Source organism: Acomys minous (genome assembly GCF_964271855.1).
Source record: "Acomys minous genome assembly, chromosome: 1".
Lineage (NCBI taxonomy): Eukaryota > Metazoa > Chordata > Mammalia > Rodentia > Muridae > Acomys > Acomys minous.
Genome location: NC_140483.1, coordinates 46,514,925 through 46,587,013, shown reverse-complemented (window position 1 = coordinate 46,587,013; position 72,089 = coordinate 46,514,925). Strand labels below are relative to the sequence as shown.

Sequence of the window (72,089 nt, the reverse complement as noted above, 5' to 3'; positions counted from 1 at the left end):
GTAGGTCTTCTTGTTATGTCCTTGACCCCTCAGGTTCCCCAGATTCTTCCTTCCACTCTTCTGCAAAGTTCCTCAAGCTCGACATATTGTTTGGCAGTGAGTCTCTTCATTTGCTTCCATCAGCTGCTGCATGAAACCTCTCAGATGACCGCTTTGCTAGGCTCCTGTGGCAAGCATAGCAGAGTATTATTAATAATGTTAGGGGTCAAAGGTTTTAGGGGTAGTTTGGTGTCTTCCTCCCTTCATTGGAAGTCTCACCTTGCTTTAGGGGGTATCAATTTCATATCCCCACTGTTAGTCTCAACTAGTGTCACCCCATACACTTCTGGGAGCCTCTTTTGTCCAATAGATACTCTTGTCCAATTTCTATTCTGTCTCCTGGTCTTCCCCCCACCCTTGCTTTTCCCACACCCGATTTGTACCCCTGTCATCCTCCCTATGCTTTCTACCATGCAGTTCCCTCTTTTTATCTACTTCAGATATCTATTTTCTTTCCTCTTCTGAGTAAGATTCAAACATCCTCCCTTGGTCTCTCCTTATTAGTTAGCCTCTTTGGGTCTGTGGCTTGTAACATGGTTATTCTGTATTTTACAGCTAATATCTACACTCGCATGGCTAACACAATGTAAGCCTTTCTGTTTCTGGGTTACCTTACTCAGGATATTTCCTAGTTCAGTCCACTTGGCTTAAATTTCCAGGTTGTCTTTGTTTTTAGTGGTTGAATAGTATTCCATGTACCTCATTTTCTTTATTCATTCTCTGGCTGATGGACATCTAGGTTGTTTCCAGTTTCTGGTTATATAAATAAAGCTGCTATGAATATAGTTGAGCAAATCTTTCTTAATTGAGGCATCATTAAAATAGACAGAAAAGTGAAGCTGAACTTATTGCACAGTCATGCTGCCCAGGCTATTTAGGAGCAAAGATATGAATATGAAAATTTCTAAATTATTCTGTCAGTGTCTGAAGTTCTAGACATAATCTCTAGGACAAATGTAAATAAGAAAGGAAGAATAATTTTGAATTTTATAATATTTTATAACATTCCCAATGAAATATACTGATGGAGAGTAGACTAGCCAAGCTGAACTTAGGTCCTTACCACCCATGACAATGACAGTTTTGAACTGCTGAGTAAGGTGCTTGATTCCACCTGAGCCTTGCCACTGCAGAAGTGTCCAGAAGTATATAGGATTGAAGTGTAGGCTTGTAAATATTGCACATATGTCGAAAGGTAGACAATAGTCTTTTCCTGACAGTTGGTATTGGGTTTAGCAGTCTGACCTTCATTGACATCCTCATTTGTGGATGATACCTAGGCTTCCAGGTAGCCTCAGCCATCCACTGTGGGTATTTCCTTTTGCCACCTTCGCTCTCTAGCTCTTCGGCAGAACTTAAGGCACATTTTTACCTTAGGAGAGATTTTGCTGATGTAGGGAAGGTAAGAAATAAAGCTTCATGCTATTACCTTCGTACTTTGAGAGAACTATTATTTATATATATATATATATATACTGCCAAGCAAAGGTGTGAGTGACATTTGAAGTTTGGATAACAGATTTGGAAGAGTTTTATTTATTACGTAATTCTAAAAGCTTTTAAAAGTTGGAGTGGGGTTTCTATAGCAGGTGGTGAATGACAACTGTTTTGGCAGAACATAAATGAGACTATCTGACATCTTTATAACATAAAAGTTTCAAGTCAAAATATGTAGTGGGAGAAGTTTGTGAAAATGCTTATAGAATTATCAATTTATCTAGATTTTCTTAAAGTTCCAAGTGTAGTGTTTTTGTAATTTTTGATATAAACCTAAAATTATTCAATGGAATTAGTTATTTAAGTTTAAACTTTTTTCATATTTTATTAATTTATTCAGAGTATCTCTAAATTTTTATCCCCTTGCTTGTCTCCTCCCGTTCCTCCCTCCCTCCCTCTTTCACCCTATCCCCATCCCCTAGGTCTGTGACAGAAGAACACCTCCTCCCCCACCATATGGTCACAGCCTATCAAGTCTCATTTGGCAGCCTTCCTATTCTTTCTCTGAGTGCTACCAGGCCTTCCCACCAAGGGGAAGTGGTCAAATTTGGGGCGCCACCGTTCATGTCAGAGTCAGTCCCTGCTCTCTACACAGCTGTGGGTAATGTCCTGTCCATTGGCTATATCTGTGTGGGAGTTCAATATTTACAGCATGTATTGTGCTTGGTTGATGCAGAACCTTGAGCAGAAGCCCTGGGTCCAGATATGCCTGTCATGATGCTCTTCTTGTAGGTTTCTAGGACCCTCTGTATCTTTCTATTTCCCTATTCTCCCATACTTCTCTCATCTAGAATACCAATCTCCTGGTGAGTGAAGACTTTCAGGAGACATCCCTGTTGGGCTAGTGTCCAATTATAAATGAGTATATACCATGTGAGTCTTTCTGAGTCTGGGTTAACTCACTCAATATGATCATTTCATAAATGATATAATTATAGTTTCAGGGTTTTAAGGCATTATGTATGTCAAGATAGATGAGAGAGGAGTTTGTTTGAATACACTCATTTCAGAAAACTGATGAATACGTAAGATGTTGAATATCTAACTTGCTCATTACTATGTATGTATTTAGAAGAATCACACCATATTCTACAAACAAGTACAGTTAAAGTATGTATATTAGTTTTTCTTACTTTTGTAATGCAAGATCTCCCTCTGTAGTCCTGGTTATCCTGGAACTTATTGTGTATACCAAGACGACCCCAAATTCATGATGCTCCTTCTGCTTCTTCGCCAGTACTGGGATTATACTCACGGACCACTATAATTTCCAAAATTATTTCAAAGAAGAGAAATTATAAACTTCAAGCACTGTACTTTCTATTTGTCCTTTTGAAAGAAATTACTGGGAAAATAGCAGAAGGAATACCAATGTAAAAAGCTCTGAAGATTGGACGTGACTTCTTGATCCTATTTTAACTTCTATTTTCTTAAAGTGTTTAGTTAATGCAAAGCTGAATATTTTTGAGGTTCCATGATAAAGCTTTGGAAAAATTGGTATTTGCTTTTTTGTCCAAAAAATGCATTAATTTATTGAACATTTGTCTTCTTTAAGATTTGTTTTAAATGTGTGGTGTGTGTGTGTGTGTGTGTGTGTGTGTGTGTGTGTGTGTGTGATGTATTTGTGTTTGTTGCTGGAATTTGTAGGATCATCTGGACCTGGAGTTACGACCAGCAGTTAGTTTTCCTGTACGACTGTTAGGATCTAATCTTGGAGCATCTATGGTAGCAACATATAATTTTGACTGCTGAACCAGATTTCCATCCCCTGGACATTGTTTTCTCTCTCTGTCTTCCTTCCTTCCTTCCTTCCTTCCTTCCTTCCTTTCTTTCTTTCTTTTTTATTTCTTTTCTTTTTTACTATGATAGAAATTTTCTGTTGAATACAAAGATACACAATCTTTGTTCATACCTTCAATATGGTTTTTAATTTGGTAAAGTGAAGGGTTAACACCTACAAACAGGAATTGCCATCATCTTCGTGTCAATTAAAACAGAAACCATGAAAGTTACAGGGAACAAAACTTCATACTATATATTGAGTAATGATTAATGTATGGCTGAAAAGAGATGGGAATTTGCCAAGCAAAATATAAAAAGTGGGCAGCAAAAAATGAAAATGTGCAGGATAAAAATACTCCATTAAGAAGCAAAAGACTCTTTCTGGGTCTGGGTTGTCTTACTCAGGATGATCATTTCTAGTTCCATCCATTTGCCTGAAAATTTCAAGGTTTTGTTGTTTTTAGTAGCTGAGTAGTATTCCATAGTGTAAATGTACCACAGTTTCTTTATCTATCTTTCAACTAATGGACATCTAGGTTGTTTCCAGGTTCTGGCTATTACGAATAAAGCTGCTATGAACATAGTTGAGCAAATGCCCTTATTGTGTGGTGGAGCATCTTCTGTGTATATGCCAAGGAGTGGAATAGCTGGTTCTTGAGGTAGCCCTAACTCCCAATTATCTGGGATAGTGCCGGATTGATTTCCACAGTGGTTGTACAAGTTTGCACTCCCACCAGCAATGGAGGAGTGTTCTCCTTTCCACATATCCTCGCCAGCATATGCTGTCACTTGAATTTTTTTATCTTAGCCATTCTGATTGGTGTAAAATGGAATCACAGTGACATTTTTATTTGCATTTCTCTGATGCCTAAAAACATTGAGGATTTCTTTAAGTGTTTCTCAGCCATTCAATACTCTTCTGTTGAGAATTCTCTGTTTAGCTCTGAACACCATTTCTCAACTGAGTTGTTTGGTTTTGTTTTGTTTAATTTCTTGAGTTCTTTATATATTTTGGATATTAGCCCTTTGTCAGATGTAGGGTTGGTGATCTTTTCCCAGTCTTTAGACTTTCTCTTTGTTCTGCGGACAGTGTCATTTTCCTTATAGAAACTTTTCAGTTTCGTGAGGTTCCATTTATTAGTTGTTGACCAGAAAGCCTGGGAGAGTCTGCACAAACTGTTGTACCAACCAAAGACAATGTATGCAGTAAACCTAGACCCCTATGCAGATCTAGCCAAAGGACAGCTCACTCTTCATGGCTGTGGGGAGAGTGGAGACTGCCTCTAACATGAACTCTGGTGCCGCCTATTTGACCACTTCCCTTGGTAGGGAGGCCTGGTGATACTCAGAGGAAGGGGAAACAGGTTATCTGGATGATACCTGATAGGCTGTGATCAGCTGGTAGAGGAAGAGGGCCCCATCTGTCACAGGTCTAAGGAAGGGGAATAGAGTGAATGAGGGAAGAAGGGAGGAATGGGAAGATACAAGTTAGGGGATAACAACTGAGATGTAATCTGAATAAATTATTTAAAAATAAATATTTTAAAAAAGAAGCAATAATGGTAGGAAAATATTGTTGATATAGGGCTGTAAGGTAATATGGGAAGTTCTACCAGGATATAGCAAAGACAGAACCACAGGGAGAGGACTGCCCTGACAGGTAAAGCAATTATTAGTAAAATATAAACTTTAAGTATTAGCATAATGGATGTTGAATAAATATTATTTGGATTAGTATATACTTTTTGTTTACTTTCTATTTTTAATTTATTCTCTTTATATCTGATTGTAGCCCTTCCCTGATTTCATCCCAGTTCCACCCTCTCTCCTTTGTTCCCCCTCCCCTAGTCCTCAGAAAGGGGGAGCCCTCATCCCCTATCATCTGACCCCAGCCTCTCAAGTCTCATCTGGACTGCCAGCATCCTCTTCTTCCGTGGCCTGGCAGTGCCGCCTCACCCAAGGGAAGTGATCAATGTGTGGGCACCAGAGTCCATGTGAGAAGTATCCCCTACTCCCCATGTTGTAGGACCCACAAGGAGACTGTGTTGTCTTTTGCCGACATCCTCACCATGCATGGTCCTTGGTTGGTCCATTATTCTCTGCAGTTCTCATGATCCCACTCATCCGACCCAGATGTGTTGCCTCCATTGGTTTCCTTGTGGTGTCTCTCAAATAATTTATAGGTAATAGCAGTGACTATTGCCATTTTATTACTGAGAAAATAAATGAATAAAACGCAGTTCACTGCTTGGATAAATCCTTGCAGCTATTCAGTTTTACAACTTATATTGTAGGGCAGCTTCACTATATTCCAAATTCTATGCTTATCACCCACTCTACCCTCTGATATGCTCCAGGAAGGGAATTCAAACACATGCTATTTACAAGGCCAGTGCCACAGATGGCTATAGACTCCAATGTAGAGAAATCCAGCTAGGGGATATCAACAGAATGTCAAGCCACTATGATTTAAAGCAGAGTTTATAATTCACTGGCTTAAAGTAGCTACTTTTTCTGTTAGTGATATCTTAATGCTGGGGTAGAGACAATCACTAGGATGGGCAATTATAGTAATCATCACCACAAAAATCTGTACTTTTATAGAAGAATAAAGGGACATAAAAATGAAAGCATTATTTCTTTTCCATTTAGTTTTTTTTTAAATGTTGTTCAGTCTAACCTTCACTGACATGGTAGATCTCACTAAACCTAGGTATAATCTAGGGATTTTCCTGTTACATGAATATATGATATATGTTATATACCATAGTTGGAAACTGAGGTGAACAATAACTAAAATAAAAACCTGTTGTCTGGTAGTTGAAATCATGGTTCAGTCCTTAAAGCACTTGCTTTTCTTTGAAAGAACCCAGATTCAGGTCCCAATATCCATAATGGGCAGCATGCAACCTCCTGTAACTACAGCCCTCCTTTAGGGTTTACAGGCACCTACACAAATATAACATTAATTCATGAAGACACACAAATACACATGAAATAGTAAAAATAAATCTAAAACAACACAAAGCAAACTATGGCTATTTAAATTACCTAATACACATAAATATCTACATATAAAACCCATAAACCGTCCTCAAATTATGAAGCAAATTAGCATCTTTCTCCTGACTTCACAGCTCATATGTGGTTCATTTGAATTCAGTTTTTAATAGCTGTATGGTATGCAAACAGTTTTATGGATATTGTTTAAATAAATGTTAAATAGGAGCATATATGCATGTTTGTATATATACACACATATATTATATGTATGTATTTATATAAAAGACTAGCTAACTAACTATAATATTAAAAAACTTTTCTTAGTTCTGCAACTCAGAGTAAATGAACTACTGAAATGCAAATCAACATACTCTATTGTAAATTTCCAAATTTGCCACATGAAAATAACATCAAAATAACTTCAACAAATATTTTATTTATATCTAAATAAGTACATATTATGTGTTCCTTAGCACATTTACTATTCATTTTGTCAGTTTGGTCCAGGGAGTCTCATAATCTTTTTATAAATAATCAAAAATCTCAAAATAGCAATTTGCTCCATTACGGACTGCACTGCTGACAGAAGTCCCATATTGTAATATTTCCCAGCAACCTCATAGCAAATACTGCATAAGAACAAAGATATTCACACAGACAAACATATTCCTTTTCTCCAGTGACATGCAACTCTGTATAAAATTGTTTGATTGTATCCTATGAATGTAACTTTGGCCATATAAAACTGTGGCCATTGTTGATGCTAGGTGACCACGCTACCCAGTAAGAAGGGGCCCTATACATGGAGGAAGTCCTTTGAAGTTTCAATATTTCCTTATCTGTTGGGAAATGTGTAGCAGCTGAGAATCAAAAACAGAGAAGAGAAATAAAGCAAAAAACAACGTGAATAGTCTACAGGCATCAACTTAGGTCCCCAGATTATCCAAGTCTGCTTAAGTAAAAAAAAAAAAAAATGAAGGTGCTATTTTTAAACCTTTGCTAGATTTTGGCTAATAAATTATAAAAGAATTAAATGTGGACACTAAAGCATAGATACGGATGTCTACTTTAATTTTTTCTGTTTCACTAAGTGAAATTTATATTCACAAGGAATTCTAGGATGTTATTAAAAAAAAAGGCAAGCAAATAGAGTATTAGGAGCTAGGATATTTTTAAAGTTATATTAATGTTTTTCAGCTGGTATTTTTGACAAACTTCTGTTTTTCAGAGAGCTCAGTTGTCCAAATGCATTTGACACTCTATTGCTTTCAGAAGCTCTCCCTTCATCCCCTTCTAATGTGCAATCAAGTGGGTGAAAGAAAAGTTTAAGTGACAAGGAAAATTAGTACAAAGTTTAGAGAACACAGGTATCTTTTTTTACTTGAAATAGTTTTGCTTTTAAATTAATGTTTGCTTTAAGTTGTTAATGACAAGATGTGATAGAGATTGATTTACATTCAGGATTTTAGATGCACCAAGATAGGAAAGATATTCTCTTCAAGGCTGCTAAATACAAATAGCCAAAACACTAAGAATATAACATTTATATAATTCCTGATTATGTCATGGTTCTTCTTGTTATAGGTAGTTTATTGTATATATGTGTAAAGTATAAAGGTATATGTAGAAAATAAAAATATTTAATTAATAAAAAAGAAAAAAATTATTTTTGTGTATACTTGTTAGAGACCATAGGAGTACTTAAAATAATTTGAATATACAAGGAACAGTTGTATGAAAGTTCAAGTCTTAATGTCACTTAAGCTGATTTTTAGATAATTTTTCATATGTAAAAACCCACAAATTCCACTCTTTGTTCATGAGTATAAGAAAAACAAGTGCTTTCTGGTTTAGATTCACTACACAGCATGAACATTAGCTTCAAAATGACACTTCACTTTTTTGGCCCCAAGACAAAAGCAGATAGGTGTGTATACATGTGATGCAAGGAACTTGCGTGTTATCAATATTTTTACTTTTTTCTCAAATATTTTATATATACATTTATTTTATTACACATATGTAAAATAAACTACCTATAGCAAGAACAACTATGACAAAATCAGGAATTATATTAACGTTACATTCTTAGAGGTTTGGCTATTTGTATTTGGCAGACTTGAAGAAAACATCTTTTCTACCTTGGTGCATCCCTGTATACTCCATCAGAGACTTGAGAATGAATAAACTTGATTGCCTGAGTATACAGGGAGTGCAGGTTAGTAGCTTTCCAAATGAGAAGATGACAGAGACAGTTTGCTACCTGAATAGTCACCCGAAACTCTCTATAGCATTGGAGCATCATCTTCAGCCTTCTGGCCCAGTGTATCTGACAGACATATGTGAGAGGCACGAACTATTGAGAACTTGCTTACCTTGTCTTGGCAGAATTTGGCTGTCAACACTGCCTGCATCCTGGCTTGCCCTTTTTTAGGCAGAATTCTGTCTATGGTAGAAATAAGGGCATTTTGCCCAATGTCTTGTTTGCCACATTTGAAGCCATCTACATAAGGAGGTTCTTTGTTGCTCATCATCCTCTGTAAGGTAGGCTGGGTTTTGCAGGAGTAAACCTGTCAGTGTAGCAATGCTCTTTTTAAAAATCAAATCATTGTAAGATACCACTGGGCTTTTGGAAAAGGTATTTTTACTTTTATAGGATCATTTTCCCACCTAACTGAAAGTCAAATCAAAAGTTTTTTTCAATATTCATAATGTCTCTCTCTCTCTCTCTCTCTCTCTCTCTCTCTCTCTCTCTCTCTCTCTCTCTCTCTCTCTGTCTGTGTGTGTGTGTTCATGTCTGTTCATGTACCCATCAGTGCACATACTATAGTGCTCTTGTGGAATTCAGAGGACAAGTTGAGGAGTTATTTCTTTCAGGTCATCAGGCTTTACAGCAAGTGCCTTTATCTGCTGGGAAATTTCCCCAACTCTAACACAAGGATTTTATTTCTTAAATTTGTCAGGATACCAAGATGGAATTGAATTGGGGTATAAAGAATTAAAACTGCAGAAAAAGCAGGTAACTTATATTGCGAAGCCCACATGTGAATAGCTCTGAGACTGGCAGAGATATGAATGTCTATGCACAGAGAGGCTTCATGTTGGTCACAGATTCTCTGTGACTTATTACTAGAGGCCATTCTTAGTATGGCATGAAGGAAGACTTGTAGATGTCTTATTTCTGCTCATACAATGAGCACAGAATAAGCCTTAATTGTTCTGTACATCTCACACACCTCATACACTTGCAATGTTAGAGTTGTTCAATGCTTGTGAGAGACTATGTTTTCAGAACAAAATAACCAGACACTGATGCTACATCAGACCTGACTGGATTCATTCCTCACAGCATGCTGGATGCTGACATCCTGCATCCTCCTTGCTCCAGCCCCTGATGCCTGTGTTGTTGTTGTCCATCAGAATAGGACAGCTTCTGGGACAGTGTTGTAGAAAGCTTCTGATCCCAATTGTTCCAGCATTTCAGACTGTTCCACACAGGACTCCTATTAAGCCTGGAATCTCTCAACATTTAGAAACTGGATCATAAATGCAATCCCGGGCTTGCGTAACCATTTTCCTCAAATTTTGGGCCCCTTCTAAGGTATTATTCACTCTAAATCAGCCTGAAGAAACCTTAGGAGAATGATGTCACATTTCCTCTAAGAAGGGTTGGGTAGGTTTCTGTTTGCCCTCTTGGTCTACAGATGCTTATTTTCTTTGGGAGGTGGTAATAAGTTATTATTGGTCTTATACAGAGAGAAAATTAGGCTGAACTCAGGGACATCTCTTTTTTCCTTTATCTTTCTCTCATATGTAAGGAGATAGGAGCTGAAAAGAAAGAAAGGGGGATATAGAAATATAGAACAAGGATTAAACAAAAGGTAGATGATTAAACCTATTCCTTAACTCAAGGATTTAATTGTTACTCACAAATAATGTTATTTTTAAGTCATTGGTATAGAAGTTTATATATTGATACAAAGCATGGTCATGTCAAATACTAGTCTAATTTCATCACAAGGATATATATCATAAGTCTAACAGATAGACAGAATTCTATAGATATATAAAGAAAATAGTTAAATAAGGTCTTCAGAAACCTACAGAATATGGCATTTAAAGGTATTTTTATTATTCTAAAGATTCTTTAACAACAAGACAAGTTAGCTCCTGGCAATACCCAGCCTGCCTCATAGAAGAAGGTGAGCATCAAAGAAGCTCCTTATGGAGTTGGCTTCAAATGTAGCAAACAAGCCAATGGGGAAAATGTCCTTGTTTCTGCCACAGACAGAATTCTGCCTAAAAATGGGCAAGCTCATAAGATATCAAGTCTCTTCTTGGTAACCTGCTGTCCTTCCTCTGAGTGTCACCAGGTCTCCATAGGGGAGGGGAATAAGGGGAAAATGGGAGGGAGGGAAGAATGGGAGGATACAAGGGATGGGATAACCATTGAGATGTAACAAGAATAAATTAATAAAAAAAAAAGGAAAAAAAAAGAGAAAAAAAAAAACCGGGCAAGCTTAGATGCAGTTCAAACTCTGCCAAGACAGGGTAAGCAAGTCCTCAATACTTCCTGCCTCGCAAATATGTCTGGCAGAGATACTGGGTTAGAATATAATGCTCCAGTGTTATAGAGTGTTTTGGATGACTTTTCAGACAGTAAACTGTCTCAGCCATTTTTTCATTTTGGAAGCTGCTAACCTGCACTGGTTCACTCAGGCATTTAAGTTTTATTCCTTCTCAACTTTCTGAGGGGAGTTGAAGACCAGATAGTTTACGCTTACAATCAAGTTTAGTTGGTTAGGGGATAAGATGTTTTTAGATCAAGATAGATGATTTAAGTTAATAGAGATGAGATATGAAAGATATTGAATTTCATTCAGAAATTTAGACCCAACAAGATAGGAAAGATGTTTACATCAAGTTTGACAAATATAAATAGCCAAATCACTATGATTGTAACATTTATATAACACATCGTCTCATGCTTCTTCTTGCTGTGTGTAGTTTGTTTTATGTGTAATAAAATAAATGTATATGTTAAAATTTTATCATAGTGATTATCCTTTTAAATGTCTATAGGAAAGGAAGGTAAACTTAATCACAGCATGATTAGGTTTAAAAGTATTCCTGTCAAATATATGTTCCTCCAAGTTTTAAATCTTACCCAGTTATATCTTAGAGCACCATGCCACTTAGGCAAATTTAAATCAACTATGAGCATAAAATATGCTAAAATTAAAATTAACGTAATACTAGAATTAAATCATTTTTTCAATCACTTATCATTGTCTAGAATATTCTAAAGGATGGAGGGTGATATGTGAAGTGATAACATAACTGAAAATTGAATCTGTTTTTAATAATTAAGTAGAACATTATGATAGCCAGATTTGGGCCCAGGGGTCCCACTCAAACTCAGGCACCTGCCAAGGACAATACAGGCAGTAAACTTTAAACCCCTACCCAGATCTAGCCAATGGACAGAACATTCTCCACAGTTGAGTGGAGAGTAGGTTTTGACTTTCACACGAACTCTGGTGCCTCATATTTGACCATGTCCGCTGGAGGGGGAGACTTGGTGGCACTCAGAGGAAGGATAACAGGTTACCAAGAAGATACTTGATACCCTATGAGCATATACAGGGGGAGGAAGTCCTTCTCAGTCACAGTCATAGGGAAGGGGAATAAGGGGAAATTGGGAGGGAGGGGGGAATAAGAGGATACAAGGGATGGGATAACCATTGAGATGTAACAAGAATAAATTAATAAAAAATTTAAAAAAGAAATCATGACAATATGTTTGAAAATAGGATTATTATACAAGATCTCTTCTTTCATAATGCTTAAAATGTTTTCTAATATTTTTTTCATTTTCACAGAAAATATAGGATATCTAAAACAAATCTTGTTTTCAAACCATCCTTGCAAAAAGAACTTTCTCTCTGGGAATAAATGACCTGGCCTTGAATAAATAATAAAAAATCTACTGCTACCTTTTCCAGCCTCAAATTATATTGTTGGAATCAAGTGCCTTACTGAACTTTACACAAGTCTGAAGTCACTTGGTAACTTTATGAATTGTGGTTATAACATTTTTAAAAGGGATTTGTTTGATTATAATTTACCAGGTCGTGCATTCTCAGTCTTTCTTACATGTTCATATATATGTTAAATAAAGTCTTAGTGTTTTAATTAATGGCAGATGATGACTATACAAACAAAAATGCACATTAAGAGAAAATTAAAGGAATTTTTCAGGCTATTAGATGCTGCTGCATAATGAATTTCCACAAACTTAGCAGTGAGTGGTGGTTGGTGTGGATCTGTGTACATTTTTTATTATAGTTTTGTCAGGCAGAAACGAAGGATAAAGATGAACTGGCTGACATAAAGGAAAATATAAAGGAAAATCCCAACCCAGTTTTCTGTCTAGTGATTATAAATTAATATAGTGATTAACTTTAGAGTAACCAAGGGTTGTCCAAGTTATAATATCCACATTTTAAAGTGTATGGCAATATAAAGCCTGGGCATACGGGAGTATTGTTGAATATAATTGAGAATCTTGAGACATGCATGCAGGCAATACAACACACACACACACACACACACACACACACACACACACACACACACACACGGGGCAACATTTGCTAAAGATATTATGGCTTTTTTCAAAGTCAGAAAAACAAGTCATAAAAGTCATAAGAAGCATGTTTGTGTTTATCAGGGCTAATCAGTGCTAATATTAGGACAATATGCTCAATATTTTTGTATGCTCAATATAATTTAATTATTACTTATGAATATTAAAAAGAGGTGCATAGGAAAATCAAGCGGACTTGAATACGTGATTTGCTCATGACTCTTACAACCCATCTAGGACAGTGTTAATGAGTATTAAATTAAATTGATAGAGAACAAATTGAAAGTAAGTTTTTCAGTAGCAGCAGTTATGTTCCCATTTATCAGTGTGTTGACAAAACAAAACGACGATTAACAATGAGAAACAAATGGTACAATGATTTTGATAAAATATATCTGAATAATCAAGTACGAGTGATGTGATTTCCATTATGTTCAAGAAAAAGCATAGTAATAGTGTGGCACTTGTACAAATGCAGCTTTAGGGATGGAAAAGGAAATTATGTACTCCCAGTGCCCCACCCTTACCCCTTCTCAACTTGATATTAGTTATTTGAGCAGAAACCCGGAACATTTCCTTCTCATTCCCCAGGGACTGTTTGTAAGGAAGCTACATACTCTTTCTTTTTCTGACCCCATCGCCTTGTCCTCTGCCTTTTGAGTATTGACTTTTTTTCTCAATTCATTTATTTTTTTCATCTAGATACAAATTACAAAGTCAAACAAACTTCTAGGAGTCACATTCTGTCTCCATGTTGCTGTAGGGTAGAGGTTCTGTGAAGAGAGCCACTGATTGCAGCAAGGATAAGATGTGGGAAGTTTAACACCTGAAAGCTGGATGTCGTAAGAAGAAACCTGAAGCCATGGGATGTCTTGAAAGGCATGGTTTTGTTCCTTACAAAAATGTAAGCAGACAAAGCTCCTGAACTGAAATAAGGCAAATCCCATAATAACACTGTAAAAACTCTTTTGTGTGTTCAATAAAGTAAAAAGAAAATAGGACTTTTTAAAATTAAGAAATAAGGAGATTTCTTAGTTATTTCTCCTTGAAAGTAACACAATAGGAATCAGTTGAACAACCCCAACATAGATTACAATTCTATGACACTTTTATTACAATAATTTGATTGTTAAGAATAACCCATGAGCAGACGTGCTACATTCTCATGAAAAAAAAATGCTGTTTCCATCCTGCTCTAATAAAAAAAATTTTTGACAATTGGATACAGGCAGCAAAAAAATATCTTGTTCAGCATGGTTGAAATCACTGGTACAAATTTGATGAGGTCCTAAGAGATAATCAGAATATATACACAAAGTTCAGTTAGTAATACTTGACGAGTACAGCCACACATAGAGACATCTTGTTTGTTAAATTTGCCTTTGATAAGTGTTTTCTAAAATCAACGAATGTGTGACTGAAGCACTGCAAAGAGTAGTTAATTATTTGTTTGTTACTAATTTATGGAACTCTCCCTTCATGGAGAGTCTCTCAGGAGGAGAGTATATTAGTTAATATCATCAAAGAAAAAAGTTTGTTGTAATTGTTGAGCCATTGCCTACAATAATTGCTTTTTCAGCCCCGAGGTTGGTTTTCAAGGCTTGAATTATGAATATTTTATATTATATTATTTTCATAGTTGATACACACACTTTATGCAAATTAACATTCTTAATGCCTCCTGCTGACCTTCACTTCATTGAAAGAAATTAAACTGTAGAATGAATCTGCTTCGGGAAATCATTTTGTGAAAATGTCTCCTTCTGTATATTGCTTAGTGTGAGGAGAAGCCTGTACCATATCAAGTTATCAGTTTTATCACATAGTTTAAAACATCTAGGTAATTTATATGGAATTAATAGTAAACTACTTTTAGTTAGGGAGAAATGAAATAATCAGAATTTAAAGTATCACAGCATAGCAGAGATTTGTGCTGTAGTGAGCCTGCGGCTTCTCAGTTTGAACGCTGGTTTATATACCATGCAATAACAGCCTCCTAGACATCATGTCAGTGTTTAAGACTGACGAGGCACATGTGAAGACGAATATAGTTTGATTCTGGAAAATCCGCAAGTACTAAATTCATACTTTGAATGATGTACTAAACAGATTAAGAAGTAAAATTCCCTAGGCAGTTAGATTTACACTATACACATATAGTTTATACATTCAACTTTTATATGGACTTACACATAAACTGTTTTCTGTTTTATCTGCTTTACTTTTTAAACCAGAAATGATTACTGATGGAAATAAAACTGTAAATTGTGTAGATTTTTATTATTATTTCTAAATCCTAGCTGTCTATGAAAGCCTAGAAAGATGACCCTATGTTGACTCATAGCACCAATGTCTTACACACTGAAGGAGATAAACGTCAGGCTAGCCATGCATCATTTAGTTTAAAATTCACATTGGATCTTATTTTCAAGACTCTAAAATTGTATTAGATGGACATTACTTCCTTATCTTAATGCTTTGTCAATTTTCATAGTAAAGTGATTTCAAATATAATAGCATACATTAAGTAAAATCATATATATTTGATGTTTATTCTTGCACATAGAACATGTTTGTTTGTAAGGCATAGTGAAAGAAAAACCATCTGTAAGTACAAAATACATTGCTTTTAGAAAACATTAATAAACTACTACTTAGTTTAGAAATATGCAGTGTGCAAGATAAGTTAACTGCTTTCACAAAATCACATGGATATGACATAGACATGGTTACTTAACCCAAAATAAGAGAAAAATAGAGCTTGCCTTTTTAGAATTGTAATTTACAAAGTAAATAAACTATTGGATAATAATTTGTAAAGTAATAAAACCATTATATTTATTGGTTTGAGATGTTATAACACAAAAATAAATATGTAATAATGATCCAATAAAATCTATGAGGTCAATAAACATATCACTACATAGGAAGTGTTTTTCCTGTTTGAAGAATAATTCGTTCTATGTTTGGTTATATGTGTTTGGTGTCTGTAAATGGCTATGTCCATATATGATTTATACAGATGTACTATCTGTGTGTGTATGATGTACACATAGACATGCATTTTGCTAGCTGAGAGTACACATTCATGTATGACACTGTACTCATGTAGAGGTCAGAAGACAACTAAATTTTCATTTGTAAATGGTATTGATTGGAAATTGTTTCTTGCTGGGGATAGGGGAAACTGCCCACTTATCTATCCTTTGAGTGATAGGATCTATCAGGGGCCAAAACATGCTGGCCCTGTGTATTCTGGCTCATTCGCTTGAGATTTTTGTGTGTGACAAACCTGTTTATTTAGAGGGTCTTTGATTTTTGTGACCTCTACCCTTTCTGATTCATATATTATCCTTTTTTTTATTAATTTATTCAGATGACATCTCAATTGTTCTCCCCTTACTTGTATCCTCCCATTCTTCCCTCTCTGCCTCTTGCACCCTTTTCCCTTCCCCTAGGTCTGTGACAGAAGGGTATGTCTCTTCTTATACAGGATTCCCTTAGCTCAGAGGGAGGAATTTGATGGACACTTTTCATTTAGAGCTGAGTGTTCAAAGGCCATTCACTCACTGCATATTGTCTGAGTAGGTGTCTCTGTATTTGTTCCTTTCTGCTTCTTTGATCTATGTGTATAGCAGGATGTCTTTAAGAGTCATTTGTTGCTACATATTATTATTATTATTAATTATTAATTATTAATCATTATTTAGACTGATATAATTTGGTTACACCCTAATTCCTGATTTATCTTGTTTCAGGTTCCTTATCATCTAAGCCGTATTCCCAATTATATATTCCATATTGTAGAGTGGGAATTAAGTCAGATCAGATATTAGTTGGATACTCTTTATTTTATGTATACAGTGCTCTATCTGCATCTACACCTGTATGCCAGAAGAGGACATCAGATCCCAGTATAGATGGTTGTGAGCCACTATGTGGTTGCTGGGAGTTGAACTCAGGACTTCTTGGAAAAGCAGACAGTGCTCTTAACTACTGAGCTATCTCTCCAGGCCCAGTTGGCACAAATTCTGGTGCCCCATATTGGACCATGTCCCTTGGATGGGGAGGCCTGGTGGCACTCAGAAGAAGGATAATAGGTCACCAAGAAGAGACTCGATACCCTATGAGCATATACAGGGGGAGGAAGTCCCCCTCAGTCACAGACAGGGGAAGGGAGTAGGAGGGGAAGCGGGAGGGAGGGAGGAATGGGAGGATACAAGGGATGGGCTAACAATTGAGATGTAATATGAATAAATTAATAAAAAATTTTTAAAAAAGGCTGAATGAGGCAAAGTTTTCCTTTAAAAAAAGCTGAATATTACTTCATTGTGAATGTATATATGTATTTAATTTATCTTGAATTATCCATTTCATACCTCTGTTATTATAAAAGAAGCAGTAAAAATTTTTTACTTTCACTTTGTGAAAGGCAGAGGTAAAGATCCAATTAACTAATTTTCTTTCAATTAACCCATTTTCAGGTTTGTTTATGTGTGTTCAAATTTATAAGCATCACTCATTAAAGAAACTTTACATTATGAATATTTCTTTGCTTTTAAGTAAAATAAAATTTTTATGTACAATATAAAAAAAAACTTCCAATCTCAGCCCTAGATTCTATTCATAACTATAATTTATTTCCCTTTCCTAGTGAAATCTATCTAGATACCAGTCCCATATTCTATACCTAACCTGCATTGTTCTATAATTTATAGCTTGGATATCATTGACTTAACATCTAATATTCATATTTAAGAGAGTACACATCATACGTGGTTTTTTAGGTCTAGGATATCTCACTCAAGAATATTTTATATGGTCACATTTAATTACCTATGAATTTCATAAATAATGAAATACATTATTTTAATGGCCAAGGAATATTCCAGTGTTTAAATATAACATATTTTCTTTATCAATTCTTTTGTTAAGGAACATCTAGGTGGTTGCCTATTTTTGGCTATATGATCATCAGTCACTATGGTTGATCAAGTCTCTCTGTGGTAGCATAAAGCACTCTTTGGGTATATGCCCAAGAGTGGTATAGTTAGGTCTTGAGGTAGATCAATTCCTATCTTCCTAGATAATGGCCACAATGAATCCTATAGTGGCTGTACAAGTTTAAACTCCCACTAGCAATGGATATATATTCCTGTTACTCTACATCTTTACCAGCACAAGCTGTCACTTGTTTGATTGATCTTAAATATTTTGATTTAGGTTAAGATGCAACATCAAATAAGTTTTTATTTCCATTTTCTTGATGGCTAAGGATGTTGAACATTTATTTAGATGTTTCTCAGCCATTTGAATTGTCTCTTAAAATAATTATGTTTAGATATACAGGGGGAGGTAATCCCCCTCAGGAACAGTAATAGGGGAGGGGAATAAGGGGAAAATGGGAGGGAGGGAAGAATGGGAGGATACAAGGGATGGGATAACCATTGAGATGTAACAAGAATAAATTAATAAAGGAGAAAAAAAGTAAAAAAAATAAAAAATAAAATAGATATGCACCTCATTTTTAATTGGATTATTGGTTTTTATGATATCTAGTTTTTTTAGGTTCTTGATATAATTTTGAAATTAGGCCTCTATTTGATATATTGTTGGTAAAAATATTTTCTCATTCTGTAGGTTGCTGCTTTGTTAAAATATTGGTGTCCTTTGCTGTGCAGAAGCTATATAGTTTGATAATGCTTCATTTATTGTCAATTTTAGTTCCTGAGCTAATGATGCTCTATTCAGAAAGTCTTTTCCTGTGCCAGTGTGTTCAAGGCTATTCCCTACAGTATCTTCTGTTTGATGTACCTCATGTTATGTTAAAGGATTTTATCTCTTTGGAGTTGAGCTTTGTGTAGAATCTATTTTCATTCTTCTACATGTATCTATCCAGACAAGTGCCATTTGTTGAAAATACTGTCTTTTTGCGAGTATGTTGTACTAGGTTCTTTATCAAAAGTCAGTTGTCCATTATGTCTCAGTTTTCAATTCTATTCCATTAATGAATGTGTCTGGTTTTTTTTTCTGCAAATACCATAATGCTTTCATTACTGTACCTTTATAGTACAACTTGATATCAGGGATCATGTTGCTTGCAACAGTTCTCTTATTATTTGGGATTGTTTTAGCTAGTGTGTGTGTGTGTGTGTGTGTGTGTGTGTGTGTGTGTGTGTGTGTGTTCATGTGTACATGTAAACTTGAAATATTTTTATTTCAATATCTGTGACTAATAGTATTGGATTTTGATGGGAAGTGCATTGAATATGTAATCTGTTGATTGCTTTTGGAAGGATGGCCATTTTTTCCAATATTAATTCTACCAATCCATGCACACAGGATATCTTTCCATGTTCTAATATCTTCTTCAGTTTCTGTCTTCAGTGTCTTAATGTTTTAATCACACAAGTCTTTACTTTGCTTTGTTAGAGTTATCCCAAGATATGTTATATTATTTGAGGCTTTGGTGAAAGGTGTTGCTTTTCTGAATTCTTTCTCAGTCCATTTGTAATTTGTGCCAGGTGAGCTACTGAATTCTGTGAGTTAACTTTGTATTCAGCTACTTTGCTGAAAGTGTTTATTATCTCTAGGACTTTTCCAGTTTAATTCTTAGTGTCATGTATGTAAACTATCATGTCATATGCAAATTACGGCTTGGCTTTTTTTCTTTCCAATCTGTATCCCCTTTATCTCCTTCAGTTTTCGTATTGCTATAGCTAGGACTCCAAGTACTATGATAGGTATGGAGGAAGTGAACAACACTCATTTCTGACACTAGTAAAATTGCTTTGATTTCTCTCCATTTAATTTAATGTTGGACATAGGTTTGCTGAAAACTGCCATTGGTATGTTTAGGTATGTCCATTGTATCCCTAATCTCTCAAGGGCTTTTATCACGGAAGTGTTTTGGTTTTTGCCAAAGGCCTTTTATGCATCTATTGAGATGATCATATGCTTTTTGTCTTCAGTTGTTTATATGGTATATTATATTACAATTAAAATTTTTTACATATATAGAATCATCACTACATCTATGGTTGAATTTGCACCTACTTGATTGCGAATTTCATGATTCCTTTTTTTTTTTTCAAATAGCTACTTAGTATCCAATTGTGTAAAAGAACCATAGTTTCTTTATCTGTTCTTTGGTTGAGGTTCATCTAGGCTGTTACCAGATTCTAGCTATTATAAATCAAGCTGCTATGAACATAATTGAGAAAATATTCTTGTTGTATGGTGGAGATTTTATGCATATGCTCAGGAGTAGTATAGTTGGGTCTTGAGATAAGAGCACTTAAAAAGTTTTGTTTTTATATTACACATGAACATACTGATTTTGTCTATATTAAAATAGTTTGTTCATTAGTGTACCCTTAAAAATGCCATAGCAAGAGTCTAAATTTAAAGGTCTCATTTGTACATTTTTAATTCTTTTTATTCATTGTAGAAACTCTGCCCTGACTTTTACATAACGTTTCTTTTGTTTTATTTGAATTGATAGTAATTGACTTATTATGTATAAAATTAGTCTCAGCATTAACTTCTGTTTATGGGCCTCAGGATTGAATTAAACACAATTACATACATGTGATCATATTTAAAGACACAATTTTTTCATTTCATTTTTCAGAAAGGTTAGGCTATATTTTCTGTGATTTCTTCCATTTCAAATATTGCTAAATTTTCTTTTATCATTCCTTCTACCTTTGTTTCTCTCCTTTCTTTTTTTATCTTTCTTTCTTCCTTTTTCTCTTTCTCTCTTTCTTTTTTCTTTCCATCCTTCCTTAACACCCCCTGTTTTTAAGGTATTGAGGATTATTCAATTTAGGGACTTACATGCCTAGGTAAATGCTTCAGAACTCAGCCATATGTCAAGCCTGTAAGTTTTCTATGGAAGTTTCTGTGTTTTTAGACCAATGTACATTTCTAATATTATTCTGATTTCCTTTCCTTCACCATATGCTTGAATTTCTAGCGAATCAGAGAATCACTGAGGCAGCTTAGGCTGGAATCTCTGAGGTCCCATGTTTGTTTATACTCATTGCCAATTACTCAGCTGTAGCTCTGTGCTGGCTCTGGAATCTTTTTCTTCATCCTTTTATGTAGAGGAATTTAAAGCCAAAAACATGGCTGCTCTGATCACATCCAAAGACCATCTAGGTCTGTGTGATCTTGGTAAAATGTTGACATGCCACACACCTTTTATCCTTCTGGCTGGTATATGGACGTGCCCTTAGTAAACACCTTTAATCCCCCCAAAAATGAAGTTAGTTTGTAGAAGAAAGCAACTATGTTTAAAAATTATGTCTAACTGAGGGGCAGACAAAATGACAAATCAAAGAAGAACTGAAAAAAAAATAGGTTAAATTTAACTCTCAGGAGAACAGTATAGCAAAGAGAAGCTATTTATGAGCTTGTGGGGGCAGGCAGTTTTACCAGGATAGTTGTACAGAGATAGTTGGCATAGAGAGAGAACAAGCCATCCAGAGTTCAAAAAGAACTAGAAAGGGTGAACATACTGAGCAGTAAGGTTCCGAGATGATAATTACATCTGGTACATAAGAGATACTTTTACACATTTGTCCAAGGGTTGTTTTATTTATTTTCCTAAGTTATATTCATCAGAAGTCTGGACATAAACTTATATTTTAAACACATGTCATGAAATGTTTTATTATTTAATTAAAATGCTATAGTTTGAATATGAAACCTTCTTTATAGGCTCCTTACTGCTTAGTCTCCAGCTGCTAGTGCTATTTTGGGAGAGAAGTTCTTTCTGGAAGAAGTGGGCCACTGAAAGCCTGCCTTTAAGAGTTACTGTTGGTCTCCTTTCCTGATCTCCAACTGCAGTCCGTCATTATGAGTATAGACTCAGCCACACACTCTCACAACCATGATGCTTTGCCTCCTAATGGGCCCAAGATCCGTGGAGCAAAGGATGATGGACTAAGACCATGAGCCAGAAGAAATAATTCCTATAGTCAGGGTGTTCCTGCCAGGTAATTTGCACAGTGTGCTAAATATATAACACAAGCCTTGACAGATTTTGGAAAATATTATAAGTTACTACAGTTGGTTTTCATGTCTCTTGCCACAAATTAGAATTACCTGAGTAGGAAACCTCACCTGAAGAATTTTCCTGCTTAATGTGGCAAGGCCATCCCATGTGTGTATCATCTTTTGGTAGGAGTCTAAGGTTATAAAAAGTATTTTAGAAGAAATTTTTTTCTCTAGCTTTCTACTTGTTTGGCCTTCTCTCTTGTGAGCAAGTTGATTTGCCCTATAGTAGATTCTGCAGCTAATTCCTTCACTAACAGTAGAACCAGGCTTCCTTACTTTCATCCTGGAAAACAGATCATCAGTTTTATAGGAACTTTCCAGGTCCAGGCACAAGACGGGGCATAGTGAGGCATCCTGACTGTGAGCTGAGTAACCATCAGCTGGTATTCCCTGATGATAATAGCTGTTCTGGGCCTATGCTCAAAGTTGAGACTTCAGCCTCAAGGACTTAGTACCAAGTTCTCAAAGACTCTACTGTGATTTGACTGTCACTGGTAAATTCCAAGTGTGTGTGTGTGTGTGTGTGTGTGTGTGTGTGTGTGTGTGTGTGTGTGTGTGTGTTCCAAAACCATGATAGTAAAATCAAACCATAAACTCCATAAGCAGATTAGAAACCATGTGTCATCTTAGTTTAGTATATAAAACAATTTTATTCTATCAAAGAGACAGGTTTCCTATAAGAAATATAAATTATCCTAAGAAAAGTTAAAAATCATCTTCTTAGTGGATCTTTGTGGTTTATTCTGTATTTTAAAGCAGATAAATTAACTTTAATATCAATGACACAGTAGATGAATACGATTATTACATCTCAATGTAATTCAAAGATAAGAACATTAAGATCCTGGGAGATATCTTTTGAAATAAATGTAACTATTAATAAAATATGTTTGAAGTGTTTATTATTATAGATGGCTGAATTTGTTATGCACTTCTACCAAAATGATAGTATTTACTTATCTTAACGCATGTCATCTTTAATACAGACATTTACACACCATGTAGCACATTGCAATGAAAAATTTTGTAATATAGAGACCTATTTAATAGGATAATCTTATTGCATAATATAGTATTAGGCAAAAATTATAAGAACATAATGATAAGTGTTTGGCTGATGTCAAAGTTGTCAAGTTTGTACATTCAGTTTTTCACCACCTCAGTTTAAATTTCTACTTCAACCTTAAAGTTCTAATTTTGAGGCATAAATACTTGTGTGGAAGCATGTCATTTTCATCATTCAAGTACCAGTTGGTGTTATTTCAGTGGTGCGTTCATTTCTGGAAGAGAATGTGTGGTCTCCTCAGTGGACATGTGGGCATAAGTTAATATGAGCATGCTCATGTGACCAGGAGCTACTATCAATGAAGAATGTTCATCAGTTAGAGTGACTATGACTGCAGAGTGCAGTCTCACATATCTACCTAGGTTATGACTAACCTGTTCAATCTGTAGAAAAAGATGTTTCCTTATAACATATTTTGTTACAGGCCTAAATGAGGAAGTGATTAAAGAGCACAAACTTCTATATGCTCCAAATCATCATTATGCAAGATGTCGTCTGTATATACAGTTCTCTAAATACATTGTTTATACTTAGAAAGACAGTGCAAATTGAATGTGACATTACCGAAAAGTTTACATTTTAATTTAACAATTTACAAGACATTGCTAAATATTTTTTACTCACTGTTAATGAAGAAAGAGAGAGTTTTATTATGAACAGAATAACAAATAGATTTTCATATAATATGTTGGAAAATATGCTGGATTATTTTAGTATGAAATTACATATATTTTAAAAATATTTTCTCCTGGTGTATTCTCAAAGCATAATCATTTCTTACTATACACAAACTGTATTTTAGAAGCAGATGTACACATTTACCATCAAAACAAGAAAAATTTCTCTTTCTCATAGCCAAATGGCAACATCTGACTTTACATCTTGGAACTCATTGTAGGTAAATGATCGTGATCGTCTCCTAAGATTTGTTGGTCTCTGAGGTCGTCCTTCTACCAAGTGTAAGTAGATCTCAGATTTCAGAAAGCGTGTGTAACTGTCTTGTTCCATGAGCTGATACACTCTGCTTTGTGCTGCATCAAAACTGTGGAGGGTGGGCTGTGTGACACTCTTAGTAATGACTTCTTTTGTATGAAAATCTAGGTTAACCTGTGTAAACAGAAAGCGGGGATAGTTAAAGGATATCTTATAACACATCTTTAAGACTATCTCATTACAATGTTGGAGGAAACATAGTGGGTCCCAGTGTATTTCTTCCTAGAGTCTAGGGATCCAGTATTGTATTCAAGGCTGGTATCTCATTGGCTTTTCTTTCTCTTTGTTAATAATTATGCTTATTCTAACTGCAAAAATTGAATAATACAGCGGCAGCTATTGTACAATTATTACAGTAACGCATTCATTTTTTACAGTGGGGAACTAACCATTTTAGAAGTTAGTGTTTGAGTTATAGAGAATGATAAGCTTGGGGCATAGTTGTGATATAAATAAAACCCTTCTCTTCAGCCTGCTGCTTTCTTCATCATGTCACTTTGACTATAAAGGAAGAATGTGCAAATATACAAATGTATCTTAAATATACAACATCCTTTAACTTTTTATTTTGTTCCAGTATACATATATCTGGTACTAATATTATCATTTCAAGTAACTATCATATTTTCCACTTCTGAATAACCATATAATGCTACATTTTCCCCATAGTTAAACAGCTATTGTTTCTTTAAAGCACCATATACACATTGAGAACATTGCATTATACACTATGTAGTAGTTTCAGTCTTAAAGATTTTCCAGAAAATCATATAATCAATGCTTGGTTGACACACTGTAGCATTATTGGATTGTTGTGAAATTCCTGGGAGATAGAATACAATGCAGAGAAGTTAGGTAGTTGAAGTCCTGCATTGGGGGGGAAGATGCTAGGATTCAGGTCTTCCCCATCTCTACCTTTCTATCTCCTCTCTTTCCCTGCATCCCCTTTCTCCTTCCAGCTACCAGCAAGTTCTTCTGCCATGCATATTTTCCTTTATATACAGACTTGCTCCAATAGCCAAAGCAACAGGACCAAATATCCTCTGAAATGTGAGGAAATTTTTTTCTTTCTTTAATGTGTATGATGTTGGGTATTTGTTACAGAAGCAAACCCCCAGTAAAACAGAGTTAATTTGTAGTTGAAGTGTGAGATCATCTATTCTACTTTGGAAGTGAAATATGATTTATTGAGTACACAATAGAAACAAATCATTTAATATCTTATGACAGTAAAGTAGTATCTGCTAAATTCATAGTCAATTTATCAACTACACCATAGGATCAACTCATTTAGTTTCTACACAAAGGAAAGGACAATTTTGTGTTTTTTTTTTTTTTTACTTGAAGCACTGTCAAAGTAGAGTTACATCATATGTCTATTATTTTTTCTCTTATTCCATCCTAAGCTGATAAAATAATTTTGCTGGAAAAAACAAAGCCTTACATAGATATGTAAGATGTTAGTTATATTTGGTAACTATATATATATGTTAACTGAATTTGTCATTTTCTGGAACACATATTCCATGGCATAATGTAAAAGTCGGAGGACAGCTTTGGGAAATTGGTTCCCTTTTTCTGCCATTTGGGGACAGAGCATTGAACATAGGTCTTCAGGCTTGGAGATAAGCACCTTTAACCTCCTGAATCATGTTCCTGTCTCAGTATAACCTTATACAACATCACACATGTTTAACATTTTTATGTTTGTCTTGTATTTGGTGTTTCAGGGATGTTTAGTTTCTAATAAGTAGTTGTTTCTGCTAAGATTGTACAGAATAGAGAAAGAATGAAAATGTTGCAAATTTAATCACTTTTTGTATAACTATGAAGAAACATTTGCACTTTTAAGACATGTTAATATTAGGCTATATTCTTTCAAGATGTAGAAATTGGCAGTTAACCAGTTTTGCTTTAACAAAATTGACCTTTTTGTTAGAATAAATGAGGTGACCAATTTTGCAAAAATAGACCCTATAAAAAGGTATCAAGAAATTCCATGTGTTTCCAATCCTCACTGTACCTCTTTTGGGGCATCATTCTGAATGAATTTCTCATATATTGCTTTTGCTTTTAGGACAATTTGTTGTGGTTCCTTGCATTTCTTGAAATCTTCACAGGCTACCCAAAATTCAATGTTTTCTTCACTGAATTCAGTTTTAAGAAATCTGGTGAAAGCGTCCAGTCCATCTATCAAAAATAAAGGATATTTCGTTACTATGAGACAGTCATGCTGTGAAGATGTCCTACCTGATATTACAGTATATACAAGTACTGACAGCAAACCAAAATTCCCCTTCTAATTCAATATGGCCCTACATATTTATACAGAATACGTGCGGGACTGCATATAGCTTAACTTTTTGCGCCGATGAAAGGAGGACATCATTTCTAGGAAACAAGGCTAAATCACACTTAGCCCTAAATCTTTAAAACTATGACTAAAAAGGATCATAGCAAACACCTCATTTTACATCTATTCTATTTATGTCTTTCTCAGAGCACGAGGGATTATATTTTAGACTTGTGAAGCCTTTCTCTTGGATTCCATTCTGCCCACCACCAGATTATGTTTCTTGTACGGAGGATCCTCAAGTTCTCTTTTCATTGTCTCAACATTTCCAAGTTTCACATGGTCTTTTTTTTTCCCTGTCTGTCTACCAAAGGAAACACTGCCAGACCTGACGATGGATAGCCCTGATGGCATGGACGCTCAAAATGGGATAGCTCCATCAAACCTCTCCTCTCGGGGATAAGGGAACCTAGTGGAAGAGAAAGTATAAAGAGTTCAAGAGACAGAGGAGATAGAGACATCTAAGGAAGCGTGAAGCACTAACTGAACAGGGACAATGCGCCTAGGAATTCACAGAGACCAAAGCCACATGCAAAGGGCCTCTAGGGTCCTTAATAGGCGGGGTGCAGACCGGAACGGACAAATAGACACACTGTCTCTAATGCAGAAGCTATCTCCAATTGATAACAACTGGTAAATGAATAATTGCTCTAAGGGACTCTTTCTGGGGGAAAAAAAGACATTCTCAAGGGTTGGCTGCATGCCCAGCAGAAGGCAGAACACTGAAAACAAACTCAATGGCATGTTTGGAAGTTACATGTTTTATAATGCATCATTGTCTTTCTTTTTTAATTTTATCTTTTTTTTTTTTTTAACCTTTTTGGTATTTTGTGTATTTAGTATGGCTTTCTCATTCCTATGGCTTCTCTGAGTGTGAAAATGACTAAGTCTCTGTGTCTATATCTGTTTCTTATGCTTTTTCTTGGCCTATTTCCTCATATTTGTTTGTTTTTATCCAAGTTCTATGAATATGTTTTAGTTTTAGTTGATTATCCCTTAGAATACTGTTGGTTTATACTGAAAGACAGAGAGGCTGTGCATACGGTATGGCTGGGAGGGGAAGAAAGAGGATAAATCATATTCAGGTTATATTACTTGTGAATAAAATATACTTTAATAAATAAAAAATTATTTAACACTTTTTTTTAAGAAAAGGAAAACCATAATTTATTTTCCTGTAACAGTAAGCCATATATTAACCAAGTGTTCTAATTACTCAGGTAGATCTGCAACCCCAATAACTACCTGCAATGTTCATTGAGAAATAGTCATGTGACAGATATCCATTGTGCGACTCCAACTAATGAACAATATAGCTGTGCTATGTATAATTTTTAAAATATATTTTATTAATTTATTCATATTACATCTCAATTGTTGCTATGTATAATTTAAGCAGTTAGTAGTTTAGTCTCTTGGATTTTACCAAAGTACTAACTCCTATGGTTTATGGTGACAGTAATATAAACACTGACTTTCAATCAAAGTTCTATTCACTATGAACATTAAACTCCTTAAAAGGTAGTTGTGGGCTCCGTTGTAGGGCGTGGCCAGTGGCACAGTGCAGGCACAGTTGGCACAGGCATCAACTATATACTCACTCTGATGACACTGTCATTTCCCAACTTTTATGTCCACTCTTGTCTCATAATACAACGAAAAAAGTTCAATAGAGAAATTTATAGCTCTAAGTGTCTACATTAAAAAGAAAAATCAGAGAAATTAAATAAACAGCCAGGTGGTAAACTTTGAGGAATCAAAGCAAAAACTAACAAAACCAGCAAAAAGAACAATCAATAATGCTCCAAATTAATTAATTAGAGATCAATTGGGAAACTTTATGACAGACACTAAGAAAATCTGGTGTGTCATAGAAACATATTTAAACATTTTAATGAATTAAACTGTTAAATCTAAAAGAAATGGATGAATTTCTAGAAGCATGTAACCTACCAAAATTAAACAGATAAAGTAAATTATTTAAACACACCGATGACCATCAATAACACTATTCTACAAATAGTGAACACCACCAATATCACTCACATTATTCCAGAAAATAGAGAAGGAAAAAGCACTTCCATTTTTTTTATGAATCATATATTACCTGGATATGAAGAAACCAAATAAAGACAGAAGCATGGGAAACCAGATAAAACAGAACCATACGAAAATCATCAAAACATAAAGCTTTATAGAATAGTCTCCTTGATAAAAATCGATGTAAATATTGCACAAGAATTCTTCCAAGCAATCACGTGCCATAATCAAGTTGTCCTCATCCAATAAGGCAGCTGATAAAATTTTCGTAGGTTTATGTGAGGAGTGGGATGTGAGAGTAGGCATGTATGTGTGCATGTGCTCGTATGTGTATATGTGTGTGTGTGTGTGTATGTGTGTGTGTGTGTGTGTGTGTGTGTGTGTGTGTGTGTGTGTAAAAATCAAATTGATTCTGCCCAGGAAGCTTCCTACTTTGTGGATATCTTTTTTTTTTTTGTACCAGAAGGTACTATGCAGCAGCTTAAAAAAGAAAGTCATAGACAGCATTACCTAACTTAGAACATTATGCACTGGAGCAATGGATGACACAGCAAAATATCAAATGAGCACAATAGTGGCATTGATGCTATGGGGATAATCAGCTTCTGTCTGATTTTATTTAAGGCCCATATCACAGGAAAAATGCCTAGTGTTATAAATCTTACAATACTGGATGGTTTCAGAGCTCACATTCCACAGGGATTAACATGACTTTATTATTTTGCTGAAAGGACATAATATCAAAGTGTTCTATCTGTTCATATCTCTATGGTCACAGTTTAGCACAACCATCAGGCCTCAGCAAAGAAGTTTCTCTTTGTAATGGATGTCAGTTAATGTAGAAACTCAACAACTGGTCAAAATCTAGAGACTATATATTCTGGGTTGCTTTCAGCCACAATGAGCCTATCTGTAACACTCAAATCAAATTACTCTATATTCATATATGAAGCTCTTCCAACATTAAAACAGGCATTGTCTTAAACTCAGGTGACAAATATGTAAAAATCAAAATCTAGTTTCACATAATATTTTATATTTTAATGAAATATTCTACCTATTACTTTTTTATAAGAAGTTTAAAACGCAGGGGAGATGGCTTAGAAGTTAAGAATTGTACTGTTCTTGAAAAGTACCTGTGTTTGATATCTAGTACCCATGTTACATGGCTTACAACAAATCACAACTAGCTTCCTCAGCTGTCTGGCTTCCTCAGACAGCAAAATTCACATGTACAAGGGTGGTGGGAGGAGATTGAGAGAGGCTTTTTAAATGAAATTTATTATTTATTTTAATTACATATCTCCCATTCCTGTTTCTTTTGACTTTTAACCTGTATGTATGTATGTATATATGTATGTATGTGAATGTGTGTGTATGTATGTATGTATATATATATATATACACACCTAGATGCCATAGTCTCTTTTACTTTAGTTGTTGACATATATGCCTCAATATATAATTACAACCATACTTGCTCAGTCTTTATGATATTACTTATATATGCATGATTTCAGCCCCAAACACTTGGTATTTGATAAGCAATGAAGGAAGATCTTCCTTGGGACAGACTATTCTCTTGCTCTCAACATTTCTTGGTTGTCTGTAGTTCTTTAAGGTTAGGGCCCTATGAGATATCCTACTTTAATGTTAGCATCTCTATTGGTGCCCATGTTCAAACATGACTTTAAGGGACAGTTTCTTTAAAACTTGATGAACCAAAGCTACATAGTGTATAAAATGTAGAAACATAATAGTTAAATTTTTGTAATTACTGATGAATGCGTTAGTCAAATATGCTAGTCTATTTGAGAAATTAACCTTTACCATAATGTGATGTTACTAAATATGTATTGTGTATTCCAAATTTATATTTCAGAGTTAAAGTTTTATTTTATCATGACATCTTTTGGGGTATGTAAAAAAGTGAACATAGGCTACCTGGTATAGATAAAGGAATTCAGAAGACATGACTTTCTTAAGGATGTGACATGGGAAAATTAGCCAGGTAGATCCAAGCTGATAACTGTCTTTAAAGTGGGAGGTAGGGAGAGAGGGAGGGAGGGAGAGTGAGGGGGAGGGAAGGAAGGAGAGACAGAGAGAAAGGGGAAGGGAAGGAGAGAGAGAGAGAGAGAGGGAGGGAGAGAGGAAAATAAAAACAGATTCATATCTCTGCTTTTCTCTTTAAAGCTGGAGGATGGCAGACAAGAGCCAAGGAATGTTTAGGATTCTCAAAGGTGAGATTTTCCTCTGTTGTTAGGAAAAGAACAAAGACCTTAATGTGAAACTATGCAGAATTTGTTAATGACCCAAATGAGTGACAAAGAGATTTTCTCTTGGGTTGAGGGAGAATGATTGCCTAATGACACTTTGATTTTTATTGTCATGGCACCTACAGTAGGTTTCTCAAATACAGAACTGTCAGAATGGATTGGGGCTTAAATTACTACTAGTTTGGAAAGTTGGTACAGCAACAATAGGAAACAGCTGCCCCTGCAAATTATGCTTTATGAATTTTTATTTATCTCTCCAACACACAGAATACATCTGTATTGTCATGGCACATTATGACAACAGATTTTGCTGTAATCAATCTTTCTAGTATATTGAAATTGTAAGGAGTCAGTAGCCAGAAAAAGACCTGGAAACTTCAATAATACTAAACATTAAAGCAATGGAAAGTTACCCACACTCACGACAAAGATGTGGTCTTGATTTCTTTCACTGTACTTCTTCCATTGGGATTTTACTGGGCAAGAAAGTTCTGATTTTTCTGTAGCTAAAAGATTCTGGACACCACATGTTGGTAATTACATGTTAATGAAGAAAGTATGGATAAAATGAAAGTCCAGGCTAAAATATCTTGAGAAGACATCTTGAGACTAAGCAGCTTGTAAAATGTTCATGGGGTTCTATCATGTTGTGAGGCTCTTCAGCTCAGTCACAACTTCGATTTGCAGTCTGACTGCTCCGTGTTTTCTGAATGGGTCACCAGACTGACCACAGAGAAGCAGCCAATAGGGTCAAATGAGTGATATTTAGTTGCTCCCTTTACTTTGATAGCACAGTGAGTGTATTATTTTATAGGTTTATTACCCACACAATGTGTTTTTCTTGGAAAGTAAAAGAGAAAAATAAATGTGCAAGGTACTTGGATGAATTTTTATGAACTGTACATTATGTCCAAGTAAGTAGAAATATGCAAGTTTTCATAGCAAAATTTATTAAACTTTGTCAAATGAACTAACACCGTCTGCATTTGCAGGTCCTGCTTTTACTGCAGATAACTAGTATGTTGGATCTATCCCGCAACTGTCCTGCAGTGTGGTCTTACGTGAATTCCTTCCCCTACCTGAATCTTAGGGTTTGTATACTACTGTTGTGCGAAGATTTCTTCCTTTAGTTCATAGAAACTAAACCACAACATACTCCCAGTACTTTACATGACAGAGAAAAGCAAAAAGATATTTTAAAAAATTGGTGAAATAAACCTTGTTCAGGTACTGATTACTGAGAGAAACTTTTTCCTTTTGTATTTGTATGACCCAAACTGCACTTTTATGGCCTAATCTCTGACTGCACCTGCTTGCCTTTGCTTGGTCTCCATTATCTGCTATTATGAACTTGGAAGAAAATTTGAAAGCAAAAGGTAAAACTTGCCTTATAACTTCTAGGCTAAAGCTGCATTTGAAATGTGGGCATGTTTCTGCCTAAAAAAAAAAAAATCACTACTGAACTACAGCCTTAGCATGACATGGGTAGAATTGAGCTGTAGGCTTTTGATCAGAGTTAAAACCAACCAACCAACAAATGAGTGAACAAACATCTTTAGGACACAGTAAATAATATTTGGTACAAATGAAAGTGGCTGCTTTTACCCCATATTGCCTTAGTTTTTTAAAATTTTTAAAATGTTTGGACTTTTCTTCCAAATCAATCTCCATGTTTTCTTAGGCTTGTTGGTTAAAATACTATGTAATATTCATTTGTCTCTAATGAGTATTGTCAGAACATACAAAGTCTTTGTATTTTCTAACAAAAATCTTATTTCATATTGAAACTCAATTGGTGGTATACGTAACTGAATAGTTTTGATAACCTCAATTTCTATAGAAACTTTTTGAATATGTATTAAAAAATAATTGGATTCAAGACCAAAAAGATTTTGAGAACATTTCCTGATAATTTTAATTATAAAAACTACAGAATATTCATATGGAAATGTTCTATCTGCAGTTATTAAAAAATGGGATTATTCTGTTCATGTCACATTTCCTATCTGTTCTCTTATATATTGAAAAGATTTTCTTCTTTTCTTCTCACTCATTCTCTTCTTACAATTTAATTACAAATGCATGGAAAGTTGCTAAAAATAAGTACCTGTAATTTTACAGAAATAAAACTTTCTATTCTAGTCATATGTAATTTGGAAATAAGAAACCAAATGTTTGCTGATTTTGTTTTTGCACAGTTACTCCAACATCAGTAAATGGGTAATATTTTTGTTTGTTTGTTGGCATGTAGAAATACATACTGAATACTGAAAGCACTAATGACACCAGTTAAACAGTATTTATCTTCATTTCAGAACACTAGAATTTTTATTCCTTTTCATATCATAGTTTTCAGTTACAACATATTTGTAATACCTAAAAAGAAGTGTCCATGAATCACATATCCAAAATTGTTACTCAATGGAAAATAATCTTTGATCCATCTTAATTGAGGATCACCTAGTATGAATTTGAGGTCTGTATTAGGCACTCAAATGCAGTAATATTAATTAAAACAAAAGTTCTGAGGACTTCTAAGTATTTGATTGCAAAGGATTGCTAAGGATTTGAGGCACTGTTGTTCCTTGTGTTATGGTTTTATTCACTTCTGTAAAAGCAATACATCATTAAACCCTATGTATTTATAGATGAGGTGGATTTCTGATACATAATTTATTCTAAAAACATAAGAGAACATGGTAGGTTGAACTCAGGCTTATTTTATATAATATTAAATGACTTTAGCCAGTAAGTGGCCATGGTGACAATGAAAGATTAACAGTTTGCCAATATACAAATTAGCAGACAGAGCAGACATATGTCTACCAATGATAAATAAAGGATAATTTGAGTTATTTTGTTCTGTTTTTAATAGCAAGGGACAGCATGCATTACCTTTAAGCAGAAGTTGTATAGAAAAAAAGCGTAAGCATTATTTCACATATAGTCCTTCACTAGAGCAAAAAAGGGAAGTCTGACTCTGTTTGCTGTTGTTCTCTCTACATACACAAGAGCTCTTTGTCCCAATGATTAGTCTTGAGTTTGTATAAATGCTCAATTTAAGTGAGAATAATATCAAATAAGGTTCTGGGTGGGTGTGCTGTGAAAGCTCATGATATGCTCACTCAAGTGAATGGCTTTTGGTGACATAATAATGTAACCGTGACAAAAAAAAATATTAACTCAGGAATAGGAGTGAATAAAGCAAGAGAAACATCCATTTGTTTTAAATCTAACTAAATTTTGTTTAAAAATTATGTGCAAGCAAAATTGGTAACTTTGAATATCTTGTTCCTCTGACTCTGGGCGTTTGTCAGGTTAGACCACAATGGGACCACTTCTCCTCCCTCAGAGGCAGCAGTGTCTCAGGCACCCCTCCACAAGCAGAAGTGGTGAGTACAGCTGCCAGAAGTGCTTGATGGGGCCTGAGACCACAATTCACACTGGAAGAAGCAGGCTCCATTTGTCATAAAAGCGTGAAATACTTACAAGTCTATGTTTCTAAATTGAACTTCTAGCATCTGTTTCATTTTCTGATGCCAAGGAACCAAATGAAACAACAAATCAAGGAACTCTGAAACACAAAGCCTAGGTATAGTATAAAATTCTGAATATCAGATTGAATAGTTTCTTTAACATTTGAGCTCATAGGTATGGAGCTGCCATAGAATGTATAATTTCCTTTGCAATGAGTTAAGCATGTGATCCATTTATAATTAAAGAAATTTTAAAAGTCTTTGTCCTTTAGCTGATATTGGTCATCTTGAGTCAGAAATTTAAACTGTGGGACACTAGAGTCCCTTATTATACATAAAACTGGTAGAAACATAAATTTAAAGATAATCTGAAAAAGCACAGGATGAAAATTGTAAGGGGAAGTATTCATTTCCTTCCCGGAAAGTGAAGCATGTGTTTCCTTGCTGAAAGTATTCAAAGTTTGAAACTAATCGTTTGCACAGTTACATCAGTTCACATATTTAAATCCAAGGGGTAATGACTGACAAACTCTGTTCGTATCCTTACATATTTTAAATGGTCTGCAGCAAAATACTCATTAAAGGCAAAACACAAGGTATGAAAGTCTCCAATAAACTAATTAAGGAAAAGAATTAAACATATTATGAGTATTTGCAGTAACTAGGAAAAGGCTGCACATTAAAAAGAGCAATGAAGTGTTTTCTAATTGATAGAGATTCTGATGGCAGAAGGTCCCCTTCTCCTTCAAATCCCTCTGTGAGCATTTGCAACATGTCTATATGCCAGAGTCTCTTAAACATTCTAGGTATAGGCCTACAAAACTCTGAAAAACGTTTGCTAAGGCTTCGTGTCCACTAAACTGTCTCTAACTGTAACATGTTACCCTCTACATGCCTTATCTTCCACATCTCATCTAAAACAGGAACATTATCTTCCATTTAATGGAGAGAAAATCTAGATATTTTTGGTTCATCCTTTTCTTTTTCACCTTTTCAGCACACGAACACTATCAGTATCTCAGCACGTTCATCCAATTTCTTTACAACACGGTCCTATACTCAGGTCAAAATGGTTATTTGAAAGAAGCTTGTAGGTGTCACATTGATGAGTTTCTGCTTTACTGTTCATCAGAGGTAGCTTTCCAATATAAAAGTCTTCCAAAGTTTGTCCTTAAAGTGATTTTTCAGTGTTTTTTTTCATTGTTATCTGAATTATTTGCATTTTTATTATGTAAAAGTATTAGCTTTCCCTAAATATATGTTTTTAAATATACATACACATATTTCACTTTAATTACTTCATATACATTATTCATATTCATAATAAGATTCACTTCTATAAAGATGGTCAGTGTAATTTGAAATTAATGACTATGAATGTCAGCAACACTTTGAAATTACTTTTGGTACATGCATACATTTTCATTTCCTAAACAACATTTGTGAATTACTAAATACATGTTTAAATTATTGTCTTCTAGGATTCATTTTCCAATTTCAAATAATTTCCAATAAGCAAAGATTTAGAATAAACATATATGAATATTGTCAGAGGACTAGATAAAGAAGAAAAGTAATTGTTGAATTATATTATGATAAAATTTAGAATGTAACATTTCAATAAATATTTATTTTATGACATATTTGTATTTATGAAAGGTTTTGATGCTCACACATTGTTTCCATGTTTTTTACATTTAATTTCTCCTACCAATAATACCCTATATTAACATGATAGATAATAAAATTAAGAAAAACATCTTGATAGATTAACTAAAATCTTTACCATATGTGTTTCTATTTTTAAAATTAAACTATGAATAAGAAAATCATCAAAGCAGGGCTATAGAGTTGGCTCAGAAGTTCATGAAACAGGTAGCTCTTGCAGAGGACCCAGGTTCCATTCCTAGCACCTACACGGATGCTCACAATCACCTTTAACTCCAGTCCCTGAGAGTAGGAGGCCTTATTCTTACACATGTGGTGTGCATATTTGCAACTTGGCAAAACAAAATTTAAAATGATAGCAATTCAAACACCTCTCAGATACTGTTTTTGTTGGGATACAGGGAAATCCAGGGTCTTTTCTCTTTTGCTGGAGTACTTATCTGTCTTTTTTTTTCCCACTCTCCCCGTTTTAAGTTACATGATACAATAAGGAAACACTTTGTTTTTAATTTTCCAAATCAGTCAGACAATGTAAAGTCTTAAGCTTATATGGCCTGCCTGTTTGGATTTTCATGTTGACTTTCTGTTGATAAAGCTACTGCTTCTAGTCTGTGCTGGTTTTCACAGCAGCCCATTTTATGAAGTGATGCATTCATATTATCACTACACCTTCTTTGATATATAACTTAACTTCATGTTTGACTAAATATGATGTTTCATTATCTTTATACAGATGTAGCATACTGACCTACCTTGAGTACTCAACACATTTAATTCAGCGGAAATTATATAAAATTTGAAGGATCAGGGTCTTTCTTGAAATGTGTGTGTATGTGTACATGTATTTTTACGTTTTAGCTTTGCATATAAATTCTTTCCCCACCAAAGGGCCAAATTACTAGAAATGGCCTGAGTTTAATATTGTAGCTGAAAGCATTTTAGGAAATTATTTGAAGTTTCATAATATAGTATTACAATAATCATTGCAATGAAAAATAACTGAAGCAGTAAAGTAATACTAGTAACATCATTTGTGGATGTATTATAACTACTCAGTATTTTGGGCCATAGGAGGAGATTTTTGATATTTAGTTAGGTGAGTGGTGACTTTTAAAGTTTTTCATTACTTCCTTCTAATTTAACTTTTTGTGGGTTTCAGTTTGATAATGTTTCCACTGCTAAAGCAAAAGGGGTGTCAGAGTCAACTTAACCTACTTGGTTTTCTGTACCTGTGATAAGGATTTACAAGATGTGACATGAGGATTAATCCATGTCCTAAGCATTTCTTTAGTTTGGATGATGAGAGTATGACCACACTGTTATATATCAATCGTTAATCTGAGTAACAAATCCAGTTAAGTTTAAGCCCCACCTACAATTTAAACTCCAACCCTTTTTGTTGTCTAGTTTATAACCTACTAGAAACAGAAAAAGATTATTTTAATGGGATAATTATAATTCATTCAGAGGCAGTCACTTTATTTGTATACTTGGCACTATTTATTGGTTTCTTTTCATCATGCCATTTAATACTTTATGAATCTATGTTTTGGTAAATAAGAAAATTAAGGTCTCAGTTGTGGGAACTGAGTGCCAATGTGACTATGGAGCATAACTAAGATTTTACAGACATTTATGTTACAGAAGCACCTCCCATCTCGCAGGAGGCCCTACATAGCTTTTCTAGAAACAAATTTAGTTTTAATATCTAAGAACTTAATATTTTTAGTGCATGTTCGTGTGAGGCTCTACCATACTTGGCTACTTCTAGCAAATCATCATTCAATTATTTTTAAGAATCTAATTATTTAAAATGATCTTCATTAACCAAAAGAGTAGTATGTACAAAATTTTGACTAAAAGAAAACTCTAAAAAGGAAGCATTTTGTAAGTTAGAATTCTTTAGGGCATTTTATGGCAAGTAAAAATATCGCAAGTAAAAACTGAAGATGACCTTACACACAATGTTTAAGTTATAGAATTAACTTAGGTATCCATTAGTAGATTAGTGGGCAACAAAATGGAATATGCACTCATAATGGAATATTAGGCAGCCCCACTGGTAGGATGCAGTCTTCTAATCTATGGCAATATGGGCAAAACGCCATATGGAATCATTCAGGCATAAAAACATGGGTTTCCCGTGGAGTGTAAACAAGCTTGCCTCATAGAAGTAAAAGAGAGTTGTAATAACCACACATTAATAAAAACAGAGTAAAATATAAAGAATAAACTTACTAAGAGAGCTACGAGGTAATAGAACATACATAGAGGTGTAAATATGTTGATACATTGAGTGTAAATTTAGTTATGTTGGAAGAGAGTAACTTTTATGTCCTATAACTATAGTGAGATGATTCATAACAAATTATTATATATATATGAATACATTAGAAGAAAATATTTTTAGTAGTTTGAACTAAGGTATCATGCAGCCCAGACTTGAAACCTACTATGTAAATGGTGCTTGTCTTAAATCAATCCTCTCCTGTCTGACACAGAAGGAAGCATTTTTAAATGTTATGATAAACAGTGAAAATGTTTGACATGATGAGTATGCCAGAAAATGAGGAAACAGAAGGGAAATTGCTTCTTCCTGCTAGTGGATGATACAGAATTTCTGGTATTCTATTCTGCTCTAAGTTCCCCAGGACATGAGAAACAGTTCTTCCAGCACACAGCCCAGGACAGTAAGCCCATTGGGTTTTGCCATGCTTAGATTGAAAAGTGATTGTTTTGCTTGTTCTTAAAATGGCCTGGGGAGAAGGATAGAAAAGACGGTGTTTCAAAGAGTGACGTCAGACACAGGATTAATGTGTGGAGAAAAAGTTGTCGCTGAGGATGCCTCATGATAAAGTCTTTCTTCCACTGCTGAACAGTCAAGCTTTTCCACCAAGTAATAAGTAAAAACTGTTGATTTTGAAATGGGAAAAATGATGAACTGAGTTCAGAAAAAAAAAAAAAAAGGCTTGAATACCTGACCCTTGAAATAGACAGGAAGCACAGATCCTGGCCGCTTGCCCGTGATTCACACTTATTGAAGAATCGAGACCTTTCTGAGTCTGCGTTATCCCCCGATTAGCACACAATGGATGCTAGACATAAATACACACACCATTCTCAACTTCTTGACAAGATTCTGCTTTATGTCAGCATATAACAAAAAATTATTGAAGAAGTTAGGGCATAAAATTGAAAAAGAGAAACAAAGGCTACATGGGAGTGTTTATGGGAAGAAAAGGGAAAGAAAAATAAGGTAATTAAATTCTAATATCAAAAAATCCAAAAGTAATACTTATAAAAATTCATCTATGATAAAACTAGCTATAGGAATCACAGGAATTTTCTTACAAAGCTATCTTCACTAGGGTTTCCAAAATGTCTACCAAGGAAACTATTTCAAGGTTTTGATCACTACGAGTTAAAAAAAAATGTGGACAATGTATTAAATATACTTTTAATAAATCAAGTTCTCTTTTAAATGTCAGGGAACTTAAAATAAAAAAATTAAATTAAAATACTGTAGTATTTAACTAGAACAAAAGGTAATAATAAGATTGCACAAATAATAAGTAATTCTGAATAAGTAAGAAAATTAAAATCACTCCTTCCTTTAGCTGCCCCTTCTTTTCCTTAGTTGCCCCTGTTGACTAAAATCATATTACAGCCTATTACTGATATATAAATATGAGGATTATTTGCCTTTTATTATTGAAGATATTTATGCTTAATGCTTTATTAAGGCATGAGAGTTTTGTGAAAATACCACTCACCTCTATGAGAAAGCAGTTTGTCAAATGATTCAGCCCATTTTACTGCTTCTTCAGGCCGGACTCTGTGCAAAAAAGAAATTTTGATGATGGAGTAAGCAGACCACTAGCTTCTGAGCCTGTACACAGAGATGAAACAGCCTGAGCTCTTCCCTTACATGTTTATAAGTCCAAGTCAAGCTGACAGTGGGATCTTCAACATCACTTGAGTTTCTGTTTTCTTGTTTGTATATTGTTTTTTTCTTCCCCACTGAATAAACTATCCAAAGTGTTTTAACTTTTTAAAGTAAAGTAATCATGTATTAAGTTAAAAGTACAAAAAAAAATTAAGAGAAACAATGTTGAGAGAGGGAAGGGGAGAGAGTGAGATAACAAGAGAGCTAAAAATCGGACTACATTTAAAATATCAACAAATAAGAAAGCATGAACAGCATTTTTCAAAGTCCTTTAAAAAAAAGAAGCAATTTCTTTGGATCTGTAGCCACAATGTTGTGTTTTTAGGCATAAAGTTTGGTGAAATTTCAGGGTGGGCTAAGAAAAAGACTATTTTTGATATAATTGGAGATGTTGATAAAACAGAGTGAAATATTTTTATATCTTTAAGTAGAAATTATCAAAATTTCACTAGTTGTAAGGTAATAGATGAAGCCATTTTTAGCTTTTTAGCTAAGGAAATGTTAACCAAATTACAAAATTTCCTTTATTTGTATATTCTTTGTTGTCACCCAGAAGATACTTAAAAAACTTCTTAATAAAGAGATTCATAACCTATCTCATAACAAATTTATAGTATTTACACAAATTAGTATTTCATCAATTTGTGGGCTATAAAATATGTCATTCAAAATGTACATGCTTATTAATTATTGAGAGAACAATTTTAAAAGTTTTTGTTATTATTTGATTTGAGTTATGAATGTGGTTGGGCATTAGTAGTATACTCAGTTTGGGGATATAAAATTATGCTCATATTACCATGCAATTTCCAATAGAATATTAATTCTTTATTTTCTTCTCCGTTAATCATTAACTACAGAATCAGAAAACTACCCTGACAAGGAATTGATAGTCCCAACCTTGTTTCTTTCGCCAAGAGGGCAGATCTACTGGTGTTAGTCTCTCCATGGAAGTCAGGCCTCTGCAGAAGAAGGCTTAGCCTATTTCTTTTTTCTTTAGCACTGTAAAAACAACAATACATTCAGAACAATTCTGATGTCGCAGAAATCCTATTTAACCTGATAAATAAACTGAGAATTGATAAACAAACATCCACCACTCAGAAAAACATCTTCCTTTACTTATCAGTTTTAGTTAAATAAATACACAAATTAGTGAGCACTGTACCACATACAATTCTTTCTTACTTCAACAGCACTCAAGTATTTGAGATTCTATTTTATTAACTATTATTTTAGTGTTTTGATGTGGCCAAAATTGCTGACCTTTTAAAAAATTAAAATAAATTAAACTAAACATTTTTTTATTTCCTGTAATTAAAAAAAAAGCTTCCCCCATCATTTGCAGCATACAGTCAGTATATTTTCAATAGAGTATTTAAATAACAAGAGCTAACAGATATTTATCACTCACGTTTCTTAAAATACAAGGCTGACTTCAACATCTTTTATTTTACCTGATTTTGGCCTCGATGCTTGTTTCTTCTTTTCCTGACCCATGTGTCAGTTTGAAAAAAGTTTTCTCTTTTGAGTCACCCATATTTAATTGAGAAAAGACAACCAGTGACATTGTCATATTCGGTCCCAATGAGCAAGAGATGTCAGATTTCCTTAATCCTTCTCTCTCCTACTGATGAGTGCTATTTCATAGTTAAACATGGTGAGTAAAACACTGTCCTGAGCCTTTCCACTGGGCTTACAAAAAGAGAAAGGACCAGGAAAGAGAGCGAAGTGCTGTGTTTGTGCCTTTGCAAGTGTGGAAATGAGGAACTTAAGATTGGTCCTGTACTGAGCTGTTGAAGGAAATGATACCACACATTCTCAAAACCGCTTTTGGCCTTTGAGATAAAATACGGTATTACCACAGTGCAACTTCCCTTTCAAGCTTGCTGAGAGAGAGAGAGAGAGAGAGAGAAGCTTCAACGAATGTGAATGGTACTATCATTTACCAAAGGACCTAAAATGTTTTATGACTAGGCATTATCAAATATTAGCAGCTCATTTTTGCTCTCTTTAAAACTATAATTTTACTTAGTTTTAGTAATTTGACTTAAATTACATCTTTTCACATAATGCAGGGTAGTGTTGATTAATTACATTTGCTTAATACAATGCATCAATAAGACAATAGGCTACCACTAATGAATGAAAGGAGGAATAGAACTCACATAATTGAATACATTTAAAGCCATCAGTCCATAAAATGATCTAGCACAAACTGGAATTATTTGGATAGGTATGTGAAATGAAATGAAAAAAAAATATGGAAGTTAACACTGTATCTTTATTTTTGCACTATAAAAAGTATGTTCTTGGAACTTGACATCTTGACTTTTATTATTAAAATATTCTTCTTAATGAAATATTTCAACTGGTAATGACTTTTTGTATAATGGGTTAGTTAATATCTTTATTACAAAAGAAAATGACAAGCATAAACGGTTTAAAAGTTGACAACTCTAATTGGTTTAACTGTTATTTCACTTTTCATGAATCTAAAAGTCGGAGAAATATTTATCTAGCCTATGACTCATATTTTATAGAAAAATAAGCAAGGCTAAAGCTCTAGAGAGGGCAGTGAACAATGGGGAATTATCCATGATTGATTAACAGCATGTACTTATTTTCATTTGAATTGTGATTTAATAAGATAATACTTAATAGGGGTACTAATTCGGAGTTCAAATACTTTTTACTTGATACTAAAGAATGTTTTAAAATAAAACTTCTGAACTATGACTTTTACTTCAAATACATTTTGTAAATTCTTCAAAGTAGCTTTAAGACTCTTTTGTTGTTGTTGTTGTTGTTGCTTGGTTTGTTGAGATAGGGTTTCTCTGTGTAGTCTTGGGTGACCTGGATCTCACTTTGTAGATCACGCTGGCCTTGAACTCACAGAGATTTACTTGCCTCTGCTTTCCAGAGTGCTGTAATTAAAGGCAAGTGCTACCACACCTGGCCAGGTATCTAAAATGTCTTTCTAAATATGTTGTGTATAACATAATTTTATGGCAACTGAATGCTTAGAATGCTTCCTGTTTCTACCTTGATCTCTTCTGGCACCTAAAAGCATCCACTACAATCATGTGAGGTTAATTATTGTGGAAAATTAATTCAGGTGAAGAAAAATTAAGAGGAACAGGGTAAAATCTCATCACCAGCCTTTATAAAAGCTGCTGCTGCTACTACTACTATTACTACTTTTACTACTACTATTACTACTACTACTCGTCTTAGTCTTTCTTCCCCCTTCTCTCTCTCTCTCTCTCTCTCTCTCTCTCTCTCTCTCTCTCTCTCTCTCTCTGTTCATATGTGATAACTATGTGTGGAAGACAAGCTCTCCACCATTTAGTAGAACCTTGAGAGAAAAGAATGTAATTATATGGGCAAGCGTATTACTTCAAGAGCCAATGTGTGTTGACTCTCTGTGTGAACAAGTTGAGCCAGAGCTGGCACAGAAGCGAAGGTGGCTGCTGAGTGTTGACTCCACTGAGTCCTCTGCCTTTTATACACAGCCAGTTGTCTTCTACATCTTTGTTAAGAAGAATAGCCAGTTTTTTTATTTGTCCCCATTTCATTTTCCTGCTTTCTTTATCTCTTCATGCACATAAGACTTTCCATCTGGCTTCACCTTGTAAAGGCCCTTTTTGAATATCTTCCTTACATAATGTCTAGTGATAGCACATTTTCTCAGATTCAGAATTTCCGAAGCTCTTTGTATGTCTGCATTGTGGGGTGCCTAAATTGAGCTATTTAGCATATGCATTATCACAATGCATAATTTTATTTAAGAAAGTAAAACTATGTAAGATCTATTCTTTTATCAAGGTTTTACATATAAAATTTGTGAAAATGCATGATATGCCTTTTCCTCATGTTCATTTAGGGAGGGAGTATTTTCTCGGTGTACAGCTACAGAATGAAAATTTTCTTCTTTAGTATTATTAAGTTGTTACATTTTGTACTTTATTAACTTGTATAATAATTTATGTTCCAGATATCATATTTTGTTCTTTTAAGTGTATTGGATGCTGGCAGATGGCCAAACTCTGCCAAGACAGGATAAGCAACTCCTCAATAGTTCCTGCCTCACATATATGTCTGTCAGATATAATGGGCCAGAAGGCTGAAGATGATGCTCCAATGTTACAGAGAGTTTGGGGTGCCTGTTGAGGCAGCAAGCTGTCTCTGTCATTTTTCACTTTGGAAGTTGCTAACCTATACTTCCTGCATACTCAGGTATTAATTTTATTCCTTCTAAAATCTCTTATGGGGTTCAAGACCAGATAGTTTTACAATTAAGTTTAAATTAGCAGATAAGATGTTTTTAGGTCTAGATAGATGTTTTAAGTAGTTAAAAATGAGATATGATAGATATTGATTTACATTTAAAACCTTAGGTGCACTGAGATAGGAAAGATGTTTTCTTCAAGTTTGCCAAATAAAAATAGCCAAAACACTATGAATGTAACATTTACATAATTCTTGCTTGCTTCTTGTGGTAGGTAGTTTATTGTATATATGTGTAATGATATAAATATATATGTAACAAAATAAAAAATAAAAATGCAAATAAATAAATAAAAATAAAGCAAGACATTTTTCAGTTTATATAGTATTAGAACTTGGCTAATTTTCAACATATTTTTAATAAAAGAAAATGTCTGAGAAAAAGAAAATTCATTGAAACAATATACATATAATTAACATTGCAGACTGAGTATGTGTATTTATATATTTAGAAATATATATATAGTTAATGGAAAAAGAGACCAACACTTGAAAGAGAGCAAAGATGAACAGATGAATAGCTTGGAAAGAGGAAAAAGAAGGAGAAATAGTATAAATATGTTATGGTTTGCAAAATAATAGAAATTCCAAAACAAACATGCAAACTGAGCTTGTAAACATTGTATTCACAATAGCATGTATCAGATTAAAACTGATTACGTCAACTTAAAATTACTTAATAATTAATTTTGTGAAATATTCATTAACCAAAGTGAGTTCATTTGAGCATCAGTAATTTTAATAAGTATAATAGATTGAACAGATAAAGCATTCATGTCCCTGAAAACAGTCCAATATCAATAGAGAATTGTTAATTAGGGTGGATTATATAACAAATCTATTTTTATAGAAAATGGTTAATAGTCAGGGAAATTACTCTGCATTCTTCTGTAGCTCACTCTACTATAGTTGAAAATATAGTGATCAGAAGGAAATGTTCTCATAAAATGTCTTTAAATACAAATGGAAATGGACAAATAGTATTAAAATCTTACTGATTTTTAAATTGTAGGAAATTTATTTTCTAAAGTTAATAAGCTTTGTTAATTGCTACAGTCACTGAGAGATACTTAGGTATTACAATATTTCTATAACTTTGCCATTTGCCACCTATTATTTCCTTAAAAAAATGAAATTTCATTCAGATCAATTCACTGGATCCATTCATTAGTTGTCAGGAGCAAAGGAGGATAGATGAGAATGCTGAACTGTAGGATAAATGAAGAATCTCTAAGATCTAGACTGTGGGGTAAATGTTAGTAGAGCCATCTAGTTATTCAACAAGATTAGATAGAAAACAAAGGTAATAAGATGAACAGAACTCTTGGCTACCTCTTTGTATTTAATGAACGCTATATCAGTCATCTGAATTGGTCTTTGCAAATGAAGGATGGAATATTGCCTAATAGATTTTACCTTAAAGTCTGAATATCTATATTTTTCTATGAAATCTATCTTCTGGTAAGGAATAACTAGTTGAATTTAGCACAATATTCTACAATATGCTTTAAGAGTCAATTCTGTCAAGAGTACTAAGAAAGTAAACTTTAAAGGAAATCGTCTACTAAAAGATAATCACATTTCTCTTTGTATAATTATTTCAGTACTATTCCAATTTGTATTATTATGAATAAATTATAATGAATTGATTAATGAAAAATAATTGGTTAATGTCCCTTGGCTGAGAGACCTGGTGGCACTCAAAGGAAGGAGAGCAGGCTACCAAGAGTAGACTTGACACCCTATGAGCACATACAGGGGGAGGAGGTCCCCTCAGTCACAGTCATAAGGAGGGGAGTAAGGGGAAAATGGGAGGGAAGGAGGAATAGGAGGGTACAAGGGAGGGGATAAATACTGAGATATAATATGAATAAATTAATAAAAAAAGAAAAATAAAAACACAAAAAAGAAAAAAAATAATTGGTTACTTTTCAGGCCACAAACAACAGTGAAAAAACTTAATTACACTTGGCCTCCCATAGCGTATACTGTCCCTAAATAACAAATAGAATTATGACATTTTCTGCATTATAATTCTGATTTTTAAAATCAAAGTATACTGTGTATACTATTATTTATACAGGCACAAATAACTCAGGAACTTTAGCCAAAGCAAAATTCTTGACATACTACAACCAAGAAAACAATTTTTAACATCATACGATGAGAGTGTTAAGTTGTGGTTTATTAACAAACTTCAAAGACAGAGAAAAGAAAAACGCATAGGATCAAGTACATGCATCTATCTTTAGGATCCAAGAACAATTCCTTTCTCCTACAGATTTAAGTATGTATAAAGACCAGTAGAATTTATTTAACAATGGGAGGTCCTTGGTTGAAGGATTTCATTGTTAGAAATGAGGAACCATCAGGGGCTGACTACATCCTTTTTTGCAGCACTAACTCAAAATGTTTGCAACAGTCTCCCAACACTGCAGAAGCGGAAGTTGAAATGACCGCTGTGTTCATTCAGATGTGTTACTGCCCATCCCCTAATGCCAAACAATGATGAGTGAATTTTCATGAGGCGGCACCTACACATCTGCTTAACTTCAAGCTGCCTCTTCTATCCCCTGAGCTCTGCCAACGCATTGTTCTTTACATCACGACATCGTGAGTCATTCTATTTTGTAATGCATGGTCTTTAAATCTGTCACAGAAGGTTTTTGAAGTCTCTGGAAAGAACAAATTGTTACAGAGTATTTCTGTCTAGTGTATCCATTGATGCCGTTTTACTCTTTCACAGCTTCTTGTGTATTGGAAAATTCTAAATATTTTGATAAATTGCTAAATATTTACAACCTTGTTTACATAAATGCAGATTAATCTAACAAAATGCATTTGACTGCTGTCTTAGGAATGCTGATGCATTCTATGACATTAAAAGATCCATTTCGGAATCCCAATGACTAACATGTGCCGACTGAGATTTTCTTTGGAATCTTGTTGGCTCTGTTTCTTAACAATTAAGCTTTATTATACAACTCAACTGTCTTACACAAGAGGGAAAAATGGTTAAAGGGAAACAAGAGTGAACCTTCCTGTATCCGTTCCACGGGATGGGTGTGGTGTCTCTGGCCTGCACCCTGGTCTAGCCTGTTTGTTGATCCTTTTCCTGATCCACGTGTGCTCAACCTTGGTCTGAACCTGCTGCTCCTCTCTCCTCTCCACCTGCCTGTCTCCCATGTGCCGGGGCTGGTCTCCTTCTCCCATTGAGGGTTGATTAGAAACAAGTGAAGTGCCCCAGTCTGCTTCCTGAATTCCAGGCCCAGGATGGATCCACACAGTCTATCTCAAGGTTAATCTCAGGGAGTATCTGTGGTGTGTCCAAGGTCAAAGCCCACCAAGACTACTTTCACCTGTGACAAAGCTTACAATCCTTCCCACAGAACCTCATATTGTATCTTACTTACTATCTCATCAATTGAATTTAAAATCGTAGCTGTATATTTTATTTACATGTTCGGAAGAGTTACAGTTTTACCTACTAAAGTGCTAAATAATAATAGTTGAAATTGTCATCCTGGATTTTTCGCTATTTTGTCCACTTGGAGGTAGTGATTAATCTTTTGTTTTATTTTGGTTTGGTTTTTCAAGACAGGCTTTCTCTGTGTAGCTCTGGCTGTCCTGGACTAGATTTGTGGACCAGGCTGTCATTGACCTCACAGCAGCTCAGCTACCTCTGCCTCCCTAGTGCTAGAATTAAAGGTGTGTGCCACCACACCCAGCAACAATGATTAATCTTTTTAAAAATATATTTTATTAATTTATTCATATTACATCTCAATTGTTATCCCATCCCTTGTATCCTCCCATTCCTTTCTCCCTGCCATTTTCCCCTTCCTCCCCTCCCTTATGACTATGACTCAGGGGTCCTGCACAAACTATGGCACCAGCCAAGGACGATACATGTAGTAAACTTTGAACTCCTACCCAGATCTAGCCAATAGACAGGACGTTCTTCACAGTTGAGTGGAGAGTGGGCTCTGACTTTCACACGAACTCTGGTGCCTCATATTTGACCACGTCCCCTGGATGGGAAGGCCTGGTGGCACTCAGAGGAAGGATAGCAGGCTACTAAGAAGAGACTTGATATCCTATGACAATGATTAATCTTTAAACTGCAGTTTAGGTATGTATAGATGTCTTTTCCAAATCCACTCAGTTGCTTAGCTAGACAAAACTGAATGTGTGCACTGTGCTAATTTTATTCCCTGTTGCCCTAATAAAAATTCTCAGAGAAAAACAGCTTAGGGGAGAAAGGGCTTGTTGGTTCCCAGTTCTGGGTTAGAGTCCACCATTTCAGGGAAGGGGATGGAAACTTGAAGGCGGATACTCATATTTACAACCAGTGCAGAGAGAATAAAAGCGCGCATCACACACAGAACTCAGGTTCTCCTTTTTATATACATTCCATGACTCAAACCAGGGAATGATGTTGTCTCCATTTAGGCTGGGTCCTTTAAAACTTTTTTAGTTTAAAGTTAAATCTCATCATTTTTGCTATCACATGTAGTCATGGTGTATTTGCCAAACTAAAAAACCAACATTGGCACATTACTGTAACTAAACTAGTCATGTCCTTTTCTCTTCAGGACTAACTATTTAATTCCACATTATACATGATAGGTCCATCTTTCCTGCTAGTATATTGATCAGTGACAATGTCCCAATGTGTCCTTGTGTTTTCTATGACATTGGTATTTTTAATGAACAGTAATCCGGTTCTCTATAGAATATTTCTTGATTTGTGGGTGTCTGAAGTATATAATATTGACTTTAGAGGGGGAGTACTGCAGGTGAGAAGTACCCAGTTAGTGGTTCACATTACAGTGTGATTCATCTTTGATAATATGAGCTTGAACCAACCTTCTTTTGTGGTGCTCAATATATATTACATTTCTCAATACCTTTAAATCTATTTCTGAAAGCTATGTTTGTTTTATTGGTTTGAAACAAAACATACAAGTCATATGATGTAAAAAATATATATTGTGATTAAATATTTTGCAAAAATGAATTGTCTTTCTAAATGCTGTGGTTTCTAGAAATCTTTATACTTTTTTCTGTATTGTTTTGAAGAGGGCTGATGCGAGGTTTGAGACTCAGGGACATTGTATCTTTACTGAGATTTCACTTCTGTCTAATTTTAAAATTAAAATTTTACTGTCCTTACTTTAAAATTTGTTCTCAGATATAATTTTCATAATTACTTTTTTAAAGAATTTGAAGAAGAATGAACATATAGAAGAACTTTTTTTTAATCTTTGCATTTGTGAATTTTAGAAATTATATCAGTTATAGTTTTATGTAAGTATAAACACACATTATGACTTCCAGGTTTTGCTCCAAAAAGAGTTTGGAAGATTCTGTTTTTTCTAGCAGTTTTATTGTCTTAGGTGTCAAATTGAGGTCTTTGATCAAACTGTATCTAATTTTTATTCAGGGTGATAAATACAGACCTACTTTCATTTTTCTGCTTATGGTCATCCAGCTTTCCCAATGCCATTTGTTGAAAATGTTTTTCCTCCAGTGCCCGTTTTAGCCTCACTAGCAAATAACAGATAGCTGTAGTTATGAGTACTCATGTTTGAGTCTTCAACTTTATTCCCTTGGTCTACATGTCTACTTTTTTGCCAGTCCATATTGCTCTCATCAATATAGCTTTATTTTGAGGTATGGAAAGCAACTCTTTCAATATTCTTCTTTCTGCTTAGGATTTGCTGTAGCTCTCTGGAGTCTTTTCTGATTACATATGAATTTTAGAATTCTTTTTTCTATTTCTGTGGAGACTGTTTTGGATATTTTATTTAGTATTGCATTGAACCTGAATATCACATTTTGTATAATGGTTGATTTTTACAATATTAATTCCATCCATGAGCAAAGATGTCTTTTCATATTTCAGTATCTTTCTCAATCTTTCCACAGAGGTTTTAAGTTTTCATTGTATAAGTCTTTCACCTCCTTGGTTATGTTCATTCCAAGATATGTTGCTGTCTTTGACACTACTGTAAATGAGACTATGCCCATGATTTCCTTTTCAGTTTGTTTGGTGTTGTCATACCAAAAGGCTACTGGCTTTTGTAAGTTTATTTCGTAGCCTGACTTTTTTTTCTTAAAATTATTTACTGTTTCTTGAAGTTTTTGGTGGAATTCTTAGTTTCCCTTATGTATAATATCAAATCATCTGACAACAAGGATATCTTAACTTCTTTTCTTATCCTTTTAATTTCTTTCTCTTATTGATCCAACTAGTGATTCCAATATTACACCAAAAAGGGACTGGAGATACTAGACATCCCTGTCTCTTTCCTGGATTTAAAGTACATTTATTCAAGTTTTTCTCCATTTAGCAGAAGGTTGGCTGTGGATATTTCAAATATATCAGTTATGGTGTTGAGGTATGCTCCCTCAAGTCTTATTTTATCTAGAACTTTAACCATGAAAGATTTTTTTTATTTTGACAAAGGTATTTTCTAAATTTATTGAGATGATCACATACTCTTTACATTCATTTACATGATTTATTACATTTATTGACATACATATGTGGAATCACCTCTGAATGTCTGGCACAAAGACAATTTGTTCTGCCTCTATTTTATTGGTTTTTTTTTTTTTTTTTTTTTTTTTTTTTTTTTGTTAATCAAGGATATTGGCCTGTTGCTATGGTTGATTTTTATTTTTTACCTGATTGGATAATAGAGTAAGAGTGGCTTCATGTAACGGGGTTGGCAGTGATCCCTGGTTCCATTTCTTCATAGAATCTAGGTTTGATTAATTTGTAGTTCTTCGTATAATTCTGCTATCGATCTATATGAACCTTGGCTTTTTTTAGTCAGGAGACTTTTTTATTTCTGTTCAATCTCCTGTTTTGTTCTGTGTTTGTGTAGATTGTTCAAATCATGTTTTTAACTTTGGTAATTGATATGAATGATGAAATTTATCCACTTCTTTTAGATCTTCCAATTTAGTAAGGTAAAGGTTTTTAGAATAGTCCCATATTATACACTCTGTATTTTTATGTTGTCACCTGTTTTAACATTTCCTGATTCTGGTCATCTAGGAAGTGTCAGACATGGACTCTCCCTTGTGGTATGAGCCTCTGGTTAGACTAGTCATAGGTTGGCCATTCCCACAAGCTCTGAGGCACCAAATCCGCAGCACATCTAGCAGGCAGGGCAGGTTGTGTGGATCATAGATTTTGTGGCTGTGTTGGTGTGAGAGTCCCTTTTTTACTCCTAGCCTGGTTACAGAAGATAGTTGGATCAGGTTCCATATCCTCCATTACTCAGAGTACTTACTAAGGTCAACCTCATAGGTTCTAGAAAAGTCTCTACTGCATTAGGTTTCCACATTTTCCACTAAATACCAACCTATTTCACTCATGTCTCCACATGCACTCTCCTTCTTTCCCTCCCTTCCTTACCTGATCCCTTCTATTCCCATCCCACCTGCCTCCAAACCTTTCTCAAAATTCTATTCTATTTTTCTCTTCACAGGGAGATCCATGCATCCCTCTCCCAGCAAAAACAAGTAAACAAACAAACCCCCCAAAAAACCAAAACCAAAACCAACAACAACAAAAAGTAAAAACAACACGTCTCCTCTTTATCTAATTTTCTGTGTTTGTGGGACTTTGTGTGTTGGGGACTCTACAACTTTGTACCTTCTGTTCCAAGATGAACACTGGATTTTCGTAGTATAGGCGAAAGAAAGATCTCATTTTGGGTCTGGCTGGGGAAGGAAAAGAAAAAAGGTTACGGATTGTGATGGAGATTTCAATGTAACAAATGCCTCATTTCTATGTGAAAGAAAGTCAGGTTCTGAAACTACTTGAACGATGGGGCAACTTGTTTTCCATTCTTACTCATAGTGTAAAAAATCTGCCTTAGGGATCATGTGTACACAATGGAGAATGAATGCTACAACCAACTAAAGGAGGGAGTTGAAGGAAAAATGTTGTGACTGCAAAGACAGTTATGATAGTCACAGTGCCGTGGCAGAGACCTGAGACTATTAAAATTTAATCAGAAGATAATAGCCTGTTGTCATTTTCAGTGCCTTATCATGATACCAACTGGATATGATAATTATAGTGGCCTTTTGCTGAAAGTGCTACTAAGTCCAGACCATATCCAAAGCATGGAAGGGAGCCGGGTGTCCACAGAAGATACAAAAGCAAGTGTACTGGAGAAATTTCCATTGGCAATCTGTGACTGGTCCCATCCTATGAGATGCTAGGTTTGACTTTCTTTTCCAATGAAAGAATAGGAAAAAATAAACTTTCTGTGAGGAGGGAATTATGTGGATCCCTTTGGCATTTTGTGCTCTAAGCAAGAACTAGCTGTCAGCCAAACTTTAATGAACGTGCATATCTGCAGATAGAGCAGTCACAACTTAGTATCATGATAAGTTATGGAGAAACTATAGAAAGCCCATGAAATCCTATTATAGCCCATTATAGCACTGAAATACGAATTTATTAATATTAGTATTTCTTCATAAGCCTGCAGTTCATATTACATATGAGTGGTAAACCAGACTTCAGTAATGACTCAGATTAACTGTAATTATAGGTATTGTTGTTAGAATTTTGCATAATTTGATATTTTTAATTTTACAAACATTTCACAGGCAGTGCTGAAGTGTTTATTGTGAAACTTGGTCCCAACTCTACATGTGCATAGTCACCCCATTTTTATTTTAAATGTAAAGATGGCTGCTGTTTGGTGATGCTTTTACACTTCCTTTGTGTTCTTGATTGGATGTGCTGATGTTTATCATAATTACCTATGATTTGGAGTTTCCTTCTGGAATGAGATGTGATTATTCTTAAGAGAGTTGTTAGAAAGATATGACCTTGGGAAAAAAAAAGACAGCAGGAACCCTGGTTACAGCTTTACACTATTATTTGAATATGGCAACTTTCAGACTTATATTTCTTATGCAATTATAGTAGGATGATGCCTGTTTTCTGTTTGAGGGGTCTATGCAAGTGTATGTGTGTGTGTATATTCTGTGTGCATGTGTATATCTTCCTGTATAAGTGTTATTGGGTGTGTACATAGTTGTGTGGGTGAGTGTATATATATGTGTTCACATGGTTATCATAGCTTGCATGCAGAGGTCAGAGGACAACTTTGGGTGTCAGTCTTTACATAACAGAGTTTTAGTTTAAAATTCTTTATTATTATTATTATTATTATTATTATTATTATTATTATTAAAAACTTTTATTATCAAGATATATGTGAATATTGCATTTATATTATTTCATGCCTTCCACTCCTTCCTCAAACTCCTCCTAGTCTCTCAAATTCATTGCCTATTTTCTTTAATCATTATGGTATACACATGCACTCCCACACACCCACACATATTTGTATGTGTGAATAAATACATAAATATAAAGAGTCCATCACTATTATTTGCAGCTATATGTTTTTAGTGCTGACCACTTAGTATTGGACAATCAGTTCAGGAGCACATCTCTGAGGAAGGCGAATTATCCCTCTGTTCACAGTCATCAATCACCTGTAGCTCATCATCTATAGGTAGGGAATTGTGATATTTCCCCTCTACTGCTGCCATTTACTAATGTCTTTATCTATGTCCTCATTAGATAGCTATACAGTTGATATTTTGTGGGTGTGGCTTCTCTACTATATAAAGGAGACACAATCTCATGGTAGACATTCTAGTCCTCTGGGTTTTGCACTTTCTGCCATCTCCACTGTGTTGTTCATTGAGATTTTGGTAGTTAAATTGTGTTGTAGATGCATCAGTTGGGGTTGGGCACTCTATGGCCAGTTATTTGCCCTTTGACCAATTGTGGATGTTCATAATGGTCCCTGTTTGCGGGGGTGGGTGGGGGGGTGGGAAAGCTTCTTTGATAGGTATTTAGAATGTTGTTTGGGCATACTAGTATAAGAAAAGCGTTGCTGACCTCATTTAATGTTTATATATCATTCGCTGATTTCACCATTGAAATATTGAACTCATAGATATGTACTATTCCAAGTGGCTTTATTTTTACTCTTGGTATCTGAACTATAGTCCTCATATTTGTGTGGCAGGCATTTATTCATTTTTGCCATATCCCTAGAGATCTACAACTTTTTGAGTCAGAGACTGTTATATATACTACTGCTCATTGTTCCAGCCAGACTGGCTGGCCAGAAATCTCTTTGATTCACTTCCTACAGTCTACTAGTCATGGAGATGGCACTATTCCTGTTTTTTTTTTTTTTTTAATATGCTTTTTTTTAATCTGAGTGCAGTTCCTTATGTGTATTGAGCAAGCATTTTAATCGTTAGGCCATCTCTCCTGTTCTTGATATTAAAATTGAGCAAAGAGCTAGTAACAAGTAAAATGTGTGAACATGTGTATGCATATGTGTGTGCATATGCACATGTGCATATGTGTACGCATGTGTGTGTTTGTGTGTTTGCGTGGGTGTGTGGGTTTAACCCTCAAAATCCAGGTTCCTAAATTCTACCTTTAGGGAGTAAATAAAAGAAAAAATAGGAATGGATCCAAAATGGTGACACCTAACACACACCTTGTTTGAGCAGCAGGACAGGAGTGACCATTCAACAACCTAAGGACTAATCTGAGACCCATAAAACACCAGCACCGGTAACCCACAGATGAGAGGACTCCAAGTTGTGTGGAGCACAGTTGGGTCCAGCCTGCAGGCACCAGGCAAAACCACAGAAAAGACCTGGGTCCTCACAGGTCTGAAGGCTAGCACCATACATCTGATTGGTGAGCAACCACCAAGCTCTGGGTCGCAAAAACTCCCCTGGCTGACAGGCAGAGTCTGAATTCCCAGGGTGTAGAAAAAGCCTTGACTTACAAAAACTCTAGCGTCTGTGGGCCCTAGTCCTGAACAGACATCACACTCTGGAACACAAGTGTATCTGATCTCTGGTCACCCAGAAAATCCACATAAATCTCTAACTGGCTCAACAGCCCAGTGGGCATGCACTGGCCTCTCTTGAGGGCAGCTTCTGAGATCCTGAGGGCTCAGAAGGAGCCTTGGCTCAGAAAACTCGAGTGTTTATGGGTTCTAGCCCCAATATACCACAGTGTGTAAAACAAGTATATTTGACCTCAGGTTACCTAGAAAACCCACAGAAAGCTCTTGGTGTCCAAGCAGCCCCAGAACACAGGCTCTAGCCAGATACATGACAATGGGAGGAGATCAGTGTAAGAATTCAATCTACAATCCCCACGTCCATTTGATACTACTAGAAATCAGCAGTCCCACAACAAGCCCTGGAAATACTATCAGAGCCAATGCACAAGAGACGGGATTTCAAATCTGAGGTTATGAAAATGATAGAGGCCTTAAAGGAGAAAAATAAATCCCTCAAACTAGAATAGGAATATGCAAAGAAAGAGAGGGGAAAACTGAACCAATCGCTTAAAGAAATTAGTGAAAGTCGGCAAACTACAATCAAATATCAGAAGGAAATAAAAGGTTTCAAGACCTAAAAATGGAGATAGAAGCTATAAAGAAAACACAGAGATAATCCTGGAAATGGAAAACCCAGGGAAGAGGACAGGATCTACAGACACAAACAGCAGAATTCAAGAGATGGACGAGATCCTATCAGGATAGAAGATATGACTGAAGAAATGGATACAGCAGTCAAAAAATAAAAAATGCTAAACCGAAAAAGTTCCTGAAACAGAATATCCAAGAAACCCAGGACACTATGAAAAGACCAAGCCTATGAATCATAGGGATAAAAGATAAAGAAGACTCCCAACTGTGAAGCCCAGAAAATATTTTCAACAACATCATGGCAGAAAACCTCCCCAGTCTAAAGAAAGAAATGCCCGTAAATACACAAGAGGACCACAGAACTCCAAATAAATTAGACTAGAAATGAAAATCCTCCTGCCACATAATAATAAAAACACGAAGCATACACAACAAAGGAAGAATATTAAAAGCTCCAAGAGAAAGTAGCCAAATTGCATATAAAGACAAACCTATCAGAATTACGCCTGACTTCTCAAAAGAGACTATGAAAGCTAGAAGATGTCATGCAGACTATAACAGACCACAGATGACAACCCAGGCTACCATACCCAGCAAAACTTTCAATCACCATAGATGGAGAAAACAAGATAGTCCATGACAAATCCAAGTTAAAACAGTACCTAACCACAAATCCAGCTTAACAGAAGATACTAGAAGGACAACTCCAACCCGAGGAGGGTAACTTTACACAGTAAAAGAAAGGGAATAAATAACCCACATACACAAAAAATAAAAGAAATTAATCTCTCTCTCTCTCTCTCTCTCTCTCTCTCTCTCTCTCTCTCTCTCTCTCTCTTTCTCTCACTCACTCACACACATTCCACCACTATCAACATCAAAATAATAGGAACCAATAACCACTGGTCGTTAATATCTCTCAACATCAGTGGCCCTGACTCCCCAGTGAAGTGACACAGACTAACAGAATGGGTGCATAAATAGGACCCATCATTCTGCTGCATACAAGAAACACATCTCAGCAATAAAGATAAATATTACCTTAGAGTAGTAAAAGGTTGGAAAAAGGGATTCCAAGCAACTGGACTCAAAAAACAAGCTGGAGTAGCAATCCTTCTATCTAATAAAATAGACTTTCAAGCAAAACTAATCAAAAGAGATGGGAAGGACATTTCATACTCATCAAAGAAAAAATGCACTAAGATGATGCCTCAATTCTGAATATCCGTGTCCCAAATACAGGAGCACCCACATTCATAAAAGAAACATTACTAAAGCTTAAATCACATATCGAACCCCACATATTAATAGTGGGAGACTTTAGCAGCCCAGTCTCTCCAATAGCTAGATCACCATGGGAAACTAAATGTACGGACAACAAAATTAACAGACATCATGAATCAAATGGACCTAACTGAAATATAAAGAGCTTTTCACCCAAACATGAAGGAATTCACCTTCTTCTTAGTGCCTCGTGGAATCTTCTCCAAAATTGACCATATACTTGTTCACAAAGCAAACCTCAACAGATACAAAAGCATCAATATAATCCATTGCATTTGAGCAGAACTCTACGGATTAAAGCTGGAATTCAGTAACAGCAGAAACAACAGAAAATCTACAAACTTGTGGAAACTGAACAACTCCCTACTCAATGATATCTGGGTAAGGAATGATATAAAAAAAAGAGATTAAAAACTTCCTAGAATTCCATGAAACTGAAGGCACAAAATACTCGAACTTACGGGACACAATGAAAGCAGATCTAGGACAAACTTCATAGCACTAAGAGCCTTTATAAAGAAATTGGAGGGAGCCCACGCTACCAATTTAGCAACACACCTGAAAGCTCTAGAACACAAAGAAGCAAACTCACCAAAGAGGACTAGATTGCTAGAAACCATCAAACTCAGCGTCAAAATCAATAGAAACAAAACTACTCAAAAGATCAACAAAACCAAGAGCTGGTTCTTTAGAGAAGCAACAAGATAGACAAACTTTTAGCCAAACTAACTAAAAGGTCCAAAGGAAAGTATTAAAATTAACAAAATCGGAAATGAAAAGGGAGACATAACAACAGACAATGAGTAAATCCAAAAAATCATGAAGTCGTGCTTCAAAAGTGTATATGCCACAAAATAGGAAAATCTAGATGAAATAGGCAATTTTCTTGATAATTGATATGGTTGTGTAAATGTACCAGAGTTTCTTTATCCATTCTTTGGTTGAGGGCCATCTAGGTTGTGTCCAGATTCTGACTACTGCAAATAAAGTGGCTATGAACATAGTTGAGCAGATGTCCTTTGGTATGGTGGAGCATCTTCAGGGTATATTCCCAGAAGTGGTATAACTGCGTCTTGAAGTAGACTTATTTCCAAATCATGGTCATGTCAAATACTAGAGTAATTTTATCACAAGAATATATATTCTAGGTCTAACAGATACATATGATTCTATAGATATATAAGGTAAAATAGTTAAATAAGGTCTTCAAAAGGCTCAAAGACTTAGAGAATATGGCATTTAAAGATTATTCTAAAGACTCTTTGACAACAAGACAGTTAACCTCTGGCAACATGCCGCCTGCCTCAAAGAAGATGATGAGCATCAAAGAACCTCTTTCCTGAGTTGACTTCAAATGTAGCAAACTAGTTAGCCACTGGAGAAAATGTCCTAGTTTCTGTCACAGACAGATTTTTGCCTAAAAATGGGCAAGCTTGGATGTAGGCAATCATCGGCCAAACCCTGCCAAGATGGATTAAGCAAGTCCTCAATAGTTCCTGCCTCACAAATATGTCTGTCAGATATATTGGGCCAGAAGGCTGAAGATGATGCATCAATGTTATAGAGAGTTTTGGATGACTGTTCAGTCAACAATCTGTCTGTTTTTTTTTTTTTTTCTCATATTGAAAGCTGCTAGCATGCACTTCCTTTTCTCTCAATTAATTAAGTTTCATTCCTTCTCTGATGGGGTTGAAGACCAGATAGTTTAGTCTTACAATTAACCTAGCTGTTTGGGGGTTGAGATGATTTCAGGTCTAGATAGATGTTTTACTTTGACAGAGAAGATATATAATTTTGATTCTCATTCAGATTTTTTTGAGTCACCAAAGTAAAAAAAAATGTTTTCTACAAAGTTGTTAAGTGCAATTAGCCAGAACACCATGAATATGACATCCATATGATCCCTGATTCTTCTGTGGTTTTTCTGCCTGTATGTAATTATTCTTTATTTATTTGTAATAATATAAATGTATATGCCAAAACCCAAAATCTTTAGAAAAAAAGTAAAATTCTATATAGCAAATAAATAGTATTTTGTATTTTAAGTATTTTTAGCATCTTTGTATCTAAGTCTTCCATATAAAGTACATAAAAATGATTTGAATACTAAAATTTGACATTTTCATTCCAGCTCAGTTTAAAATATATTAAGAGAAATAGTAATTCAAGTGACATTAGTTTTCAGCTCACTGGAATTATATTTAGAATTTGAGCAAAGATAATTCATCAACCATTTTCAAGATAAAGATAAAATACTTTTAAGGACAGTGTGATCTGAAGGATCCTTAAAATTTAGGTATCTCAATGTAATGCCGACTGTATAAGTATTGGAATCTAAAGCCTCATAGAAGGTAATAAAAATGCATCAATACTTTGTCAAAGCACTGCAGGGGTGAAGAGAAACCTCCACTTCTTCCTGCTCTGTGAAATCTCATGGACTGCACAGTTTGTGGGGAATGGGCTCGCCCCAGACACTAGGTCTACCAGTACCCAGATGATCTCAGGGACTGTGGGGAGCAAATTCTGATTGTCTATGGATTACCCAATTGTAGCTATTTGTTACAGCAGCATAACTGGATAAAGCAGACACTTGGCTCTTGTGATCTTATTCTCTAACCCATTATGAGTCCACAGAGAATTAACCCCCATTGGGAGTAAACCCTTAACTCTTACCACACTCGAGGATGAGAACTTTGTGCTAATAAAACTGTAGCTACTTCTACTGCATTTCAAAGTCATAATTCACTTTCTAACTTTAATTTTTCCACTTAGAGTTTCTTTTTCCCTAAAGATGCCTAAACTCATTCACAAACTACTCATACGTGTGTAAGAGTCTGAACTCTGCAAAGCTATTCTGTCCACCCCCCACAGAGAATCATTGCTGTGATGAATAATTCAAAGACTAAGAGGTTCTGAAATAGCCCTCTTTGAGACTTTCTGTCAGAGTGCTCTGCACCATCAGCCTGGCTGATGCAGATGTCTGCTCATCCCTACAGTGCGCACTGTTCTCTTAGGAGGAGGCAGAGATGTGATTCATAATAACATGCTTGGTTCCACAGTAAAAGTTGTGTGTTTAGCAATTATGAAAGAGGAGACTAACCTAATTCCTTATTTCCTGTATTCATTGGGTGCATATACCTTGGTATACTATATTAGTTTCCAATGGCTGTTTTAAAAATGGCCACGACTTTGGTAATAGCAATGGCTAAGGAGTTATGATGACTTACTGCTGTGGCAGAGGACAAAGCTCAATTCTGCTAGCCATATGCCAGCTCACAATCACCTATAACTCCCAGTCCAGGACATTTTAGCTTTATAATATTCATCAGACTCCCTTTTGACTTCCGTGGGACCCAGACATGCATGTGATTCACATATATACATGGACATGATCCACATATGTGCATGCAGCCAAAATACTCATTCATATATTTAAAAAACAATGACCACAATGTCAAACTACAGATTAGTTGCCTGACATGTCTGGAAGGTGTAATTCTACGATGTGCCTCATCAACCTGGATCTGAAACATCAAACTGTCAACAGGGCTCTTTTTTGGAGATTCTCTATTCAAGATGTAGTCACATCTCCTTGGTACTAGTTGCCTGTATCTCTTGGTTTACATCTCACTCTGAGACCTTCATTGTCTGAGTTCTTATCTCTTTCTTCTTCTTCTTTTTTTTCCCCTTTTGGTCTCTTTGCTGTATATTAGGATGTTTGTGATTTTGTTGGCCCCACCTAGCTAACATAAGTTGATATCTTTTTCTAAAGTGAACTGAGTAGCTATTTCTTTTCCATCTGATGCTTTAATTCTATTTTACTATGTAAAGTAAAACAAAAAAAATATAGATTGGAGCATACATTTCTTTGGAAGATTATCATCTTTCTACAAACCTATACCATAAAAAGAAAACCACAGATAAACAGTTGATGATAAATAAAATCATCCTGATAGTTCTCAGTTCGGCTAAATGACAATGTATCTTGTCACTCTTAATAGTGATTTTGCCCACATGTATTTTAATCTTCAGATAGATTTCTGAGCTGGTGTCTCTAAGGGATACTTCCACATCAAATGTGAATTACTAATGAAAATGTGATTATGTAATGAATAGAATTATTGGGTTTCCAGATCCATTTATTTTCTTTGTCTTCCCAATTCTTGCAAAACATGAATTTTTTTGTAATATAATGATGCATTAAAGTTATTCTCCCAGTCACAGGCAAATGGGTGATAAATACTATGAATTAGAGGATATGAATAATTTTCACATCAGCAGCAGGCCCTCCACAGCAATGTATCTCTTGTGTTTGAAACACAATTTGTCTTGAGAATAAATATGCTTTTATTCCATTTTAGTTATGGTAGTTACATCATCCATTGAGTGAGAAATACATTGGGGGAAAACTGAAAGGATTTCAAAATGGTTTTAAGTAAGTATGTACATTATTCATGATGGCACATACATATGTTTCAGACATTGGAACATGTCCACACATGATACAATAGGATATATTCATTTTATGTATATGTCTTTTAACACAAAGAAATTCAGGTACATAGGACCCTTATAATAACATTGAATTAAAAACTACAATAAATCAGAATTTAAACTACTTTCTAAAATCCTAAGCATTTGATATCTATCTCTTCTATTCCTATCAACAATAATTGTGAACAGCATTAATCGTTTTTAAATGTTGTTATCTAATTTTTAATACTTTAGCTAAAGAAGAAAAAAGCATCTAAATTTCTTTAAATCTACAAAGATTCTAAGGATATTTGAAAGTGAATTTATGTTTCTCTAGCAGATGCTTAGCATAAAGATATAAATTATTTCATTTGGTTTACAGAAACAAAATATAGCCATTAAAAAAAAAACCCTCAATAATTTAGCTGCAGTTCTCTTAGTAAAGATTTTAAAGTGTAAATTTTTGTAAATTTCTCATTGATAATTTTTTCCAGACGGATGGTATAGTGGGTGTCGGTTTGTGAAGCCATGCATGACAATCTGAGTTTGATCCCCCAAACCTACCTGATAGAAAGACAGAAGCAACTCCCACAGCTTGTCCTCTTATCTTCATATGAATTCCATGGCGCGCGCGCGCACACACACACACACACACACACACATACACACACACACACACACACATACACACACACACACATAAACACACACACATACACACACACACATACACACACACACATACACACACACACACACACACATACACACACACACACACACACACACACACACACACACACTCACACACACACACACACACCCCGGCACTTATAGGCACAGCACATCACACATACACATGCATGCATGCATACACTAAATACAAAGTTAATAAATAATTGTAAATATATTTGATAAAAAGTAAAATCGTTCTGATTTACGTATTGAAGAAGTCATGTGCTCATTTGCTATAAACCACACTTCTTGCAGAGGGAGTATCAATGGCTAAGCATCCCCAATGCTATGCTGATGATTGAATCTTGGTGCACAGTCTCTGTCAGCTCTCTAAGGTGCAGGGAAGCTGCAGCAGATGGAGGCTTCTCAGGAAAACAGTCTTATCAAGACCACACTTGACAGGATTCACAGTTTCACAACACTCAGCAGGCAAAAGAAGAATAGTATATTTCTTATCATAGCTTCTCTTGAGCATGCCTTTTTCTGTAAATTTTCATGTTTTGCTTAATCGATTGGCTAGAATCTGTCTTAGAAGAAAAATATCAAGAGACCAACGGGATGGTGAAAAGATATTTACTTCCTTAGTCAAACTGTGTAATGTGATTTTTACTTTTTACTGAACTAAATTTAGTTTGCTTACATGGGCTGCTTTCTATATTATCCTGCTCTAATTAAAATTTTAACATGCAGAGATTATTTATTTTTAAATTTTAATTTTTCGTGACATTTGTGCACTTTGTTATAGGAGAAGCCTGGCTTTACATCAGAGTTAAGTTTTTGACCTGAAGTTTCTGCACTTAAAGTTAGTCTCCAAGTTTACAAAGAAGATGGAAAAAAATCTTCTTTTCTTTAACCATGTCTTAGATGTGTTCTGCAGCTTTTTGGATGAAATGACTATAAGAAAGTTTGATTTCTTTAGGTAGAGGTGCAATTACTGTAACCCAGCAGTAATGTTAACAAGGTTACATCAAAACTGAAAGAGAAGAGGGATTATATAAGAAAAATTTGCCAGCATATTTCCATTGCTAAGGGCTAAGGACACTGTACATTTACAGATTAAATAGTGCGTAAATTTTAGTTCCTGCCTATTATAGCCACTGTCAACAGGAGACAAGATGCACTCAGTGTGAAACATGGCCTGCAGCACCACTGCAGGCTCGGTCCATGAAATTTACTACCACTAACTGGATGTACATTAAGAGCCTAACACTCTGGTTTCAATTTACATAGTCAAACAATATACTGTGTTTGACATTTATCATACCACTTTCATAAAAATTATGTATTAATTAAAGAATATTAATTTCTGAAATATATAACCAAACAGAGCATCTTACTCTGTGTGGGTTAACTACATTATTGGACTAATTTTCCTGTATGTCAGAAAGAAAATGTGGTTGCTTCCAAGTCCTAAGTTACTTAGTTTCATAATGAAAATACTTTATTTCCTGAGTTAGGAAAATGATTTTGTATATTTGAAAATTTGAAAACTATTTCGAGATGAAACATAATTTAGCCCAGATGATGAGAGATCTATATAAAGTGTAGCTTGTGTCTTAACTCAGCCAACACTGTTGTTTAATATTTAATTCAAGAAATGCAATGACAGATGATAAGGAGAAGCACACACTCTAGCCCTGCTGGTCTTGGCCTCGCAAGTTGACAGCTGTGTGACTAAGGTCACTTGGCCTCATTTCACCTTAGTTTCCCAATTTTTGCAATGGTGATAATAATAGTACCCAGCTCCATGAGCTGTCATGAGGATTGAAGGAAGTAATATAGCTATAACCATTAAAACTTTGCCTGGCATCTTCTAAGTGCTTTTTGTGGGGGGGAGAAAATATTAACTCATTTATTGTTTTAAGAGCCTGGTCCATGCCAAGCATTGAACTTCCTGGAGTCTCAAGGGCAAGCAAGTTACGTGTTTTGCCCTAAAATAACTTATAATCTGGGCAAATGGGTATGTGTTAAGGGTCAGAGCGTGACGTCTGTGCTGTATGTAATGGGAGAAGAGTGGGTTTGAGGTTGAAAGCACCTAGACGGTAGGCGGAGTATATATGACCTGCGTTTTGAAGATAAGATGTTATCCAATTGAGAAATCTGGAGAACAGCGTTAGGAAACAGCACACGAAGAGACAGAGGCATGCAGGAGTGTATGTGTGTCTTGCAACTTCTAGCTCTTCCATCTCAGAAAGCTCTTCATTTCTTCAAGCCTTGATGTGCCTAATTTCTTTTTTATTTTTTTTCTGTCTTTCTTTCCTTTCCTTTCCTTTCCTTTCCTTTTCTTTCTTTTTTTCTTTTTTTTTTCTGAGACAGGGTTTCTCTGTGTAGCCTTGGCTGTCCTTGACTTGCTTTGTAGACAAGGCTGGCCTTAAATTCACAGAGGTCTGCCTATCTCTGCCTCCAGAGTTCTGGGATTACAGGCGTGTGCCACCAGATGGTTTGCCTAATTTCAATCAAGTGTGTTTCCATATTTCAGTGCCATTCAGCATTTATCTGATCTTTTACTAATAAGATAGAAAGTGAAGACTTAGAAATGGTTCTTTACATTGAGCACAGAAAATACACCTCAAAAGTACTGGGCAAAAATTAGTAGAAGGAAATAAAAATAAGGTCTGTAAGTGGAATTTATTATTGTCAATCGGGCCTTCACTCTACTGGATACCCTTATGAAGAGCTGTGCAGACAAAAATACTTGAATTCTCCCATGGAAACAGGAAAGACTAGGGAAGATCATTGGTTTGTGCTCATAACATAACCACAGGCTTTGAAGCTGACTCCAAGGTTGCCTCTTGCAAGAACTGTGGTGGCATTTTTCTGTAGCCAGCATTTGCACATTGTTCTGGAACTGCTTTTCCTGTGGGACAGAGAAATTCAGGGTTAGTGGGAGGCAACTCTTTTCCCTAGAGGCAGAGTTTTAAAAAAATGGACTCAGCAGATAATAGGGTAACGGCTACCTGTAATCACACATTTACATTAAGTCTTGGTGGTCCAAAGATACTTGATATGCCTGACTCTGGTATAAGGAAAAATTAAAAAGCCAACTGGGCCTTTGAGGTAAGTAAAGAGAAGTTGAGAGAAGACAGAGCATTTGTACAACTTCGAAACCATTTAGTGCCTGCAATTCATTTTATATTCTGAAAAGAAGCCTTTAAAATGGTCTGAAGAGAGTGTAAAATGTGTGTATTTGCATTTTGGATCATTTTCCTAGATTGAAAACATATCATTAACTGGAAAATTATATATACTTACATTTATATATTTTACTGAAACTAACTTAAAAATGGGTCGTGGCCAACACATGGAGATCTAGATTCAGGGAGAAAAGAAGATTCGGCATAATTTTGGAAGGACTAAAATTATTTTAGCATGTTTTAAATAGGTTTGAAGAGTAAGCAATCATAGATTAAAATTTAGTTATTATGGAATTTTAACCATCTGAATTCTGATGTCATACACTGGATACAACTTTTAAAATTTTTATTGAGCATTTTTAGGCCCTCATGTTTTTCATAGGACCTTGAACAAACAAACAACTTTTAAATTTTTTATTATAACTGCATGTTTCTAATGACATGAGCATTAGGACAAAGCATCTTAGTAATATTCAACCTAGATATATTCCTACCAGTCTTCAGTGACTAAGGATATTCCCAAGAAATTAAAGATATGTTACAAAAGTTACTGCTTTCTATTTAGTATACCCTCTTAAGGGATTTTGTACAGTGATTTGTGGACTAATTGTAGACTAAGTGAATGCATAATTGCTCTGAGAATTTGTTTCAAACAAAAGAGTTCACAACAAGTATAGGGAACAGGTCACTTTTAGTATTTTGAAGTTCTGTTGACAATCTCTTTAAATAGAACTGTCCATTTCTTAGCAAATCATGAAAATTCAATATGTGAGCCAGGCGCGTTGGCACATGCCTTTGATCCCAGCACTCCTGAGGCAGAAGCACGCAGCTATCTGTGATTTCAAGGCCAGCCTGACCTACCAAGTGAATCCAGGACAGCCAGCGCTATTACGCAGAGAAATCCTGTCTCAAAAAACCAAAACAAAAAAAAAATAACACAACAACAACAAACCCTCAATATGTGGGTTCTAATGTTAAATGTAAATCCATTGATAGAGGTGATCACTGTCCTCATTTCCACTGGCATTTGTGAATATACACTTTAAGCATTTTGGGGGGTTTTGTCATAATTTTTTTCTAAGTTTTTAGTATATATTATTTTCATTGAACAATGTTCAGAGATATTTAGGTACTAAGTCGGAGCAAGATGTGTCACACATTCCTAAAATCCTGTATTGCCAATGGAGAATCTACTGCCTGGGAATGTCAATTTATCAGTGCCACTTCATGTTACCAAAATGTATGAGGATGAACTGCCAGTGTTGGCACTAGGTAGTTTGGTGTGGTAGTGGCCTCTCCTTGGCTTCCACAGGAACAAAGAGGAGGTTCTTCTTAAAGATTCTTCTTATGTGTGTTGGCCACACAAGCAAAGTATAGGTAATGCTTCTTCATATAAAGTTCAAATATTCTGTGTAAAAATAAATTGTTGTTTCTCATATATGTAAGGTTAAGTAAAAAAAAAAAACCCTTTGCAATAGAAACAATTCAGACATAGTGCAGACTTTAAAATTTGAATTTAAAAAGAGTTCTAGCCTTTCCAAAGTGTAAAATGTGTGATCTGAATAGGACAAAACAAACAAATGCACAGAAAAGCAAAGGGCCAAAGGAAAGGCCAAAGAAACACATATAGATGTGAGCATTCTGGTTTATTTGCTTTTATTTCATCTAATTTAATTATTAGTTTATTTTCTTTTCCTCTCTCTCTCTCTCTCTCTCTCTCTCTCTCTCTCTCTCTCTCTCTCTCTCCCTCCCTCCCTCCCTCCCTCCCTCTCTCTCTTTCTTCCTCCCTCCCTCCCTCTCTCTCTCTCTCTCTCTCTCTCTCTCTCTCTCTCTCCCTCTCTCTCTCTCTCTACCTCCCTCTTTTATTCCTGATTGTTTTTTTTAATGAGAAAGATGGAGAATAGATGAGGATTTGCAAGTGTGAGGAGGATGATCTAGGAGAAGTTGGTGGAAGGGGGGGGCATAATCAGAATGTATTATGTGAAAAAGTTATTATTTGAGTTATATTGATCTGAAAACAAAAAGGAGAAAGATTTACTTGAAACTGTACAAGTGATTTTTACACATTCCTCCACTGTCATTGTTAGCTATCTTAGACGCTCTTTCAGAACATGGTTGGTCGCCACTGTATTATTTTGTGATGTTAGCTGCTTTGATAAACAGAGGAAAACAATACCATTTCCCCCTGCTGCTGTTGGTTCTTCGGCACCAAGGTTTTTCACTTAATTTTTCAAGAAACATTGCCTCTGTGACTAAAATATTCTAATACTGGCAATCCTTACTTTCAGTGGCAGATTAAGAATGTCTGAAAGCAACTGGTGTGAAATATACATCTACGTTCACTTGGCTCCAAATCATTCAGACAAACCATTTATCCATCTCATTTTTATGATATAATATGCATAAGACAGGACTTTCTAAACTTTTTCAATAATGATCCTTTTCACCTGAGAAAGTTTTAAAAGATTATATATATATATGTGTGTGTGTGTGTAATAAAATATATATTGTGTAAATTTGGTGAGAGATTTGAACTTCGGTAAACGTATGCAGTAATTTCTGAGTGACTTTTTTCATGATTTTCTTGTTTTTATTTTAATTTATTTTTATTTCTTTTTTACATAATAGTTTTTTAACAATGCTTTTGTGAACACATTTCCACAAATATGTCTTTGAAGACTGATTTTCAGTCCTTTTTGTAAATACTCAGAATTGAAATTCCTGGATCATACATTGAGATACTATTTTTTATTTTGTATATATACTTTTATATTATTACACACACACACACACACACACACATATATGTATCTATGTATAATAAACCACCTACAGCGAGAAGAATGATGAAAAATCAGGAATTATGTAAATGTTATTTGGCAGCCTTGAAGAAAACATCTTTCCTATCTTGGTGCATCTAAAATTCTGAATGTTAATCAATATTTATCATATCTCATAATTATTAACCTGAATCATCTATCTAGACCTAAAAACATCTTAATCCCTAAACAACTATGCTTAATTACAAAAGTAAACTATCTGGTCTTCAAGCCCATCAGAGACTTGAGAAGGAATAAAATGGATTAACTGAGTATAAAGGGAGTGCAAGTTAGCAGTTTCCCAAATGAGAAGATGATGAAGACAATTTGCTACCTCAATAGTCATCCAAAACTCTCTATAACATTGGAGGATCATCTTCGGCCTTCAGGCCCAATATACCTGAGAGACATATTTTTGAGGAAGGAACTACTGAGGATTTGCTAACCCTGTCTTGGTATCACTAAGCCATGTTTATTTAATGAGCAATAGGATGGAAAGAATAGGCAACTTTTTACTCACAGTAACCTTGGAACACATGAAATGAGAAAGGCATCTAAAATTAAAAAGAAAATTATAGAAGTTTTGTACCTGTACTTCTATATCCAATGTACATGGTTTTTTAAAATCTGAAATAAGCCAGATACAGCACAGGAAGTCAGGGGACTAAATTAAAGTAGGCTCTGCCTCTTTCTGAAACTGTGACTGATACAAAATAAATCAAACTCTAAATCACATGGTAAACATTCTACCATACATGAGCATTTCCAAGGCTGTGTAAATTACTGAGGTAAAGCTGTCTCTAACAATGTAACACATCTGCATGGAGCATGGTGCTTACTCACTCTTTATCAAGGTAGTAGTAGTTTCTGAGCCTACCATAGGTCAAGATCTGCACCAAATATATAGTCCAGGCAAATAAACAAGGGGTTGGGTTGGGATGGGCATATGAGAATCAAGCCCATAGCTTCAGGCATGCTAACCTGTTATTTTACTTATTACTGAGTCATATACATCCTTAGTGAGCTATTTTAATGGTAACCTTTCAATTAAATAAATATATTATTTATAGATATAAGTAGGGCCTCAGTTGCTGAGCAAGTAGACTTGTTAATTAAAGTAAATAAGAACAAATAAACTTTCATGCAAAATACAGTATTTTAATGTAGAATATAATAACATTAGATAAACTAACATGAAAATCATGGAGAGTACATTTCTCTCAAAGTATTCTGTTCTCTTGTTTTTTATTTTATATTTTTTGTATTGGGTTGTTTTGTTGTTGTTGATGATTTGTTTCATTTTTCTCATTTTTAAAAATTTCATTAAAGTAAAAAAAATTATCAGTAGCAATACATATATTAATAAATTGTAAAGAACTTTATTTCAGAATAATTCTTTGATCTAAATATAATTTACCGCTATTAAAGAGAAGAAACAAATTTGCATATCAAAGAAATGATGTACTTATTTCTTTTTACATGAAGTATTCAATCTTCACTGACTATTGGTTACTTCAGGTTGTTGTTGGGCAAATTCAAAGTTTTTCAGAGTAGATTGGTACTTTGATTTTTAAATAATCTTTGTTGAGAATACTGCTTTATATAAATACATATTACAAAGTGCCAGAAGTATGCTTAGGACCATTTTAGAAACTATTATAAATTCTTTCCTAATCCCAAGCCAAAATTCATTTAACAATTTTTTAAAAGTGTAAGTCAGCAACTCCAACAGCAAACTTTAAGCAAATCATTAAATGTAGTATTGCAATGAATGCTAATGTTTAACATGCTGATGAATTCTTCTCATTCTGTTTCTGTCTGTCTGTCTGTTTGTCTCTGTCTCTGTCTTTGTCTCTCTGTCTCTCTATCTCTGTCTCTGTCTCTGTGTCTCTGTCTCTGTCTCTGTCTCTGTCTCTGTCTCTGTCTCTCTCTCTCTCTCTCTCTCTCTGTGTGTGTGTGTGTGTGTGTGTGTGTGTGTGTGTATGTGTGTGTCGGTTTTTGACAGCCTCCATCTCTACTATCAGGACCTACAATTTAAGTAGCTCGTGTGTATAAGAATGCTTTACAGTTATAAATCTACCCCCAGCTATATTTAATTTCTAAGATTCATCAGCACATGAATTCTCATGGATGTACTCACAACTCAGTCAAATTGGAGGCACAGAAAACAGCTTCTTGATAGCTCGATAAATGTGGAGCAAGGGCATTCATACCCCCATAATTCAAGGTGATACATGCTTACTTTATAATTATGTAACCTTAAGATTGGATTACAAAAAGATAGTATGTTTTCTTTTACCCACCTGGAAGACACTGCCACCCTGCACTTTCCTTAATTAAGTCAGAGGCTGAGAAAATAAGAAGACAAATTCTGTGGAAAGTTTCATGAACTTGTATTTAGCCTTTTTCAGGACAGCATGAAGCTAGAAAAAGGTATCCAGACTACCTCTTTTATTAGTTGAATAATTATCTAATGCACTAATTAACTGTTAGGTACTTATATATACATATAATCATATGCATAGTATTTTCAGAATGACAATAAACATAAAAGAGGGAAAATAGCTTCTTCTGTGCATCTACAAGATACCAGTCACTCCATGTTTAAGCTACAAACAACATGTAAAGGAAAATGGGATATGCATCTTGTTCTGCAGCTAAGCAATATACTCCTAGGACAAGCTATGCGACCTGCTTTAGATCAGTCAATGAGTAATGGGTAGGTACATTTCCCCGTACTGGTCTCTCCACTCATTCTTTGAATTTGGCTCTTAAAAATGGAGGTGGGTAATAAACTTAAGCCTACACAAAATTTATGTTATAAAAGTGTCCTTTTCTTTTCTAAAGGTAAGAATTTTAATTTTCTTTCTTTTTCCTAAACCCCACCTACTCAACTCTATTTAATTCATATAAATAAAGTTTCCAAGATGATTTTTGTGGGGCTACATGTTTAAATATAAGTTAAATGGCTGGGGATTAAGAGATATTCATGAACATCTCCTGCAGTATATTAAATTTCATAAACTCAGGGTTCTTTGTAGACTTGAGAGAGGGTACCATATTTACCGAACTAAGCTCTGCTATCATTAGAAAATGGAAATCTTTTCTCCTTTTCCTCCCCACATAAAAAGAAGAAAAGTCTCCTTGAAATACTGCTTTTCCAAGCATTTTGTAAAAGAAAAAAAATGCTGGAGAATCACATACACACAGTACTGTGGAGATACTATTTGTAGCAATTATGTGTAAATTGTAAGATTGATTCTTGTTATTTTCATAAGACTGTGGGGGTGCCTGTATTGGTCAGATTGTGATGGTCACAAATCATGACACAAAATATGTGCAAATACCCTGTCCAGTTTTTTAAATGATGAAATTTTTTAACTAATCCTTAGATTTAATGCTTCAATGTACACAAAGGACAATGTTTACTTAAGTTCTCAATATTTTCCAACTTACATCTACACTAGCCACCCTTCAAACTAACCCATGCACATTTGGATGTATACATATATGCCCAGTGTAAATAAACTTATATTATAAAAATAGAACAGACCAAAAGAGCCACAGGTAGTGTTCAATCCGGAAAAGATGGCACATATTCATAGTCCTTGAAGGTGAGTGGGAGGGTTAGGAGTTCAAGGTCGTCATCATCTATACAGTCATTTCAAGGCTTTTCCAGTCTATATGAAACTTTCTCCTCCCCAAAATATAGCACAATAAACAAAGCTGAAATCAAAACAAGCCATTACTCCAAACAGTTTCAATATCAATCCTATTTACTATTAAGGAAGTACTACATTGATATAAACACAATTCTATCACATGTACTATTATCACAATTAGGATTGTGATTCATTTTGTTTGCTTGTTTCTTTATTTGTAAGATTGAGTCTTTTTCTGTAGCCAGGATGACTCCCTGATCCTGGGATATCCTTGCCTCTTTCCCCTTCATTTGGGACTGTAGACATGTACCAACATGTCCTG

At 35.0% G+C, this 72,089-nt stretch overlaps 1 protein-coding gene across 1 annotated transcript; it reads right to left on the bottom strand.

Moving 5' to 3' along the window:
• Positions 1-22,619: 22,619 nt before the first annotated feature.
• Positions 22,620-41,620, bottom strand: RGS18 (regulator of G protein signaling 18). The gene is made up of 5 exons (XM_084797584.1): positions 41,309-41,620; positions 40,752-40,853; positions 39,679-39,740; positions 26,116-26,282; positions 22,620-24,206 (listed from the first exon to the last, which is right to left on the bottom strand). The coding sequence occupies exons 1-5, from the start codon at positions 41,425-41,427 to the stop codon at positions 23,949-23,951; spliced, it is 708 nt and encodes a 235-aa protein (XP_084653710.1). The 5' UTR covers positions 41,428-41,620; the 3' UTR covers positions 22,620-23,948.
• Positions 41,621-72,089: the final 30,469 nt, after the last annotated feature.

Coding starts and splice junctions, on each gene's coding strand:
- RGS18 (XM_084797584.1), bottom strand. CDS start 41,427: ATGACAATGTCACTGGTTGTCTTTTCTCAATTAAATATGGGTGACTCA. Junction 40,854..41,308: donor AGCATCGAGGCCAAAATCAG/GTAAAATAAAAG, acceptor TTGTTTTTACAG/TGCTAAAGAAAAAAGAAATA. Junction 24,207..26,115: donor AGAATGATGCCCCAAAAGAG/GTACAGTGAGGA, acceptor CTGTTTACACAG/GTTAACCTAGATTTTCATAC.